This window comes from Corvus kubaryi, unplaced genomic scaffold (genome assembly GCF_017639235.1).
Source record: "Corvus kubaryi isolate FWS band 111438036 unplaced genomic scaffold, C.kubaryi_AGA036_p1.0 65309, whole genome shotgun sequence".
Lineage (NCBI taxonomy): Eukaryota > Metazoa > Chordata > Aves > Passeriformes > Corvidae > Corvus > Corvus kubaryi.
This window is the reverse complement of record NW_024581912.1, coordinates 2,269-74,357: the sequence shown is the minus strand read 5'-3', so window position 1 is coordinate 74,357 and position 72,089 is coordinate 2,269. Positions and strand designations below refer to the sequence as shown.

The 72,089-nt window shown below is 43.8% G+C and overlaps 1 protein-coding gene across 1 annotated transcript; it reads right to left on the bottom strand.

The window, feature by feature from the left end:
* Positions 1 to 14,278: 14,278 nt before the first annotated feature.
* On the bottom strand, positions 14,279 to 68,155 carry LOC121673277 (E3 ubiquitin-protein ligase SH3RF3-like). The gene is made up of 8 exons (XM_042046461.1): positions 68,007 to 68,155; positions 62,919 to 62,970; positions 62,655 to 62,755; positions 58,435 to 58,605; positions 54,953 to 55,203; positions 50,578 to 50,879; positions 27,318 to 27,655; positions 14,279 to 17,522 (listed from the first exon to the last, which is right to left on the bottom strand). The coding sequence occupies exons 1-8, from the start codon at positions 68,153 to 68,155 to the stop codon at positions 17,354 to 17,356; spliced, it is 1,533 nt and encodes a 510-aa protein (XP_041902395.1). The 3' UTR covers positions 14,279 to 17,353.
* Positions 68,156 to 72,089: the final 3,934 nt, after the last annotated feature.

Genomic DNA, 72,089 nt, shown 5'->3' with positions numbered 1-72,089 from the left:
CTGCGCCTCTGACCAGAGGCGTTTCCAACACACACCCAAAGCCTCTCTCCCCCCACCCTTTGGTGCGGGGGTCTGTGGGGGCCTGGCAGTTGATAGCTCTGGGGCTGTGGTCTCCACCTTGGAGGTGTTAAGCTTGCGCTCCGTGACTGTCCCCAGCCCTGAGTTGTTACTTCATCTTATCTTCATCAGTGAGTGGTGTAAGGCCTCAGTCAGGGCCCCATTCAGGGTTCGGTAGTCCTCTCTGCAGCTTTTGTAATACAGTTTTAAAAGTCCTTCATGAAAATATTTAAGTCATAAACTATAATATTTCAGTCTCTGACAGCACACAAAGCATTCTGGGAGATGCTTCTTTTCTCACCCTAACCTAGACGGAAGTCTCTGCTACTAGGGGCTGTCTTACCTGAGAACTCTCTTTGTTTTTTGTACCACAGGCTAACCAGCTACAGCAAGGGGCTGGGTTTAAAACTCTTCACACTCTGAAGTCATTTGTGAATATATTTCATGTAGTTTCCTACAGGGCAGGGCTTTCTCTGGTTGCTGAGTGACAGTGATCTTTGGGAAGGCAGTTGTTTTATGTGTGACTTCTTGGAGGCTCTGGAGTCATCAGAAGGTAAAAAAAAAAATAGAAAAACCACTCTTAACAAACTCCATCCCAAACTTCTCTTACTGGGAAGGCAGCACTCTGGCCCTGGGAGCTGGTGCTTGTCAGGAAGCCCTTTGTAGCCCCCTGTCTTGATCAGACCTCAGGTTCATCCCTGGCCTCACTGGTCCGGCTTTGGTGGGGCTAGAAATAGTTCAGGTTATGAATCCAGCCATTGAAAATATGATCACAGAAACTAAAGATCACAATAACCTGAGGGCACTGCTAATAATATTCTTGGTAAGTGAAATGTAATTATGGTGGGTGGCACAGCAGATTGCCTCAGTAAGGGCTCGCATGGCAGTTGTGTGCTTTGAGTGTGCTGTTCTGTGCCTGCGAGGTCAGGGGTGTTACTCGAGAGTTTTATGGGATGATATAATGGAGTTTGTATATTGGCAGAACTAACTGGATCAGTAAGTAAAGATATTGCATTGCAAGTTGTGAATTAACAATTGCTGCAAAGAGTTGGCTGAGGTTGCTGTCACTTCAAGTAGGCAAATAAAGGAATTACAGCCTAACATGCCTGTTGCTAAAAGCCGTGTTTGGAAATTTGCCTGGATAGGATGTTTAAAAAAAACCCATACAATCCTTATGTACTTCTAAAAGATTATTTACATTAAAATTTTTATAAGGTGCACTAATACAAATGTCATATCTCAGAACATAATACCTGAAGCAGTGAATTCTCTGCCCTCTAAAAGAAAGACAAAATGCCCATGCTGAAGCTTCTGGGCCCTGCCTTGTGCAGCCTAGAGGCTGCAGGTGCACTGGTGAGTTTAACTGGATAGGAAAAAGAAAGTATTTCCTGTTTGATATGAAATGAACTTGAAATGTACTAAAAATGGCAAGCAGCCCATCCAAAACTGCAGAGGAATTTACAGATGTGTGTGATTTCAAATAAATTAATTTTACTCTGGCCAGCATTCAGTCAAGACTACACAAATACTACAAAATTATCCCTAATCTTGTAACTATGGCAAATGTAAGAGAGACACCAACTGAAGTGTCCTCTGGATGTGTATTTTTGCATCATCCTTAATCTGCTCACCTTCAATAGTTGTAACCCAATTAATAACTTGCTAAAAGGATTCTTCAAATAAAATGTTTTCATGTAGCTGCACAGGAAAAAAAAAATAGATACAAGACTCAGGACTTCTGTTTTTTGAAAAACCAGATCTGTTTGCAGGAAAGACTGGTTTTAAAAAATATTACAATTGTATTGGAAATGTAATTTCTTTGAAATTAGGAGGGAAAGGTATATTGTGGTTGCTGTCAGTCTGGGTTTCTCTGGATCTTCTATTTGGTACATTTTTGGGTTAATTTCTTCTTTTTGTATTTTAAAGACCATTTTGTGGAAGCTGCCTGTGAGGGGTGCTATGTGATCACCCCAGAGGATGGAGCTCCTCAATCTGTGTCCTGCTGCCAGCCAAAAACTGTGTTTAAGCATAAAAACAAACCCCCAAGCAAAGGAAAGCTGTGAAAGCCTCACTTTATAAAGCGAAAATTAAAGGATTGTCAGGATTTTACTCCCCAGGAGCAGCCAGAATGGAAATTCTCAGGCAGTTTGTACTCTGTGAGAGTGGAGTGGCAGGAGGGATTCAGCAGCGTGGGATGTAAAAAGCTGGCTGGCAGGGATGAAGTTTTCGGCATGAGCAACCCGGGGGCAGAGAGCAGAGCGGCGGGGGTGGGCGTGGCGTGATAGTCGGGGGAATCCTGACCTTCCCAGGGTGGGGAGTTTGATACAGTATATCCTAATGCTTGGATGTGGAAGGCTCTTGAGATTTTTCTGCCTCATTTTAGCCGTCAAATGCACCATAGATTATTTTGATTTAAACCAGTTTAACAGTATATTTTATCACTGCACGTTTTATTTTCTTTTAATTCTAGACATAACAGCATATCCTTCCTCTTTCATCTCAGCCTTAAAGCTGAAAATATGCATTACCTAGGTTCAAAAGAATGCTCTTTGGTAATATACTCAGCAGTTTACATCCAAAAAATACCCTTCAAAGTAAAAACTGCACAGCTGATGTCCCTGTCCTGCTGTGTTGACACTGGAGCTGGAAGGCACCTTGGCTCTGTCAGGCACCATGCAGATGCTCACTGCTTCCTGTGGTGTCTGAGGATGGGTTTGGAAGTAGATCAAAGTAGAGATTAAAAGTGCAGCTATAACCAGGTAAGACAACAGAAAACTCCCTATTTAGAAGAAAGAACTTCCATCTTGGATTTCTGACATGACTTCTTTTGGAAGCTGGAGTGAGTGATGTCTGATCCTCTTACAGAGGGGCAGTAGGACAGGAGTAGTTCTGTTGCAGCGAATGTTAGAGACAATGGAAGAAAAAAGTTCACCAGCTGAGATTCAGCAATGGCAGGAGCAGTATTTTCTCTTTCTGTCAAAGTCAATGCTTGAGTCCTGGCTCCTATAGAACCCTGAAGAGAAAGCTTTTTCTTCTCCTTTCTGAACAATGAAATAAAACATGTAATTTCATTTCATTCTGGACAAACTGCTCCTCTGGACACAATGAAACATTTTGTTCTCTGGCTCGAGAGGTTCAGTGTGGTCTCAACACTCATCTGCCATGTGAAGTTTATCCTTCAAACTGGCAGAGAGGATTTGTTCTGGGCTTGTGTGTTAATGCCTTTGGCATCCTGACGATGCTCTGGGGTGAACAGGATCTGGGCTAGGCAGCAAGGGACACTGCTCATGCCAGGTGCTCTGCAGGATGGCTGAGCCTCAGCCTTGCTTGGTGGCTGGAGGAACATCCTCAGAGCTTGACGGAACAGGTCCATCCTCACTTGGGAAGAAATGAAGGCTGTCACTACCTTTCTGCCCTTCAGATAAATGCCCCAATTGCTCAGCTGGTAGCAGGGAAGAGTCTGATGTTCAAAGGATATGTTTACCTTGGGGCTAATTTTCAAAAAATTTGGGGATTAAACCCGAGCCTTTTAGCAAAGAGAAAAATAATCTGTGTTTTTTTCTCTGTTGGTTCCCATTCCAGCACCAGCTTGCTTTTTCTTTCCACGCCTTTGTGTGATTTCATTTGTAGGTCATAAGGGTCTTATCCCCTTGCCTTAGTGTCTGCAGCCTGCCAGGGAGCCGCTGGCAGCAGGGCTGATGCAGCTGTACAATCTGCCCTGGAGGGATGGGACTCTTCCCTGGGAATGCAGTGCAGGCACATGATGATTATTTGCAAGCTTTTGGTTCATGTAATGCAAATGCAGCATGGACAAGAAGTAACATTTACCATCCTTTTGCAAAAGTTTTGAACCTAAGAGCTTGCTGAGTCCTGCTTGGGAGGGTTTGCTCATTGTTTATCAAATACTGTTTTTTTAGGCACTGCTGCACAGTCTGTCACCTCTGAAGCACAGGACTGTGTGCCATGGCACCCAAAGGAAAGCAGCAGGAGGGAGGAAGCTCTGCAGTGCTGGTGGCACCTTTCTGGGGGCACCTGGATGCAATGGAGTTGCCTGTGGCCCCCTGCACCATGGTTCTCAGCAAGGCAGAGGCTCTTGCCTGGGGGCAGGGAGGGATTTCTGCATCCTTCCCCGCAGACAGTGCTATGGCAGGATCCACTGTGCAGAAATTAAATATGGATCTCAATGTCCTTAAAACTACAATATGACCCCCCGCTTTTAGTGCTGTGTAATTCCCACTGAGAAAAGCTCTTCCAGGCTGCTGTTTGCTCTCTTTCACACATGCACATGCTCATTCTTCATCTCTTGCTTTGCAGGCATATATTAACCCTTGCTTTCTGAGTGTCTCCTCCATGAAATGTCTCTGGGTTTGATTATTTTCTCCAGGAATATTGGCTTGCACCTTCTCCAGGTTATCCCTCAGTTACTCTTTTTCTGTGCAGGGTTTGTAAACCTTTCAGGCCCCGTTGTATCCTTTCTCTGTGCTCACTTGTGGCTGTAACACCTCCTGGCTCCATACTGGCTCCAAATGCAGCCTGCTATTTCCGATAAAGACTAATGAGAAGACATCAGCTTGACACCAGCTCGGATGTGTGCCAGGACACGTGCTCCCCACTAGGCTGCTCCTTTGCTGTGTGCCCTGAAGGAATGAAGCAGTGACAAGCTGGCGGGTGCTCGCCTGCCAGCCAAGGGTGTGAGGCTGTGCCTTGTGCTCCTGCTGATGAGCGTGGCACAGCTGGCTCAGCTCCGAGCAGCTGGGTGGGCACTCAGGCTGGGCCATCTGCATACCACTGGTGTGAAAAGCTGGATTAGCCCTGATGGACCCCTGAGGAGTGGGGGTTCTCCAACCCCTCCTGACCCAGCCTGAAACCCTGATGCAATGGGTAGACTGCTCTACTGGAACTGTTGGTATCAGAGAGAGCTTTTAGCCTTTGCTGGTGCTTGGAGATTCCAGACTAGCTGTATGAGAGTGTATTTATTTAGTGGCATGGCATCAGCCTGGCCAGGGACACTAATCATTATCACTCAGTGTTTAAAACTTTAAAGTGGAAGAAGTTGTAGTATGGAGAGGGGATAAACTTGGGATTTAAACCTTCTTCCCTGCTCTTCCCTGGCTAAGGTCACTTTGGTTTGTTCAGCCTACAGAAGAGGAGACCGAGGGGAGACCTCATAGCTTCCTGTAGCTTCTTCACAAGGGGAAGCAGAGGGGCAGGCACTGATCTCTTCTCTCCGGTGACCAGTGACAGGGCCTGAGGGAATGGCCTGAAATTGTGTCAGGGAAGGTTTAGGTTGGATATCAGGAAAAGGTTCTTCACCCAGAGGGTGGTTGGGCACTGGAACAGGCTGCCCAGGGAAGTGGTCACAGCACCAAGCCTGACAGAGTTCAAGAAGCATTTGGACAGCACTTGCAGGCACATGGTGTCATTCTTGAGCTGTCCTATGTGGGGCCAGGAGGTGGATTTGATGATCCCTATGGGTCTCTTCCAACTCAGTATTTTATGATTCTGTGATCCACATGGGCCCTGGGATCTCTGTTCATGTTTAGCTCTGAAACAAGGACATTTCCTTGTGGCCAAGAGTGCTGGAAAATAATCTTTCTGGGCCTAATGTGAGCACCTATCAAAGACTTAATTTCTGTCATTTTGTAAGACAAGGGGTAAGTATAGTAATTGCTGTCTCAGGGCTGGAGCTCCCTTTAGGCTTGCACAAAAATTGAGTAGGTGATAAGAACCAGGGCTGTGGGCAATTTTACATGGGTGAGTCTGTGCATACATATCCATTGCTTCAGAGATGAAGCACTTTTTACTGGATGCGTAAAATATGATAATTCCCCAAATGGCAGATTAGAGCAGGAAGAACACTTATTTAATGTTTTTCTACCCTTATATTTTCACAAGAGCTGGATAAAAACATTGCAGCCAGGAGCTGTTTTGTGCTTGTTGCTGGTGGACGTGCTAGCCTGCTTTGTGTCTGTACAGGCTTCACAGGTCCCACAGTCTTGGATAAGGGTTGGAGTTGCAGTAGCTTTGGGGCCACAAGGGATGGAGGACAGAAATGGGCTGAACAGGAGGAAGGAAAAAGCCACGGGTGCAGAAGCAGAACACAGCAGGACCCACCAGCAGGTGAAGAACAACCATGGGCTTACTTGCAGACCTTGCTGGGGCTGTGGGTCTGGTGGCAGAGGGGTGCCCTCCGCGCTGCCCCACTGCCGGCACTCACGGCTCTGTGTGTCGGCCACTGGCAGCCACGTCGCCCTTGGGCCAGAGCTGCACTCTCACTGGGCACCCTCCAGGTGCTGAAACAGCCCTGCCAGCCACTCCACTTCCCCCCGTGTGCCTCAGCTCCTGCTGAGCCCAGAGCAAACCCAAGAAAAGCTTGCAAAAGCATGGGGTGGGCTCAGCCAGGGTCAGGCGTGGCAGTGGCAGAGGCTGATCTGAGCTTACATCTCTCTCCCTGTGTTGAAAAGACTTTATAAACATCTGGAAAAAGAAAAACAGAAGGAGAAGAAATAAATTTGACACACTTAAAAAAATGAACTATTTAGAAATAGGTTGCAAAATGTATTCATTTAAAAACATAAGAAATACTTTAATAAATGCAAGGCAGTGTTGTAACTGATTAACTTCTGAAAACCTGAGGTAAAAACTGAGCTATACTTATGAGAGTACGATGGAGATTTAAGTGAGACATGAAAGAGATGTGTTCTGACTAATATATTGGATTTGCTGTAATTTTATTAAGTCTGGGGCATACCTGGCACCGTGCCTTCCTTCACTTTACTGCTGCATCATATGAGCACTTGATGCTGTCAGCAGAAGGAAAGGAGCAGGCACCAAGAGTGGATTTTTAAATTCATATTATCACAATTTGGCCCAAGGTAAAGTGATGGCTTAAAGGAGCTAAAATCAAGGCCAAAGCCCATTTTGTTGTAAAGGTCTGTTCTGCAGTCCTCTTAAAAACATCCTTTTAGAGTCTCCTCAACTCATTTCTGGTTGTGCTCAAGCCATTAGAAAAGCCTGTACTGCCACGCTACCTCCCTATGATGACAGAGGGACTCGGTGAGAAAACAAAGAAAAAACTCTAATCGGCATCAAGCTGTAATGAAACTAAATTTTGCCTTAACTGCGTTCAGTTCTTGTGCCGCTGCTGTCACATGCCAGAGGCTTTTGTTCCTAATTGAAAAGGATAGCTCCCCGGGTGCTGGGGAGGCATGTGGCAGCCTTTTATTGCCGTGTGGATTATGTGCCCGCTATATTTCACACACTGCCTGGAGAAATGCGGCAGATTTTATTGATAGGAGGGACCGTCCCTCATCACGTTTTTTTCTGCCTCTCTTGCATTCTTGGTGCAGCTCATTTCCAATTTTATTAACATCTGGGATATGGTAGGAAGGCTTCAGTACAAAAATTAGCAGAGGCCTCAGGAAAAAAAATCCCCAATGCTTGGATTACAGAGATGCACACAAGTATAATTCAGATATTTCAGAGAAGTATAATTGAGGGAAAAAATTCCCCTGAATTTGTTTGACCACAAAAAAGTTAAAGAAATTTCATTTGTCCTCAAAAAGGTTAATTTAGTCTATCAAACCAAGGAGATTAATGGAAGTGCAAAAATGAATATAGTTTAGAAACTAAGTCAGCTTTAGAAAGCAAGATAAGGCTAATGACAAAATAAATCACTTTATAACCATCTACCAAGAGTGGTTCATGACTAATGAGGTACTGGGTGGGTGTCCCTTCCTGAGTTCTGGCCGTGCCCCAGCAAGGGTGGACCAGCAGCTCTCTTGTCCTACCATCACCCACCGAGACTGCATCCTTGCATCCCGCCAGGGCTGCACTGAGCAGGGGGGATGCAGTGCTGGGCATCATCATGGGCTGCAGGGCTGTGAGACCAGCCTGCACTGCTGCCAGCCTCACCAGCACTGATATCAGCAGGACGCTTCAGTAGAGGGGTTCCAGAGTGCAGTTTCCTCTGCTCATTGCTGAGAAGAGCAGCCTTTTCTGAATGATAAAAGTTTCTCTGCATCTGTGTGAACCTGAAGTAGTTGGTGAAGAAGTTGGAGAAAGTTGGCTGACCTGGGGAGCTCCTCCTCAAGCTGCAGCCATGCTGGCAGCGGCCCTTGCCCACACCCCACCCTACAGCCCAGAGAGGGCTTGGATGCCCACATTTTTCAGTCCTAATTTTGGACTGAGCCCCCCCAGGGGACACGTGGTTCAGCAGCAGTGATGGCTGTGTCTGGGCTGGTGGGTGCCAGCAGGCTGGTGTCTGAGCCAGCACTGCCCAGGGGCCTCAAACACTGGCCTGACCTGACCTGACCTGCACCCTGCCGCTGCCTGAGTTGGCACAGGGAGGGGACAACAGGGAAGGAGCCATGTTATTGATAGATGAGCCCCATCCCAGCACTCCTGGGGCTGGGCCAAAGTGCTGTGGGCTGCTTCATTTCTTCATGGTCATGCTGAACCTCGGGAGTTGCCTGGCAGTGCTGAAGGGGCGGTGGGAGATGCTGGCCCACCAGCTGCTGGAGTATCCAGCCATGTCTAGGGTGGTTTTGCTTCAGGCACCAGCCAGTATTGAGGCAGTGATGTGATGCTCCATATCCTTAGGACAACATCCTGAGCTGCTGGCTCCCCCTCCCAGCAGAGTGTCTGACCCCTGGGATGGGGAATGCGGAGGCTGGGAGGTGCCTCGGGGCGTTCACTGGCTCTCTGCTTCATATAAATAACCAGACAACACTAGACCTGATCCTCCCCACCCCAGAGACTCTCCCTGGCTTCTTATGCTCCCCTCTCTCAGCTAATGAGTATTTAGACAAAGCAAAACAGTGCTTTTAACAAACTGTCTTGGGCAAAATCTAGCATTAATTCGGTATGCGTTTACAGAGCAATTTACTGTCCTATGGTCAGGGTAAATGGATGGAGGTACAATATGGCAACTGCTCTTCATATTAAGCCATGGGAAATGCTCAATAATACATTTTACTGCCTTTAAATCTGAATGAGTGCTGCTCTGTTTAATTAAGAGCTCTTCTGTGAGGACTGGAGAATTGAAGGAAGGAGGACTTCATTTCTTGCTTCACTTTCCTTGTCAAGTACCTGTTTCAGAGTCCTCTGACATTATTAGAAAGTTTGGGCATTGGATGATATCTTAAATGGATCCTAATATGGGAGGTCACCAGAGGAAATTCAGAAGCTGCCAGAATGGCCATGCCCTTCAGACAAGGGAGTCACTCACAGCTCAGACCTTGGGATGGTTTTCCTCAAGTTCCTGGTGTTGCTTTATAGCTGACGTCTGAAACTCTTTCAGTGCACCCTGTGCTCTAGTTGCAAACACAGGGAGCCCTGGACCAGCTTAAATTACACCAATCAAGATGGTCTGCAGCTCAGCAAGAACTCCTGGCCTTTTTCTGGCACTAAAGGAGCAATGGTGGTGTGCATACGTAGATGTGTATGTAAATGCACATACACATGTGTGTGGTTTATGTGTTATATATATGTATTTACCACAGTAGTGGAGGCAGAGCCTGTCATATGCTCACAGAATGTTCACAAAATAAGCTGAGTTGGAAGGGACTCATAAGGATCATCGAGTCCAACTCCAGGCCCTGCACAGGACACCCCAAGAGCCACACCCTGGGTTCAACTTGTGGAGCAATGACCACTGTCTGTCCCTCATCTTGGCTGCTCCCAAGAGCTGCAGGTTGTCAGCCACGTCTCCAAAGCCTTTGGAAAATGACCTGCTGTGTTTTCTAACAGCAGTAAGTTAAACAAGTGTTCTAAAATCGGTTGAATTTGCGAAACTCCCCACAGTCCTTCTTCTCCCGTGGTTCAGTGAGTCCCTTTCAAGGGATGCCCTGGCTGGTCCCTAAAGGTCTCTGTCACAGTGACAGTGGGTGAAACTAAAATCCTGGCTATCCCCTCCTGAATGGGGCTACAGTCACTACTCATTGATTTCCCTTTCTACAAATCCAGCTTATTGTGGCCTTTCCTGTTGTATCCACTTACACTCAAATGTCCTTTTATTCACAGATTTGTGTGTGTTATTTGGCTGGTCTACACCAAGTGGTCTACAGGCCCAGCAATTTATACACACACAGCTTGTGTCACTTTCACAGATCTATTGCTTTTTTCCTGTCTTGCAGAATTTCATGCTCATTTTTCTGTATGAGACATATTTAAATTGGAAAATAAAAGTGACACATTAATCCTTTCCTTCCTTTGCCTCCCCGATGAGCAAAACTCTTGGAGTAAACTCAAGCCTGTTTCTTAATTTATGGAGAAATGCAGAAGTCTAAATCAAGCTCCGAGAAGATTAGATTACAAACTTGGAGTGGAAAAACTTGAGGGAGACCAATTCTGCAAGCTGCTGAGGGCTTCGAGTTATTGAACCCCCCGAGCTGCTATGGACAGCTCTTCCCTCCCAGGACAAGACAAAAGAAAACTCTTTCCCTGTGGAAAATGCCACATGGTGCAGACTCCAGCACGGGCCCTGCTGTGGATGCCAGCCCGGCACGCTGCCCGTGTGGTGCAGTGCCCGGGTAGTGCGGAGCGTTGTGCAGGAGCGCTGTGCTGGGCAGGTCTGAAAGTTTTGACTTTTGCAGTGACTTTTTTTCACAACCAACTGGCACAAAAGCTGCTGCACATCCAGCGTGGGGCATCCAGCATGAGAGGTAACCCCAGCACACGGTGGTGTCTCAGGAAGCAGCTGGTTGTGGCTTCATTTTACTTTTTCAGCTGGGTCCTGTAACCGTTCCTGAGAGATTGGAGATACCTGAGCAGTGCTGGCGTGTATAAACCTGGTAATCTAACAAGAGAAATAGGCCACGAGTTCAGCAAATGCTTTTCTGCCTCTTCGAGGCACAGCAGTGTGTTTCATCAGAGGAGAACAAGCTGGGAGCAATAGACATAACAGGATTAAAACGATGGCTGCTCTGTCATTTTCCATGCTAACCTGGGTGCCTGAGAATTGCTGAAATATGGTTGAAATGCCGCCGCACTGCATCTTATTTAAAAAAGTGATTTGTTAAAAGAAAATCCACACCAAATAACTGAATCTGCTCCATTAAAATAGTATGTAAACATTGGCCCCACGGTTTAACCATCACACATTTTGATAGCCTTTAGCAACTGAAAGGCAATTCTCTCCCCCCTCTGCATTATTATATAACCTCATCAGAAGATAAACAGCCTCCCTACCCCCAAACATTTTGTAATTTGCATTTAGATTGTTTGGTGCCAATGTTCAGGATAAGATACTTCCTAGCTCTGTCAAACAAAACCTGATTGTCATTTAGCAGAGTGGCAGTCAATTTATGTTTCCATTAACGCAGATCCCAGACAATTATCTGGGGAGGGGAGAGGTAGAAACCTTAACAAATTGCCCTCCTGCCTTCAAGGCTGATTTTCCAGTGGGCAGCTGTAGGGCAAATTCGACATACCCATGAGGGAGAGAAAGGGAATGCCTTTCTGCTATTTCTGGGGAGAGAAGTGTGGGGGCAGCTCCCAGACTTCTGGGCTGTGCAGCATCACACGAGAGCCAAGTGCCTCGTGGAGGCAGCAGTGATGTGGGGCAGGGTCACCGCCCCCTGGCCAGGGATGTGTCAGATTTTGACTCCCAGCCTGATTCAGTGGCAGAGACAGGGATCTCAGTGGGTTTCCTTGGGCGTGTGTCCACTCAGCAGCTGGAGATGCACTGTCAGGCACTGCCCTGTCTCCAGTCCCCTGGGCTGTGCCCGTGCCATCTGTGGGGACCCTGGCCCTTAAGCACTCATTGTGGTCCTCCTTGGCCAGGTGGGATGGCAGAGGACATGCCCTGCTGGCAATGGGATTTCCCTCCACACCTGCCACGCACACCCCACAGCTGCGCTCCTGGGGCTGGCCAGGGGGTTGCACACACTGACAGGACTGACAGGAGCTCTACCAAGCCCTTGTGCAGAGGCAGAACACAAATGTAATATGCTTTCCTTCTCTGACAGTAAGTTGAAGACACTTCTCCCTTCCCTCCTGTCTTAATGACTGCATTTTTCCTGTGCCCCCTTACTTAGCTGTGCTCCCCATCACTCCTGTGCTCCCCATGAGGACTCCATGCATGACAGCAACCTCTCCACCAAGGGCACCCCCCTGTCACTCACCCCTGTCGTTTTCTGGAGAACAGCACTGATGGCATTGACCAACCCAAGGTTTCCCTAGGCAAGGCATTTCCCCCAAGGACTCTTGCCCTTAACTAAAAAGCCAGTGCTCTCCTCTCCAGTGCCCTCTCTGAGAGGGGTGGGCAGTAGCACCAGTGCAGCCCTGCTCCCCAGCAGTGCTCCTTGCTCATGGGCTTTTCTGCACGCACGTGTGTGTGTCACACAGGAGGTCACAAAGCTCATAATCCTGTGTGCAAGACCGTTCCTGTTGCCTTTGCAAAAACACTGTGTTGCATCTTGGCTGGTGCAGAAGAGCCATTTGTGTTGGAAACAGCTTTGAGTGACTCCCTGGCCAAGTCAGCAGGATGCTGGCTGCTTTTTCCTGGGGCTGCTGGGGTCTCCTTAGGGAGCAAAGAAGAGACCCAAGTAGAGGTGGGCTGACCTGCAGCTGAGCTGTACTGTAAACGTGGGGGACTCACACAGGCTGTCTGGCACGTGCTGCAAAGGAACCACCCTGGTACAAGCTCTTTGGTGTCCTGGCTTGTGGCCCCTTTGCGGCACCTTGGGGCAGGTGGTACTGCTTGGTGACTGAGAAAAATCGAGTGGTTTTCTGAAGGGAGGGGAGACATCCATGCCCCAGTGATTGGAAATACATCTGTGGCCACGTGGAAAGTTATTTTTGCTACACGAAAGGCTGGGGCGCGAAGACACGGCCTTCTCCAGACTGTATCACCTCTTGGCTTCCCTTCCAGTACAGCTCATTTATTTGGTTTGGCATCAACTAACCAAGCCATGTAGCTGCCAGGTTCACCATGTATAAGGAGCTGCTGATGTCAGGAAGAGCTTTTGGCTGCAGGAAAGCCCTGCAGATGTTGTCCAGGTGGTTCTGCTCTCCACGAGCATTTAGGAACAATTTTACGATGATTATTTTTCTTTCAAAACATGGCCTAAATTCCTATCAGGCACTGGAGCAGAAGCATGGGGCAACATGCGGTACGAAGGCTGGGTGAGGTGTGTGGTATGTGCTGGCAGCAGGGGACTGAGAAATGCCAGAGGAACAGGACCTGGCAAAGTGTGGAGGCGACTGGCACTCCAGACCAGCTTGGAAGTAGCTGGCAGGCTCCTCTGTGCAGCGTTTGGCACCACACTTCTTGCCAGGCAGGGCAGCCAGCAAGGCCTAGCCAAGGGAGAGTTGTTGCCTGCCCACATTTAAATTCTAGTTGTTCCCATGTTTCAGAATTTTGAGTCAGGATCCAGCTGTGGCAAAGAGAGACTCATGTCACCTGCCATGCAGATGACCTGGTGCGTTAGCTGTGCCTCGCTCCTCCCTGCCCTATGTGCTCCCAACTGTGCAAAGAATCACCACCCATGGGAGCCTCTCCCAGAGGTGCCTCCCAGCCAAATCAAGGCAAACACAACCAGACTCACTCATGGACTCACGTTCCTTCTCCAGATGCTCTGCACTGTGCTGCTGAATGGGAATCTCAGGCCTTGTCCAAAAATGAGCTCACACCCCTCACCTGAGTTAAGGGGCATTCAGTTGCCCAGGGTACAACCTGCTCCTTCCTGTCTCCCAGTTCCTTGGCTGTGCATTGCCTGGAGGACACATGGACCCTGCTGGCACCACACCCAAGCCTACCCAGGGCAGGAGGAAAGGGTTCTTCCTCTGCCTACAAACCTGCTCAACCCTGTGACCTCAGAGCACCCCTGAAGCCCATTAACACTATTAGAGGCTGCTCTTTTCCTTGCAAATTTTCTGCTTCCACATCCCCTCCTAGCCTCTCTGCCACAGCCTTACCCTTGCCACCTTGCTCCCTCTTCCTGGCCTGTCCCCACTCCCTTTCTCTGGACCTATGCACCTCTTCTCCACAGGTAAGTTGTTAACTTCTCAAGATTTTGAAGAAATCCCAGATGTGCCAAAAGAAGAATCAAAGATTCTGACTCCTGTTCAGACATCTCTTACCCCTAACAGGTTTTTATTTATGTGGGAATAACTAACTACAGGGTTTGCAGAGGAGTCTTCCCTATTTTCTTTGCAAACCTCAGAGCCACTTATGCTGCTTGTTCACCTCGTTGTCTAATAGAGAGAGAAACCTCAGTCATGTTGCCTTAATACTTATTTTATTTAAAGAATCAGAAACACAGTCATTGTAGTTCATTTGTACTCATATCTGCCAACATTTCCTAAACCACGTTAACATTAATGTATAACAAAAACATTTTCTGAGCTGTGCAAAGTTCAAAGGAATTGTTCAATTACTTGAACCCATTTCTAGAAGAACAAACCTGGCATTTTACAAACTGAGGCCACCAGAAGGAATCTTTTCCCCGCCCTGTTGCAGGAGATGGAGATGCCCTCTCCTCCCCCTTTTCCTGGCATGACAGGTAAAAACTAGACCACAGTATGAGTCGAACCTCTCTCAGTCCAGGACTTTCTGACTGGCACTGGGTCATGTTTTTGTATCACTGGGCTGTATCAAGTTCACCTTAATACTTGTGCTCCTGGCATGGAAGTGATTTGTCCAAGAAGATTACTCAGTAACCCAAACTGTGATGATAAGCAATAAAGAGGGCCCAGAAACAGCTGCTATCAAAATAGAACACCTCCCCACCCCCTCCCCCCCATATTTTTCCTAGCAGAAGGTATGACTGGAAGGGTTGTTGACCATTTAAAAAACCATCATCCTCCTTGCAAAATATATTTTAAAGCACTGATTTAATGATATGACATCTGGACATTTTCCTTGATACTCTCACACACCAACTTTTGTCCTCTTAGAGTTAAGCATAAAAAGGTGGAAATCTGGAACCATTTTAGATCTGGCTAAATAGAATAGGCAGCATGCAAGCTGTCATCCTGTTTCGTTTTTCTGACTGTAGTAAATACACCATGGAACAGAATTTTAAGAGCGTTTTAACCACTGTAAGTTGTCAGAAAAAATCTCATCTCTGACAGATCTAACCCAGAAGTTTAATTGGAATCAATAACACACATTTTGGCATTGCTGACTGCCTAACTGTGCAGTTTACTGTTTGAGGTGCAGTGACACCAGTTCTGACCTGGACCAAATAAGTGGAACAGATATGGCTCTAATCTCAAGCAAGTCTTTCCAGAAGACGTTTTTTCGGTCTCTTATTGGTTATAAAAAGGCAATTTCCTCTCAACAGTAACTAAATTTTTAGTGACTGACTCATTACAATCTGGAATATCAACAAATGCGGCAACATCAAGTATAAAAAGAAACACCCTGAAAGTGATGCCTCCTGGTTTGAAAGTGCTATACTTGGCCATGAACTGTGTTTCTGGAATTGGTTTGTTAACATGTGACAGCAAGAAGAACTTATTTTACAAAGTCACAGAGCTGAACTTAAATAGGAATGCTCACTTACATGGGTTTTGATATGTACTAGTACACACGGCTTGAATGAAAACAAAACTTACACCTTCGCATATGAAATACTGGTAACGCAGTGCTGATGTTCACCCACCGGGCCTCTTCGTTTTAATAAGATCATCTCCAGGTTACAGTGCCTCCGACACGCTTTCAAACACCCACCACATGTGGGCTTTGGCAAACAGCCAGCTGCTGTCAGAGGCAAGGTATGGATACAGCTATGAAAAGCCTTTCAACACGATTCACTCCTCAAGAGCCGACATCTTTTTAAATACTCTCAACAATTGCATTAGGACTTTTTTTTCTCATTCTTTTTCATACAAATAACTGGCTAAACTCACATTTATTGCACCTTTAAGTCCCTGGTAGATGGAAGCTTATATTGCCTGATACAGTTTGTATTGTAGCTTGACGATGTTAAGAAATCCAACAGTCTCCAGAACTGTACATTTCTACAGTAAGAAATCACATTTCCATAACACTAATTACTGCTGTCGCAGACCAGCTCTCATCTCCGTCATGCAATGACAGAGGAAAACTCCATGGTCCCTGTGTGTGATAGAACCTGCAGTGTTCTTCTTATTGCCATGAAAAAGTCAATTAAAATGACTCCTCTGGGAATTACTTCCAATTCTGGAGTCATTATCACTCTCCAGACAGAACGCTGTGCTTCAGCATGGATCTTCAGCCACTCTAAATGTGCAGGAGAGAGCAAGCATGTGTGTGTTGCACAGGCAGCTCCCTCAGGTGTATTTATCGGTGACCATGCAGCTTTTTCTCTTTTCCTCTATGAAGCAAGAACAAGCAGTCTGATCTCAATCTTCAGGTACGTTTCTAATTTTGTATGTTGAATGCAAATCTTGTTGCAGCCTCTCTGTTTAACCAAATCTTTAACGATTAAAAATAGCACCAGATGTATGAAAAAGAGGAAATGTCTGATCTAGTAGGAATATATATAAAGTAGAGCAATTCTTACAGTAAAAAGGTACGTTGTACAAAAAAGCAATGGAAAGTGATACCGAAGGACAAAAAATCCATGCTGCATATAATACGGGCAGAAGACAGGCAAAAGGGATTCTGCTCAAATAACCACAGTTTAATGGTGGAGCCGTACTTCCTCCAGGACCTCCCTGGCAGCAGTGCCAGGACACGGGGTGGTGTGGGACTCTGAGTACTAACACACTCACTGACAAACCTGCGCAGCATATCTTTGAGGTATATAGAAAGCATGACATTAACATTTTGGACTCCTCATTCTTACTTGCACAATGATGCACTGGTCTTTAGCTGAGGTTTTCTCCACCCTCCCCTCTTCTTCCCTTGGTAAAAACAAAATCCCAGTTTAAGAGCTTCCTAGCACACCTCCTTGAACTCTCAAATCCATCTTGCATAGGCCAGTAATAAGAACACTGCAGCTCTGACAAATAAGTTACAGCAATATAACAGCTTTCCTCTTAATTTTTTTTAAAGATATCTTCTCTATAATTTACACAAAAGGTTAACAGCCAGAGTTTCGGTTACTACAGTCCAGATGGGCATCCTTTCAGTCTGTGATTCCAGGTGGAAGGCACTACTTCAACATACCACTGTATGCACTGCACACGGTCTCGGGAGCACAGCGGGGCACTATGTCTCCAGAGCTGCAGACTGAAGGGCCTGGGGGAAGTCTTTGGAAATAAAAATGGCAGTGGTTATCAGTCCAGTTTCTCTTTGCTGTCTCTTCTTGTGCTATGTGGTTTCCCCTGAAAGCTCCTCAGTTGAGAGAGCGGCGATTCGTCCTCAGAAGCTCTCGACAAAGCTCCCTGGGAAGAGGCCCGTCCTGCCGTTCCTCTGCAATGTCCCTTTGTACCAGCCGTCCTCCCGCTTCTTGTGCACAAACACAATGTCACCTTCCTTCAGTTCGATCTCCGCCTCGCTCTGCGGGGGGTATGGGACCACAACGCGGTACCTTTGGAGAAAGAAGTGCAAAGACTTGGTTAGTCTGCACTCGATGGGAGCTGCGGGGCACCAGTACCAGAGATCTTGGGGAAAAAAACTTTTGGAAATATCAGTAAGTTACATTTTCACACACAGTTGTATGCAATGCAGCTACATTTTCTACTACAACTGAGTAAGGTGGAAATTTCTGGACAGCTTGGCTGGAGAATTGACCAGGACGTACTCTGGAGCCAGTCCATGAAAGCAGGAGTGTGTTGTCAAATGGATGGACCACTCATGGTGTCCCTGCTCCCAGCTGTGTGCTGAGCCTGTGCCAGGACTTGGCTGCTTTATCCTATCCTACATCTCTGCTGCAACATGTCTTATTCAGCTCTGCATCTGCTCCATCTGAACATCATAGCATCATACAATGATAGAGCAGTTTGGGCTGGAAGGGACTTTAATGGTAATCTAGTTCAACCCCTCTGCCAGGGACAGGGACATTTTCAACTCAAGCATGTTGCTCAGAGCCTGTGTGTCAACGGCATAAGTCAGCTGGGTGTCATATGCAAACTTCTTGAGGGTGCCACCTACCCATCTATCTCATTGATGAAGATATTGAACAGTACTGGTCCCAGTGTGGACACCTGAGGGACACCACTTGTCACTGATGTCCACTGAGACATTGAGCCATTGACCACTACCCTCTGGATGCAACCATTCAACCAATTCCTTATTGTCCAAATAGTCCACCCACGAAATCCATCCTTCTCCAATTTAGAGAGAGATGTTGTGAGGGACCATGTCAAAGACCTTACAGAAGTCCAGATATATGATACGCTCTCTTCCCTTGTCCACTCATGATGAAAAATGGGGTTTGCAGTGCTCCCACTGCCTGTGACACCAGCAGATGTTAGCTAAAGCAGTTCACATTTTTCTTCGTATAATGTTTCCTGAGAATGTACTTTGGGTCCCTCAAACCTGGAAGGGAAGCTAAAATGGAAAGATATCAAGTGACTTTCAAAGCACTCTCCAAACCAGTGGGGAGCCCCAGTCCTGAACCATTCACAGGGCTCTCTGGGAACTTAGTTTTCAAGTGTCACTTCATTTCAATGAAGTAATGATGTGTATGAGCCTGATACAGCTATTCTGCACTCAGAGCTTATCAGCAGGCATCCTTCTGAGAGAGCACAGACTGGGCCATTTTATATCAACGCACTTGTGTGCAGAGCAGGGAATATATTTCTACTGCACGATTGTTTTTTACCTTCAGCACTTTTGCACTCATCTGGCATTTGGTTAACAGTCAATAACTGTCTTGCTAATTGCAAAGTAATGAATATAGTAAGATAGTTAAAAGTTGCCAATTGATTACCTAAAGCCCATCTCCTGAGAATTAATATATCCACAACTGCTGCCTGGCCACCAATGCCTGAGTCCTGTCTGTAACAAGGTGAGTATTTATTTAACATAATATCCTGCCCCTGGGGACTTTGGCATACCCTGGAGGCTGTGGACCACTCCCTGAGGCCATCCCCAGTGAGACAGTACCAAAGCAAGGGGCTCTCCAGTAGCAGTCACCCATTTTCCTTGCAGACTTTGCTCAGGTGCCTAGTGACTGCAGTTCTGAAACTCGGCACTCCACTTTGACCTGACACTGGAAATATCAGCTTTGATGCTATGTCTGGACATCTCTACAGCCAAACAACCCATTACTTGGAAAAGCATTAAACTCCCTTTGGAGCAGGGGCTCTGTTCTAACACCTGACTATGGCCTTTTTATCTTGACACAGCAACACGGTCGTGGAAAATATATATGTTCAAGTGCCATCAAAAATTTGCAGATCCTCTCTGTACCTTGGTTAATAAATCTAGTTGTCACTTCCCTCCTCTGTGGAAAAGCAAATAACAGGGGTTGAAACGTGTGCTGCTGGCTGGCTGCAGGAAAATGGTCTATCAAGCTATCATCTGTGGAACTGCTACACTTATATTATGAAGCTTTGCCAATTACACTCATTATGCAAATGAATGCACACATTATTTCAAACACTCTGCTGCAGTGTTGATTAATTAAATTATCAGAGTGGAACAATTTCAGCTAGGATGATGCCAAGTTTCAGATCTCACTACTCTTATGCACAATCACAGCACATCGGAGCTCTGCATCAGGAACTCGAGAGGCCTTGAGAAAGAAAAAAGGTTGGACCTCAGTATGAGTTGAGTGCTGTGGAGGTACTCACAGACCATTTTGGCAGGTCAGGAAACAGAAACTCAGAAAAAGGTGGTGTCTTGAGCAGGGTCACTCTAAAGACCCAGCTGGGACTGGCAGCACCTCGTGTCATACCAAAAGCACAGAGCCTTCCTTTTAAAGCCAAACTGCGTCCTCAGAGTGATGAGCTGCTAGTCCCTAAATGGTTCACATGAGGAGGCAGGTGACCACACTCAACAGGAATGCATCCACCATCATAAAAGGGGTTCTACACAGCATCTTCTTAGCAATTTAGAAAAATAAATCTCAGTCACTGCATTACAAAATGAGGCACTTTTTCCCATTCAGGAAACCCTAAATGCTACGGTTTAAATTTAATTAACTACAGTACCTCACAAGATAGCACCGATGAGGTTTTTGATAGAACAACAAAATAACAGCTCCGAAAGACCTTGCAAATCAGTTAAGAGCTCCTCTGTGAGAGATGGAAAAAGATGCGATGCCTTTCCCCACGAGAGGTTTGAAGCAGGGCCTGGGAGAGGCAGCCCGGTGGGGGCTGCAGGGGCAGCAAGCGGGCAGTGTGCTGGCACAGGGAGCTGTGCCGCCCCTCCGCACCTCCAGGTGGCACCTCAGCCTCGCTTATCCTCCGGAACGGAATTGCAAGGACAGCTATTAGCCATATTTTTTTGGCAGAAAAGGTCTCTTCTCCCAGACATCCTCCCTCACTCTGAAAAAGGCAGTCCGGGATACTTCTATTTATAGCTCCCATTTTTATTTCCCTTTCTGTCCCCTTTTCAAGAATATGCTATAAAATTGTAGGTTTTCTTATACCAAACTGTCGCTTGGCATTTTAGATGGATCTCAGTCTTCTCAATTTTGTCTGTGCCACATTACACCTCTAAATTACCAAAATGCTAATTAGCTGGGCAACAATTATGATGACAAATGTGGCAACCACCTCTGACTACTATTAATAATATTTGGTATTTTCTGTTGTAAGTGGTGTAAATCTGCCTTATATAGTTACAATTCTGCCAAATGTTAATCATTTTGGCCCAAATTCTCCACAGTAGTTGGCTGTATCAGGCCAAGGGTCCAACATACAGCCCAGTAGCCTCATCACTTCCAAGAATAACATGAGGGGTTTTGCAGCATGAGCAGGACCCATATGAGCACTTCCACAAACTGCTCTCAGGTCCCATACTTGGGAGCAAAGACTTATCCTGTGGTCTCACTGGTCTGTCAGGGATAGTGTTCCTTCAGAAAATCACCCACTCTCAGCCAGGTTAAATGCATTCAAACCACCCCAAAATGGCACATGTTTAGGCTTGTATGAGCACTGAAAGTAAAATCTCTGCTGATTCATGCTCCAAGCTGTCCTAGCTGTGTGGGACCTCAGAGGTTGCATTTCTCTTCCTTTCTTAGCACTGGGCCCCTCTTTTGTTTTTCTCTTACGGGACAGACTTGATGTTGGACATGCTCAGGGCTGGCTGCCATGGCATCCTTGGATTGAGCACTTCATCCCTGGAGGCCACTGTCCAGGATGCGCAGTGGCCTGGGAAGGGTCTCTGGTGCCCAAGAGATAATACATGAAGAGAGGCTGCAAGTAGTATCAGCAAGGACAGGGGATGGGTTTTGCCCAGACAGGGAAACCCCAAGGAGCTGGAGAGTGGGGTAGAGAAAGGGACGAGGTGGAGGAAGAGGGAGGTGGATGGGAGAAAAACTAGGAGCAGAAGAAGAAATGCGACTGTGTGACTGTGATGAAAACTGGAAGCCCTGATAGAAAGTGTGGGTATGGCTGCTGAGGGGGGAAGCTCTGCTGAGCTGAGTCTGGGAGAGCAAAAAGCCTTGGTGGGAGGGAGCCTGGGGCAGGGACATGGCATCCCAAGAAATAGGAGACTGCATCAGTAGGGGCTGGCACTGGGGCTGAGGGTGGGATGGGCACCCTGGCAGCAATTACCTCACTGAGCTGGGAATAGGTCCATCCTCTGCTGCCAGCGAAGACCTTGCAATCCCACTGTCCCCTGTCTTCATAGCACTTGTTTTCACAGTCAAAAGAAACACCTCTCCCACCCAGCCCTTCATTTGCTACTCCTACTGAAATCTGGAAGGTGCAAATAAGACTCCTAACCTCAAACAAATGTCACATGATTTGAGTTCTGGTTTTGTTTCTTTTAAAGAAGCAAAATGATTAAAAATATCATGTGTGTAGATACATAAAGACATCTACAACCTTGAAATAACCCGAGTGTTTCACACTCATGCATCTGAGATGAAGAAACAGGCAAATAAAACTGCCCATGACTTTACTTCTGCTGCCTTGCAATATAATCTTCCATTATATGACTGCATACTATTTTTCCCATAGGATGCCTGCTTCATTTAGTGCACAAGATGCTACTCTGGATGTGAGTCAAGGTTCTGACATGGGACCCACCCCACCTTTTGCAGAGGTTGGAATATCTCTAGCAAGTGACCATGATGAAATTCACTGAGTAGTGCAGATGTGGAGAAAGTGGCTTCTCTTACTCCTCCAGCTGCAAAGCCTCGTGCCACACTTTCCACAGAGAAAGAGACTCATCTCATGCACACTGGCTGCGTAGGAGTCTTGTCTGGTCTAAATGACTCATACAGGCCCTCTGTCAGTGTGCAGGCAGGCACTGAACAGTATTGATCAGAACTGATCAGTAATTAAGGGCTGAACTCAGGCCTGGACACTGTAAAAAAAACCCCAAACCACTCATTGAGTAAATATGTGTATCCAGGACACTGATGGAACTAGAGCAACTTAAGAAAATGTGCAGTAAGGCAAATTAGGTCTTCAGGGCTAACCTCCAATGTGATCCCATTTACAGTGCTTGAATTTGGATGCTTACTGCAAGTTCTGTTTCTCAAAGTATTGTGCACTATAGATGCGTGAATCCAGTCCTGTGACTCCAACAGGTCTCTTACGCGTTAGGGGTACACAAATAGTTTTGGAGGGAATGGATAATCAGTGCCAATGGAGCATCTAGCCCAGCTGGCCATTGCTCTTGTTTACCAGTGGAGCTGTGTTTTTTCATCCTTTCACTGGTAAATTGCAGAACCTGCAAAGTACCTCTGCACACTACAAGCCAAAATCTGCTTCTCCATAGTAGGGTGTCTGAATCAGCAGCCTTTGAAGAACAAGTCTCAGTTGGGTCTTTTACCTTTCTGCTGGAAATATCTCAGGATTCAATTTCTGAGATGGTTGATTCTAGTTTCCCAGTCCTAAGGCAGGCATCCCTACTCAGAGAAGCATTTAACCATGTGCATGCATGTCACTGTTCAGTCAGAAATTACTCCTTGGGTCATTTCTCTAGTATCACTTTCCAGGAATGAAAAGAACCCTTCTTCTGCTTTCTTTTTTGGCAAAGAAGACATACGAGCACAGCAAATTGAAGTCAATGGGTGTTAAGCACATGCTTGAATGCTTCCTTGAATTGGGATCTCAATCTCTAATGTGGCAGTGATTTGTAGAAAGATACATGGAAACATGGAAGGATCTATTTTAAGGGTCAAACTTACTGTTCCTATCTTATTCTGCAGCACTGTTGTGGCTATGACTTGGTTGAAGGCTGCACAAAAACCATAGAAACACAGTACAGATATGCCAGTCGTGACAGTAAGTCTGGCCACAGCTGCTTTATCACAATGTAACATGGCAGAGTTAGTGCCAGTTACTATAAAAGAGTCAACAACGCGTGACATGTTTTACTCAGGTTTGCCTCTGGGAACAGTGCCAGGCAGCGAGGGGAACATGACTCATGCACACACACATGCACACTCAACTCTCCTGTTTTGCTTAACGTACAGTCACATTTTCTTGAAGGGGGTGGCAAGGAAAGTATTTTGTTTTGGTGCTGCCAGGCACACAGCACACCCCTCCTGTGAGCTGACACCGTCAGTGGGATGTGGGCAAGGCTCTGGCACAGTGCCTGCCTCACCACAGTGTGTCCCTGTACTGGTCCCGTTTCTCGCACCAGCAGAAACTGGATGGAGCAGTAGGTGGAAAAGAGTGTGTGGGGCACACACAGCCTGACAGGGTATTCACTTGGCAGTCAATCACTGCCACATGAAGTGACAAGGACACCACCTGGGAAATTTCTCTGCCCTGCTGCTTGGACTGCTGGATGCTTTATGGCAGAGAGCAGCTGAAGGAATGTGGTTTTATAAACTGATAGTGGGAACTACACCCAGAAGGCAGAGATGGGCTCTGACTATCCCAGCAAACCAGACAAATATGAAGGCTAAATGACAGGAGAGCTAGGAGTAATTTCCTTCCTAATCCAGTCATCTATAGCCAGGCTTTGGAATATCAAGAAGAATAAAATTGTTTTCCTCTCTATGTACAAAAAAAAAAAAAAAAGAAGACAGACTATAATCATTAATAGCACCTCCAAGAGGGTGAAGCTTGCTTGCTTCACCTTTCTGCCTACTGGCTGCAACACCCAGAAAGGTCTGCACTCTCAGGCAGCAGAATAGGCAATTCATCCCTTAAACAGTGAGTGAGCTGCAAGCAATCAGAGCCCTTTAATGCACCTCTTGGTGCACTGGGTTTGATCAGTAACCTGGATGTGGCGAGTGCTGGAGCTGCAAGCCAACCTCTATAGGAAAAGTAGCGGTGCTCTGCTGCCTGCATGAGCCTCATTTTGAATGCCGTAAATATTAAGGAATGTGCTACTTCTTCCAACCTTTCAGTGCTCTGTTTCTATGTGCACAGATGGGCGTTGGGAGACAGAAAGCCAAGTACAGCTAAGTGTACTGAAATGCTTTGCAGCTTTTTAAAATTTCATCCAGCATCTGAATCTGTTTATCTAACCTTTTTTTCCCTCTCCTCCCTTTTCTTTCTCAGAGAATTGCTCCTACTGTGCGGATGAAATGCATCAAAATGCAAACAAGCAAAATATGGAGCTGAGTGACGTTGAATGCAAGTTGCTCCATTGCCAGATGTGAAAAGAACAAGTGGTTTGAAAACCATAATTTGTTTTAAAAAAAATATAATTTGGTACTTCTGAGAAATTTGATGATTTAATGAGCACAGATGGATGTGGGATGAATTTCTAGCAGACAAGTGTTTAATGTATCTGCTCAGATTATTCCAGGACTAAGCATTATCCTTCCTAGTGCATGAAGGTAATTAATATTTCCCATTATGGACATGAAAAAACCCATATGATCAGTTAAGGAATGCAGATACACCAATGATATGGAAGTTAATTCATAAATCAATTAAAGAATCTTGCCTGCTGTGTATAATTATGGTTACTTCAATTATAGCTTATTTTCAGATATAAGACTCAGGAATCAAAATACGTAAAATCAGAGTAAGTTCCTTATCACCATATACTGCAGCTGGAAGTATTTACTCAGTTTTAGCACTCTAAATCTATTTGCTCCTGAATCCAGCACAGCTAAGAGAATGCAGGTAACCTTTGTCTCTCTGGTTCTATTCTGCCACTTAAAATAGTTGTCAGTTAAATGTTTCCCTACCTGGACCACCCTCAGGTGGACTGAGAAATTTGTAGGGTATGGGACTAGCCCTGGCATATTAAATAATGTGTCTAGAGTTCTCTATAGTAAAGCTTTGAGAGCAGTGTATTAACACCCAGCTCTGGAGACATCAGAGGCTGTACTCCCCGGCTTCTTTTCACGGTTACATTTAACTAAAGGTGCAGCAGCCCACTGATGTAGTTACACTGGTGCTAAATCTGGTTTATATTGATTTAACTTTTCTTATAGCATTAATCTGAACTGATGTAGACCAAATTAAGTGTGCCTAAATAGGGATTGGTTTTTCACTCCTTTTACTAAATTGCTTTTTCATGGATTTTAAGGGCAAGAGACTACTGCGGTAGTCTGCTCTCACTGCCTTCATTACGATGCTGAAGGACTTGCCTGTATTTATTTCTGCTTCAAGTCTAACAGCTGCACCTGAACAAAAGCATCTCTTTTGGAAAAAAGGCCAAATCTAGTGTAAAAATATTCCCATGTCTGTCCTGACTGCAGTCTCCTACAGACTGTTACCATGCCATTCCTACACTCTTTACCAGGTCTGCCAGAGCTCACTGTGTCTCTCATTGCAAGTATATAGTTTAAAATCTTCCATTTTTCTTATGATGGTTCTCTGAGTCCACTTTGCATCAGATTATCCTCTTCTGAAATATACTGTTACTCTGCATTCACATCACCAGAATTAGTGATTGAATTAGTTCTGCAGCAACAGACCTGCCCTACCCATCACCCACATCCCACTTCACTCCTCATTCTGCAACAGGAAAGGTTTTATGTTGACAGTGCAGGTTCAGGACCCCACTCTTGTTGGGCTACACTACATACATTAATAACCATTTTCTAGTGATTTCTGATGTAGAATTAGATTTGATGCCAGTGAATTAATTTTCAATCCACTTAGTATCTGCTGGGTTGGTTGTGTAGTTTGCTCAGCAAGAGGTTTTATGGTAACAAACCAGAAGCCTTAGGAAAGTTTAAATGTATTATGGTGTCGCTGTCAGCTTCTCAACCAAATTCCAGCCTTCATTCAGGAAAACACTGTATAAGTTATGGATTGTCCTGTAATCTCCCTTATTATGCATCATCTACTTCATGATCCCAACTGGATTCAGGGTCAGGTGGCTTGCCCAGTCCATTTCCTTCAGTCTCTTTCATACACTCAGACAAAACTAGTTTCTTTCCAAACTCTGTGATTTTAATGTTATTTCAAAATTGCTTTAAATACCAACTCAAGAGTGTTCCCTGAACGGCTCTTTGAAAATTCTTCAATGCTTTTGTGAAAAACATGTTTTCCTCAATCACCTTTTGAATGTAAAGTATTTCAACAGCACTGTAGCTGTGTATTATCTATTCCCTTCCCAGTTCTCAAACGGCAGTCTTGTAGAAAACATTTATCTGAGCCCAGTGTGACTCTGCACGTGGATTTGAATTGTCTCTTTTCTGCACCCCCCTACCTCTTTTCTGGTCAGTTACCTCTCTCTCCACCTGCTTTTGTGTTTTGGTGTTCCTATTCTTTTCTTTTCAGGTTTGCAAAGTCAGTTACTCCAAGGTACCAAGGTGCAGAGCAGGCTGCTGAAATGAACTCCAGAATCACCAGCACATCCCTCTCTAGAAATGAGCTAAATTTTTGGTAACAGGTCACTGAAGATGGCCATATCTGTAAGTATTCTAAACAAGAAGAATTTTAAACAGTCTTTGGTATTGCAGAACAGGACATGTCCAGATGAGACATACTATATCAAGTCCTTAAGCGAAAATACAGGAATCCCATTTAGAATGTGGCATTTGCCAACAGCATTTACACCATTTGGGCTGAGAAAGCACTGCTGTCCTCCACATTTAGACCAGGGCTCTACAGTGTCATGGACAGGTGCTCTTAAACACTTCTTTAAACCTGCATGGTGTATCAACTGATTTTCAATGGGACAGGGCATGTAAGCCCTGTCTTCCTAAAAGACAGCTGAGCCACCTACAGTCAATCCATAGAACCTCAAAACTGCAACAACCCTTGAGCAAGTTAAACTTTCATCCCTCCTCCAAATGCTCCCTGTGCATGCAGACAACCTCAGGAGAAAAACAGCTTACCTTTCCCGGGGCAAAGGCTTGGGCTCTGGCCGAATAGCTGCCATGGAAGAGAGGGGTGGCCTGGCAGGTGAAGGGATGGAAAAATTCAAATCCAAGGAGCCTGTTTTCCTGTGCAGAGGCTCCAGCCCCATGGCTCCTTGCATTTCACTCTCGATAGGGCATGAGCCAGCTCTGCCGTGACTGGAGAGGGAGGACAGCTCAGGCCCCACTGCCCCTTGCAGAACTCCTTCAATGGCTGTCTGGGGGTCATGTGTGGGGGACACAGATGGTGGGGAGCGTGACTTCTTTTTTGTTGATGCTCCTGCTAGAAGTTTCAACAGCCCGCTCTTCTTCTCCTTCTGCAAAGGAACCAAACAAAACATGGGCAGTGAGGAGACATACCAACTCCCTTTGCTTTTGTTTTGGAAAACCTCAGTGTCGAGAGGCAGGAAACCTCTCAATACGGCCATAGAAATGGATCCAGGTAGAACTTGAGCTTTCTGTAATAAAGATCCTATGAAAATCCCTCCCCATCAAAAAAGGCTTCAACTCAGTAGAGGAAGGACCAAACATACTGCAAAGATTACCCCCATTTTCAAATCTATCCAGGCAGTGATCATGTGCCTTTTGAAAGAAGGAGTGCAGCTACAGCGGTACAGCAAAGCTACAAACTTCCCATGCAGAGAAAATAGCAAGGAGAGCACTGCCTCTCTCTTCAAGGAGAATCCTGTTCCTCAATAGAGATATATCCCACAAGTGAAAAATCAGGACCCATGGCTAAAAACCTCTGCTGGGAAGCACAATGGGCTGAGGAGAGATTTCAGATCCCAGCCCACTGCAAGAGAAGCATTCATTACTGCCTTTTACTACCTGATGCAGATTTACAGTAGGGAGAATGGAGGCACAAGAGTCGGGTTTAACGCCTCTTTCCAGAATGTGCTCCCCTTTACATCCTGCATCACACAGCAATAACTATTCGTGTCTCCCTCCTAGAAGTGGGTCACTTCCCCTCATGTGTTAAGGTAAAGGTATCACCTTGATGTTTGAAGACAGACCACAAAATTCACAATTGGCAATTGCAGTGGCAGTGCATGGGAGGTTTCAAAGTTCTACAACGGTTTCTGACACAGAGAAATGAAAAGATGATAACAGCACCCTTTCAATTAATGGGGGAAAAAAAAGTTTAGCCTGCATTACTGAGGAAACACATCTGACCTTTTGGATTTTATAACAGTGTACGAAATCCTGCTGCACATTTACCTCAAGCACACACAAATACCCAATACTGTCTTTGATCTTGAAAGTTTTTTGGCTAGAGGTTTGTATGTAGAAGCTGGCTATCCTCTGGTACATGCTCTACAATGCTAGGTTAGAGTTGCAACCAGCAATGCTGTGCAGTAAATTTTCCATTTTTAAAAATGATACAAGAAGTTCTGAAAAGGCCTATTAGATTTCTTACTCTTTTGTCAGAAGCACAAGCCATTACTCAAACTATCTTCAGAGACTCAAAGCTGTGAGGTTTAGCTGGATTTGATAATTTGCTCAATAATAGGATCCCAGGGGATAAAATCAAACCCAGAAATGGCAAGACTTATGGAAAAGAAACTATCTCTCTATATTTAAGCAGGAACACTCATTGGAAATATAAGCCAGTAATTTATTTATTCTCTGTAGACAAAATGTCCCATGCAAGGTTTAAAATCATGCTCTTTTATGTTCTGACTGCTGAAGTAATTTCTCAAAGCAGCTTTAAAGAATAGAAAGGATACAATAAAATAAATATAAGCTTTTAAAAGATGCTTGGATTTACTACAGTAAATGTACTAGGAGTATCTGGTATCTCTGCTTCCAAAGTTCTTGTCTGCACTCTTTAACTGCCATGGACCGGTAAGAAAACAGAAATACCTTAGATGTCAAGACACAGAAGAGATAAAAGGAAGCACAGTTGTCACAGATCCAAAGTCCACTGATTTTTGAAGAGCAGAGTCTGAAATGTGCATCCAGATCCTGGTCTCCTGCATACCACTGGTTATGTCTTAAAAGAGTGTTTTGCACTTACAGGATGAAAGGATCCATCCTGTGAAGATGTTCACCCAGGCAGAATCCATGGTAGCTAAGGGAGCCTGGCCATATGGCACCAGCAGGTTAAAAAAAATTAAATAAATTCCCCTGGAAACAACAGGAAAGCAGACCAAATGCCCCTGATAAGTATCTTCTTTCCCTGATGGGAAGGGACTGTATGGAAATTGTGCATTCTGCAATTCACCTGAAACACCAGAAAAAATGCTTCAGTTTTTCTCTTGTTGTCTAATTAAGAAATATTGTTGTTGTCATCATTATATAAAATTTTTGCAAAACTCTTCTTTCCCTGTGGCACACTGAAACAACAGCTCTAATGATCCCAGCATCCTGTGTCAATATGTATTTGAAGGTGTCCAAAGGTCAGTGACAGAATACAATAGCCATTGTGGGGCTCTGGAGAAACGGCTATTGTGCAGCAGTGAGCACTTTGAGCCTCTTTAATTGGCAGCCTTGCAAATGCAAAGTAACCATGTGAACTAAAGCCCTGTATAACGAACAATTAATATTCCTATGTGGTAGCAGCTTTTCTAATTTTTGCTTCTAATTTAAATACCTTGGCAAGCTTTCATTAGAAAAGCCTTGTGGAACTTACACCATTTAAGGCACAGAAGCAAAAATATTTGGAATAAAGGAGGTGCATACACTCACACCCGCCTACACATTAAAAAGCAGATGAGTCTGACAGCCATTCAATTTTGTTTACAAGAACGGCTTCCACTCTTCAGGGTTAGCCCTGGCATAAATTTCTACTCTTAAGCTACTATCACTTAGATAACAGGAAGCTATAATGAACTTGCTGATCTACCCTTTGTTCTACTTTAATAAAAGGAAAAATAAAGAATTGATTTTTAGCCCCCACTGAGCAATTTACTAGACTTCTGAAACTAAGATCTGTGGTCTTGGAAGAGAGAAGATGACTTAATTCAATTGCTAAGCCTAGTCAAAACCTGAGCAGTACCATCCTTCCAGTCACGGCCTTGGGCAAGATTTAAGAGGTGACCTGATACCAACCACTTTGTGTGCGTGCAGATTAGACAATATGTCCAGCTCTTTCTCCCTTTGAGTCTGGCTCTCAGCCTTCTGCTATCGCATGGCCAGATCCTCTGCTGATGCGATCGGAGCATTTCAAGCAAAAGAAGGACTGTCAGGAAGTGATAATTTACTGTGATGTCTCTCATGAGAAACAGATCGGGTTTGAACCTTCTGTGATCAGCAGTTCAACCTAAACCACTTCATGTCTCCTCCCTCTATCTGTAAAATGGGACTAAGTTGAAACTCCTCCTTGTGCTGTGGGAATTTGTTAATGATTCCAGTGTTACAAAACTCTATATTTCCTTGGGAGCAACCAGCTCTTTTTCGGGGCTTTAATATTAAAAAAAAAAGGGAATGGGGTGTTAGTATGCAGTCCCAGTAGTGATTTATTGCAAATGTCCAAGTATTATGAGTTCATTTAATATTTAGTGTAATAGCAGCCATCCTTCACAAGAAATTAATATTTATATGTCTATTCAAGACAGTCCTTCAGCAGTTTCACTGTAAATCAATCAAGCATTAATGGGCATAAATGCTGTAGAGAAATCTACACTGATTGGTTACAGACTCCATTGCTTTTGAAAAGAGATAATAAGTTTACAGGGGACATATCTGATGACTTTCAGAAATTAAGTTTTTGAATTAAAAGAAAGATAGTTCACATTTTTTCCATTCACAGATGGTTGTTTTATTGTTTTCTAGGAAATCTGTAATCTACTGAAACAGCTGTGTAATTATTGAGTTTTCTTTGTCTAGTAGCTACATTTCCAACTGACTGCAAACTGTGTTTGACATCCCTACCTCCTGAATCTGCCAAGGTCAGACCTTCACATCTGTGTTGATGGATGGATTCACAGTGTGGACAGCACTTCTCCCATCTCCTGGTTACTGCCCACATGTTTAACTGAATTTAAATCATCACCTTTGTGTTGCCCAGGTTTTATTCTAGGACATTCAGTGTCAAAACTTCCAAACCATTAATTTCAAAAGGATTCAAAGAAAAGCAAAAGAACAAGATTAGCCCTTACAAATAAATTCCAGGCTGCTTCTAGTTAAGAAAAAAAAATGGACTGGGAATGCAGACAGTATAGACAACTCAGAATTTTTTCTCTGGCAAAGCTTACAGTGGAGGCTCTGTTCCTATGGTGTAGCATGAAGGAATCTCAAAGGAAATCAGTCTCTAGCAGCACAAGGATGGGATGGGCAGCACTTCTGTGACCCTGAAGCATACCCTTAGGGAAGCCAGCACTTGGACAGGTGTAAGTTCCTCTTGTTATGCCACTGCGAGAATGTTTGGAAAAGTGAATACCGTCTGAGCTTAAGAACTCACGAAGGATTAGATCAAAATTAAAGTCTGAGATATGTAAATGTTGAAATATTTTGCTTCACAGTAATTGGGGATGATTTTTCCCCTCATTAATAACTCACTTGAAGATAATAACTAGCTCTTCTTTCAGCTTCAGAGATGAGATGAGCACAGAATGCAGCTACTTCATTGATGACTGAGTGATAATGGAGTCCCCAGTCTGCAAAGCAATAATCATGCCATAATCTAAATACCAATTTCATGTACTGGCTATATTAATATAGATATATTTTTTTTAAACCACCCAAATGCACAGAACATTCTGGTTTAGTTTTCTTCCTCTGCAGCTCCTAATACTTAATTTTCTACCTCTCCAGGTTCATTAAACAAATGAGGAAACCTTACTGCAGCTGATAGAAAAGCTGTCTCCAGTCACTGAAATGAGGTAATTTCTCATGCAACACCAGTTACATCAATAGATAAGAGAGCCAGAGAGAGAAGAAGAGGTTTCATTTAAAAATGAAGAAAAAAGAAACAAAACTGCTTAAATGCCGCCCTGAGCCCTACGAGGGCTCAAATGCCCTCACAAATCAGGAACTCGTCTATCAGTCAGTACCCCCAAACCACCACTTTTTATTGCTTGTTTTACTTGGTCAGTGCTTGTTTGAGTAAATTTAAGTTAATGGCTGGAAAACAGTGCATTTTTATTCTGATTCCATTGTGGCTACTGGTGATTGATGCTTGCATTGTAACAGTAGGTCGTATTTTGGGTTATGTCTCAGGAAAAAAGCTATCTGGGTTTTTTAAATCTGTAAAATTATTTGACTTCAGATTTTGATAATCTTTCAAAAAGCCCTGCCAACCCCCCCCAACCCAATATTGTCTCAAAGGAAAGCTTAAGGTCTGAAATGTCTTTGGATATGTATTTATCATTTGCAACTTGCCACTATTTCTCATGAGGAATCGATGACATGCTGAACAAGACAACAGCAATTACTTACTACACAATTTCTTCTGATTTTAGGGAAAGACTAGTTTAGTATCATATACTGTATGGAAATACTTGCCAAAGATTTAGTTTTCAATGGAGACAACTGTTCCTGGCCACAAGTCTATTATTATAATCTCAGTATACATGTTACATGCCAAGAAATAAAAAGGATTTTAGGATGACAGTATCTTTAGCTTTTAAATTCCAGTGACAGTAACATGCATACAGATGTGCACAAAAATATTAGACTTATTTATTATTAATTTGAAGATAGATACTATTAAAAACAGGGGAAAATAAGTAAAATGTCTTGCTAGACCTGACTGGGAATTTTAAAAGTTTTGAGAACAAAACTGAGAATAAGAAATTAGCGTTCAGGTCCCAATACAGCAAAGCACATAGGCACTTCATCATGTGCTCTTGTTGAACTAAGGCAGATGCAAGGCTCTAGAGACTACAAAAAGAGATAAAGAGGGAATCCAAAAATATATTTCAATATTCAATTTAGATGGAATATTAGATCTTTCAAACACTGGAGCAAAGTTAAAGGCTAGCTCAAAGGGAAAAAAAAAAGCAACTGGAGAGGAAGCAGAGAGTCTCAGCTATCATCAAGCTTCCCAGAGGCTGCCAAATTCAGAAAAGGTAGAAGGTAAAAGGGACTCTAACACGGTTAATGGTGAATGAGGGACAGATGACTTGCTACACTGACACTGTAGCAGTTTTAGTGCTACTTTTTCATGGGAACAGCTGAAACACAGCACAGTGGAAATGAGAACTACTGCTGTGATGAAGTAACTCAAAATTGTGTACAGATAAACTGAAATGCAAGAACACCACCAGAGAAGTGATGAAATCATGGTTCTCATGAAGACTGTGTGACATTTCCACTTATTTCTAAGCACCCACCCTCTCTAGAACTAAGATCAGATGGATGTGTTTTAGTCCTAATTTTAGTTCACCTCTTCCTTCTAAGTGTGAGCAACCTCTTTGGTACTCAAAAGGAAGCAGCAGGCCTGGTATCCTTGTACATTTCACATTCAGCTTCTTTCTTTGCTCAGCACTTCACTGCATTTTGATTATCCTACAACAGGTAAGGGAAGTTCGGCTCAAAGCACTGAGATCTCCCCTCTGCTCCCCTCTCCTGCCCACCACACTCCCTACATAGAGAGGCATCAAGTATACTTTGGGGATGCTCGGAAAGCAGAAAACTGACAGGAAATACTGACCTACAGAATCCCTTCCTGCAGAGAAGGTACTTGGGAAATGGATCAGTTATCTCCCACAGTACAAGAATTAGGGGGAACCTAAATGAGATTATCAGGCAAATGGTTGAAACTAAAAAATAGGAAGCACTTTTTCACACAACACATAATTAAATGGGGACTTCATGCACATAGTATTGTGGAAGCCAAAAGTATGAAGAGGTTCAAAGGGGATTAGACAAATTAATGGAGAACAGACCTAGCAAGGGCTATTAAAATAGTGGTATGAATCCAAACCTTCAGTGCTTCAGTAAATCCCAACAGGTAAATGAAACAGTACTTAGAGCATAGACAGGGTAACTCCACCTCACTATAAAGAGATCGTAAAAACAGTAACATTCTCAGAATTATTGCTACGGTAAAAAATTTAGGTATTTTGGCAAAAGCTTAGGAAACAGGACTAAACCGGGAATGAGCCCTCCCCTGTGCCCTCTCAGCTTTGGGAAATCAGCTGTTCAGAGACTTCCTCAGCTGCAAGGGTCTGAGAGAGGGCAAAAGGCAGCCATCAGGATGCAGTGTCAGCCAAGGAAGAGACACAAAGGGTTGGGAACTGCAATCCCAGAGCACTTTCACAGCCCTGCAACTGCTGTTTGGATTCCTCAACTCCATCTCTGCTGTGCAAACCACAGACTGAGGGCTGCTGCACTCACATTGAACCAAGGAGCCTCACAAGTACCGGTGGCAGGGCTGACAAGGCCCTGTTCTTTCTTGGATACCAGTTTGCTTCCTAACCTGATGTTGCACTGCCTTTGTACATGCCAAGGGCTTCCTTGCAGCAACCACGGGGGTCTCCTACATTATGATACACCTTGTCTTGAAGACCTAACCTAATCTGAAGCCTAGAAATGTTACACCTTTGTTTTAATACAAATCAAGGTGCCTAAATGATTTAGGCAACTATGGAAGACTAACTGTACTTTCTAGAGAATTTATACAAAACATCTGGACAGACCATGAGCGTTCTTGTGAAATTCTAGGTTCATTTATTCAAACTAGAGGATAATCTATCACAGCTTGACCGACAGCACAGGATTCTGAAATGAGAAAAAGATGTACAAATAAATTAACTGCTAGACAAACTGCTTAAGATTAATGTTTCTAAACAAGATGATTTAGACTGACTGGTTAGCTTGCTGTTCCTTGTCTCTCATAAGGAAGTGAAAACGATTTATTGTCCTGGGAAGCACTGGGAGCAACACTCTCATTTTGCAGAAAGCCAGAGCAAGCTCACTCACTGAACACCTGAGTGAAACAGAATCAATGGCAGAAGTCACAATGTGCTTCGACATACTTCAGTCTTATACGTAGTTGGCTCTGGCTCTACCCATTCACAAGGGATAGATTTTGTTTCAGAAGCAAACAGTTAAAGTTGCTTGGCCTTGCTTTGTAATCTTGTTAAATGACAGGCAAATGACACTTGTACTTTTATGGAAAGCAGAAACATGAGGGTAAATGGTTTGGATTAGTGGCCATCTTGTGCCTTATCCCTGATGTATCTATCTATTCCTGCTTGGCTGATCTTGTTCCAGCAGCTGTGCCACCTCAGGCTGTAATTTCAGCACTTCCAACAAACTACATCGTATTGTGCGGGTCTGCACTCAGAGGGAAGATTGCTTGTGGAAAAATTAGGTATCACATGAGGCATATTCTTCTCTCAAAATCAATTCCCCATTGGAAGAGAAAAAAGGTCTGTCTGTGGACAGTGCAAAATTGCCAGAATTTGTGTGTACTAGACACTGGAAGACATTACAGTGAAATAATTCCTTCCAAGGATTAAACAGTTCCTAAAAGATGCATTTAGCTGGAGACTGAGGAGTCAGTTGAGACTGGCAGAATACATCATACCTGCATGGACTGCAGCCTAGAGGCGATCAAAGCAGAAGCTCCTCTTGCTTGTATTTCTGAAAATTATATGGGTTTTGCACTGCTGCTGGGTCAGCCTGGACTGAGTGAGGGACAGGAATGAGAGAGGCCCTGATGGTCCTCAGATGGTCTGACATTTTAGAAGCAGGTCCCTCACACAATCAAAGCCACAAGCATGAAGATATTGCTCTCTCTGAAGGCTGACCTCCAGTTTTGGCAGCTATCACAGCATCAAATCTGAGTGAGCATCCCCCAAATATTTCTGATTTATTTCATGCATTAAAAACATCAGGCCTTGTCCCTACTCCCTCTTACCATCATGACAGTGTATCTCAAACAAAGCAAGTGATACTACTAACATGCTCAAGCTGATGGCTTCTTTTCTAGGCTTAAGAGAAGCTCAGCCTCTCAGCACACAGGGGTGTGCGGGGAGTCACAGCTGCTATTTTTCCACGGGCATCACAGGCCCCGCTAGGATGTCTCTTGCATAGGGACAGAACTGTTGTCCTGCACATTGATGTGTAATCACTGAATATAATCACAAATAATTACTGAAGTGCGTAAGCTTTGCAGGCAAAGCAGCTGAGGTTTCTGCAACCTTCCCTGTCAGCTGTGTGACAGGCATTTTCACTCCTACTATGTTTCCAAGCAGCCCCGTGAATTACTCCTAGGACACACTAAGATGACTGAAATAGTTTTCTCTCATGAAGATCAATTGATCAAGTATACTCTCTAAAAAAATGAAGAAAGAATCCCAGAATAATTTTAAATTATTGCCAAGAAAGTGGCTTTCAGTGTCACAGGAATGACCAGGCATGTAAATGACAATTTCTTTGATAAAGTCACCAAGGAACTGTCACTTTCCAAATGCCACAACACTTGGGTTGTAATTACTAGTGAGCTTTGCAAGCAAAAAGCTTGCTTTCTCAAGTCTTGGCAGCACACGTCATAAGAGCATCCTCTCTTCAGCAAAAACTAATATTTCATCTTTTTTCCTAGTTTTATCTTTTTGCTGCTTAAAAAAATACCCCCTCCCACATTTGCTAAAAATACCTATCTTGGTTTGAATGACAGGTGTCTGCTAAGGAAGGCAGAAGCCTGCCTTGGAATGGCAGATGCAACCCCCTTCCCTCCGAATTATTATAATTTTGAAATCAAGGGGCTTTTAGGCAAAGATGTGGGAAATAGGAATAACAGTTCTTTACTATTATATATCTATATGTGTATAACCAGTCAAACAAACAACAGTAACTATTGGCAGTAACAGCAATCACAAACCCAGTCCCAGCCTTCTCGACTGTCGGGCCCTTTCCCCTCGGGTGCAGTTCCGCTCGCAGCCGGCAGGGGCGCTGGCGGCTCCCGGTGAGCAGGGCAGGTGCGATGGTTCCCCCGCGGCTGCAGGGGGCGCTCCGGAGCGAGCTCGGGGAGCGCGCGGCACCGGTGCCCTGGGATCCCAGGAAGGGATGGAACAAAGGCTTCACAAACCCCTGGGCAGCCGATCCCGGTGTCCGGCCGGACCCTCGGGAACAGCAGGCTGGAACGGCAGAGACGAGCACAAATCCCGGGTGGCAGACGCGATGTATCCAAGCGGGGAACCCCCCGGAGGTCTGGGCAGGCTGGGAGAGCACGGCTACAACGCAGCAAAGGCTTGAAGCAACAGCGGGGGCAGGGTGGCCACAGCCCGGCTCCTAGCGGGGCAGGGAAGGCGGGCTTTGCGATCCCGGGGCTTCTCTAGCAGAAGGAAAAGCAGCTGAAGAAAGCAGCATCCCTCTCTGTCCAAAGGCTGAGACCTACTGCCCACACACCCAGGTGAAACAAAAAAAGTAGCCAGCTCTTTTGTTTTTCTGAAGTATCTGGCCGTTTGTTCCCATAGCAACACGTATGGGGGAAATTCCTTTAACATGGGGAAAAAAAAAAAAAAAAGAGAGCTCCTAAAACCCCAACATTATCCTATACTAAAGACGGGTCTTTAGGAATATAAAATTCCTCTTTGTTAAATTAAAGTGCAGAGCAAGAAGGATCAGCAATGAAAAACAGAGCTAACCAAAAAGAACGACTAGGGCATAAGCAGGGAAGGGGAGTCAATAGGACTGTGGGGTTTCGTTCGTTTTGTACTAACCCTGGTTTTACTTTGCTATCCTGTCCCTCCATTCTACCTTCCCTTCATTTGTCTGTTTAGTCCTCTTCTTTTTCCCTGACACATGACCTGCAGGTATGACCATATAATGAAATGCAACTGAGTTACACCGATTTAACTAATTACCGCTTGTCATGTGTGCCACCTAAGCCAATGTTCTCCATTGCCTCATCCTATCCCAACTGTGAGACAAAACACGTTAGCTCAACTGTCAGGCTTAAAGTGATTTGGGTAACCCAAGACGTCTGAGGATATTCTTTATGCCAGAGCTGACAGTAGGGTAATATCAGTGATGCAGCCACTGAGAAGCATCTCATATAGGCTACACACAGAGTCACATCTGTAACCTCAAGTGCTCTCCGAACACAAATTTGTTGCATGTCTGGATTGTGCTATGCAATAAGGCAGTGACATCTGGTTGGTGTTTTCATTTGCAACTACTGCAGAAATAATTACCAATGACAGCACATATACAGCATATTCCTCTTCACTCTGCTAGCTAGTTGACTGATGAAGAAGAGGCCAGTGTGACCTGAAATAAATGGTGAATCCTGACAATCATTGGAAAGAAATGGTCAATTTTAACACGTAAGTTAAAAATGCTTCTGTGGAGATGTTGGGCAAATACATCTCACATCTGAAAATGATGGAAACTATATAAAGATAAAATCACTACTGCACTGGAGCAGAAATGACAGCTTTGTCATTCCATCTCTGAGCCTGCCTACCACAGTTGAAGATGAAAAACCCTTTACACAAGTCAGATAACGGTGCAAGACTGCAGGGGTTGATTGACAGACTGGCAGACTTTCTTATTTTTCATTTTAGCAAAACAGAATAGGCAAACATTAACTTAGAATTGTCCCATCCTGAATTTGATCCTGGTTGATTGGAATGTCTCTGACTATAAAGATAACAGAATTAATAGCCCATTAGTTAAGCAATCACAACTTCTCTTCAAGGTCCTCTACTATGATTACTTTGCTGTATCTGACAATCTTCCCAGAGCAGAGTAGGCAACACGATGATTATCTTGCACAGGTTTGTTTCTTTCAACTTCTTCCTGCTAGAACAGCAACATGTGTGTTTGAGGAGCCCCTTCCAGTCGCCTTCTTTTTAACTCAGCAGTATTCATGCAAGAATTCCAGCTATAGATAACCAGATGCTACCAGTTGCTTTGCAATGTCTTCCAGTTAATGATTTTCTGTCAAACCAAGAGGACATTTCAAGTATGTGCCATCAGGGCTTGTCTCAGTCCCAGTGCTAGTCAATCTTTCCATTAATTACTTGCTGAGTGAGCTACTGAGTGTACTTCTAAAACCAGCAGTGGGTACTGAGCTGATTGAGTCCACAAGCAGTGTTCTGGTTTTACCTGGGATAGAGTTAATTTTCTTCATAGTAGCTTGTATGGTGCTGTATTTTGGATCTGTGACCACACAAGGGTAATAACACACCCTGTTTTAGTTAGCAAGCAGCCCTTGCACACTGTTAAGGCCTTTTCTGCCTCTTGCCCACCCTACCAATAAAGGGGCTGGGGGTGCACAAGGAGCTGGAAAGGGACACAGTGGGGACAGCTGACCCTTAGTGACCAAAGGGATATACCAGACCATATGGTGTCATGCTCAGCAACTGAAAGCCTGGGGAAGAATTAGGAAGTGGGGCACATTCACAGTGATAGTGTGACGGAGCCTGGCTGTCTGAAAGACGGCTGAAGATCTGCCTGTTGATGGGAAATGGTGAGTGAATTCCTTGTTTTGCTTTGCTTGTGTACACAGTTTTTGCTGTAACCATTGAAGTGTCTTTATCTCATTCCATGAATTTTCTCACTTTCATGGATTCTTTCTCCCTTCCCACTGTGGCAGGGAGCGAGTGAGTGGCTGTGTGAGTCTAAGCTGCCTGCCAGGGTTAATCCACAACAGTAGGATTAACCGGGTAAGAATTCAGAAGAATTTTCCTAAAATGGAGAAATTATCCCAAATCACCATAATGAAATCTGCAAAGATAAGCATGATATGCAACTTTTAGGAATGAGAAATCAAATGCACAGATGCAAAATGAGGAGTGACTGGCCAGCCAGCAGCTCTCCAAAGGGACATAGAAGTTACACTGGATCACAAACTGGGAGTGAGTCAAGGTGCTGCGGTGAAAAAGAAAAACTTCATCCGTGAACTTACATATAAGTCATAGAAAGTGCTTATTCCATCCTAATTGGCACTAACAAGATCTCAGCACTACTCCACTCTGGGACACTGCTTTTAAGACTCCGTCAAGCTGAAGACTGCCCAGAGGAGAGCTGCAAGTGTAATCAGAGGCCTCGAAAACATTACTGTGAAGAAAGGCTGGGAACTGGGCTCAGTGAGGTTGAAAGAAGAGAATTCTCAAGGACTAAACACATTATTAGTTCTCTAACATGTGAAAGGCTGTCAAGAGAAAGCTGATCAGCAGTTCCATCTGGAGCAAGATATGAAGAAGCAAGACTGAGTTATAACCATAAAAGATTCGTGAGGGATAACGGAATTTTCTGGCCCGAGGAATATGAAAGGACAGGAATGGATCATTCAGGGAAGTTGCAGAATGGTCTTAGTGGAACAATTTCAAGAAAAGTCAGACATCTGTGGTGGGTAGTTGGCATCCACCTGACTTTCTCATGGCTAATGAATGGAAATCCACCCCAGGCTTCAGGGCCACCATCCTTACTACCTCCCCTGTGCCACTGTCTCTGCTGGCCAGTTGTATCTCTCAGCCAGGTTCACTCTAAGTCTGCCAGCCAGGAGTATCTGGCTTAGATATAAAACCTGTCCAGAAAAAATTTTAAAAGTTGGAAAATCAGTTTCCTCTTTTATGTCCTGATCAAAGCCTAGCTTATGCATTTCCCTTGCCACAGCAGGCACCATTGCGTGGATAGGATCTGCCTGCCTGACCTCCTCCCTCTTCTGTCTCAAAACTAAAGATATGAAAAATAACATGATGTTGTACAGGAGGGAATAGAGATCTCTGAGGTCATAAAAAAAGCCAGCTAGTTCCATTTTAAAATATACTAGTTCTGGACTGATCATGAATTGGGACAAAAAACTATAGCACAGGAAATCTACTTTACTGCAAAATAAGTTGGCCATGGACTCATATTAAATTACTTCTTCTCTCCCTGAGGCATCTGGTGATGAAGCCCAACGACAGTCTGCTTCTAGTGTGCTGAATACAGTGAGCGAGGACTAAAGTATAGTATTACAGATTCTGCTGTCTTAACTTACAGTAGCATGTCAGTGAATATGAACCAAACAAAATATATGCAAAAAAAGGGAAAGCAACAGGTTGAGTTCTGCCTTTATAATAAATTGCTTTTTAGAAGGTTGACTGCTTGACAGACTGCATTAATTGATTACAGGCAGCCTGCAGTTGTAGTGTCAGAGAAGTGACTTTTGCATGGTGTACTTTTTGAATTCCTGAGACTGATCTTTTCTCCAGAGGCCAAAATAACAACATTTTTTTTCAGTCCTTCAGAGACGAGTACTGACTCCATGTCTTCACTAGGTCCAAAGGGAATTACTAGATGCTTGAGACATTCAGTCGAAAAAAATAACAACCCAGACTGACTCTAAAGTGGCTTTACCATTTGGCAAAGGAAAGGCCGAGGGCTTGTGAATCTTTATGCTGCTTCTGCAATAAGAATAATAAACAAAAGTGTACAAAATATGATAAATATCCCTTTGCTGTAACTTGGTTATGCCCTCAAGTTACATAACAAAAATAGAAACATGCCACAGGTATTTGTTGATTGTTGTAACATGCTATTCCTACAGTATTGATGTTTGTCAGAAACTGCAATTTCATTTAGTTTACGTAATTCTTCTAGCAGAGCTTGCTGAAAGATTTCTGCACTGATTGTAGATATTTTAAACCACCTAGGAAAAATACCAGTACCCATGTGATGAGAAAAAGAAACACGTGCACTGAAAAGTTGATTAGAGACAATTTTCACAGGAAAGTTCAGGCTTTGTCTCCATAAAAAAACTGCATTGGCACTTGAAATTCTTGTATCTCAGTGAGTAATCTCTGTTGCATCTTCGTGGTTTAAGACTTACTGCCTTGTGAATTCACAGTTGGAAAACCACTGAAGAAAACAAACGAGTCCTGAATGTGTGGGATGCCAAGATGCCACCAACTCTGACACACTGCAAGTTGTTTCACTATTTTCAAGGCATCCAGCTTCCTACTCTCTTTTTCTGCTGGAATGGTTTCATCCTGCATGCCTTCCTTCCTGGGAGTGGTGGGGTAGCATCAGCTCATGCCAGCTCTGTGTGTTACTGCTTCAGGCAGAAAGGAAAACTACAGGGACAGGAACGAACAGAATTCACACTCTGGGTTTTTTAACCCATGCATGGGAATTGGGAACTTAATGTCATGAGGGAATGAGAGATCAAAACATGTTCTTCAGGAACAGGGCAGGGAGAGGGCAGAAGCCATGAGGGGATGCTCAGCTGCAGAGATGTGTGGTCTGGGGTGGGATTGGCCCCTATGATCCTGCAACAGGCGGAATGTGTCAATGTCTCTCACTGATAGCACAAGAGCGCTTACATTTCACCCGACTAATCCAAGGACGTACTTGCCATCCCCACCCACAGCCTGGCCCCATCCAGCCATCTGGTCCTGCATGATTTCTTCTGCAGGCAGGGGAATGCCATGGGAACGCCAGTGCTGGGATGCTCACACGCAGACACACACTCGCACACACATACGCCTCCAGCCTTCTGCTTCCAGTGCTCCCTTGCATGCTCTTTCTTTTGTCAGTTCTACTTTCCTCCTCAAGCCTACTAAGGATTTAGCAAAAGCTCATGGGACCTCTGTGCTATAAAATTAGGTCTCTACAGGTGCCAGGAGAATGCCGTGCCTTGGCATCCAAACAGCTTCATCTCCAGTTAGTAGATAAACTGAGTTTCCTCTTGAAGTTAAAGCACTCTCCATCTTCTCTTCCCCTGGATCCGCTTCCCCTTAAGGCCGCAGAGTGCAGCACAGAACCACTCAAAAGAGTGTTAGAGAAATCCACTGTGGACACTTGAGAAATCCTGTGACAGCACTGTGAGGCAGATAAGCAGAAGCGGGGGGAGAGGAGAGAAAAAAGGAATAGCTTTCGGAGACTGCTTGGCAGCAAAGTCAGCGCTTGAAATATCTGTGGGGAGTTTGAAAGCATTTCCTAACATCAAAAATGTGAAGAAGAAAAAGAAATTTTGATCAATGACTTATTGCCCTTGATCTAAGCAAAAAAATCCTAGCCAGTCAGAAATAACAGAAATCTGTTTTATTGTAAAGCTTAAGTTTTCTATGTTTTGACAGCTGGGGCTCATGCTTTTGGCTGGGTTATTTGCCAGCCTTAAAATATTCATCACTGAGTTGCCAGGTTTTTGTCCTTTCAAAATTAGCTCTAATGATGAAGGAGAAGGTGCTGGAGAGATTTTAAGCAGGAGTTTTCTGCCCTAAAACCGAACTTTGTGGCCTGAATTCACATGACCAGAAAAAGAGCTTTCCACTCCCTGGCCAAGTTTCTGGTGAATCACTTGCTGGTCACTGAGCCAAGATTCACTTTCTGGAGCATGGGAAGTAGTGGCTCATTTGTGATGAAGACAGCCCCCTTGCCTTTGTTGAGAGGAAATGGATTAACAGTATGTATTCTGTGCACAAATCTTGAGAGAACTGAGCTAAAATATTCCAGACTAAAGCATCCTTACCAAGAAACAAACTGGAACACATTACATGGAAAAGTCAAAGCTGATTCTGAAAATGATCAGTGAAATGCTGGTGTTGGTGGCTCCAGGATCAACTCAGATGTCTTACAGAGTACTCAGGAAAATAAGTGTCACAGAACTTATTATTTTTGATGCAAACCTTCAGATTACTGTTCCAGTGTTGCTTCCTCTTAATGCATCCTACACTTATTCTAAGAATTCAAGTCAGGCTCTTCTGGTCTTGTGCAATTTTTTTATTGTTATGTCTTGCACTGTTTTCATTTAATCACTTGGTTGTTATCATTCCATTTCATACCTGTGCAACTTAGTGGGCTTTCTTAGGTGAACATAAGGGAAATATTTTTCCCCAAATTGAAAAATGTTAAATAATTTCATATCTGCTAGGAAGACTAAATTCCTCTTCCAGAAACTCAGGGTCTGTCCTATTGACTTTTTATCTGAAAAGCCTGCTTGCATCAACTCTGTCCTTAGCTTCCTCTACTCATCCCAGGTGACCACCATTTTTGTCACATCATTTTATATCTACAAAGTCCTTGCAAGTGCTCAACACTTCACTTTTGAGACTGATCTTTCATTTTCTGGATAAGGAATTAAAATGTCTTTGGGGATATGAAGTGATAACAAATCCTTTTCACTCAGGGACAAGTTAATATGAGAAGTTGCAATGCAGAGACTAACAGTAAGTAAAAACTGAAATTGCATAACTGTGTAGGATCTGGTTCTTCAGGCAGTTTCAGGTCTACCAAGTGATAGCTTAATCGGACAGCTGTAATACAAACTAAGGTCAAAGAGCATCTCGGAGTTCATGAAGCCAAATTTCTAAAGGGCCTTAGATCTAGTCTTCAACTCTACATAAAGCCAGGGTGGGCGACTAAGTGTGCAGGCAGGAGGCCTGCACTGAGGGATGCTGCCAGGTAGGACTGAGCTGCAATTTAGGAGAAAGTAGAGGAAGGCACTGACAGGAAGAGGGAGTGGTGGAGAGGGAAGTCTCTCTGGTTATGTCTATTCTGGCACAAAGGACAAGGTCAGGATTTAGCAACCAACCTATGTCTGCATCCAGTAACCTTTGTGGTTTGGCTTATATCAATTTCCTGCTCTGCTCTGCACTGGTGCAGCCTCACCTCAAGTCCTGTGGGCAGTTTTGAGCCCACAATATAAGAAACATAGAAAGCTATTAGAGAGCATCCAAAGAAGGGCTATGAAGATGGTGAAGAGCCTTGAGGGGAAGTCATGTGAGGAGCTTCTGAGGTAACTTATCTCATCCTGGAGAAGAGAGGAGACCTCACGCGAGTCTACAACTTCCTCATGAGGGGCAGTGCTCTCATGATCTCTTCTTTCTGATGACCAGGGACAGGACCCGAGGGAACGGCCTGAAGCTGTGCCAGGGAAGGTTTAGGTTGGATATCAGGAGAAGGTTCTTCACCTAGATTGTGGCTGGGCATTTTAACAGGCTGCCCAGGGAAGTGGTCACAGCACCAAGCCTGACAGAGTTCAAGAAGCATTTGGACAATGCTCCCAAGCAAATGGTGTACTTCTTGGAGCTGTCCTGTGCAGGACCAGGAGCCGAACCTGATGATCCTTGTGGGCCCCTTCCAACTCAGGATATTCTATGATTCTATGAACTAGCACTCTCCCAGGACAGCGCAGGAGCATGGTTTGGGCCACACCACTTATCAGGACTGTTCTTGATGAGCAGTCTGGATGTAGCCACCCTATTTTGGGCAGAGAAAAAAGCTTAGAAGCACGGATGCAAGTCATGAAGGGACATTTGCAGGGCCAGAAAACAGGCCTTGGCTTGTTCCGTTTTGCCATATAGTTCTCACACCGGCCTCATGCCAAACATACTGTATCATTTGAGGAATGCATTTATTTTGAGCAGTACTGATACTTGAGAAAGTGAGTGACACTGGTGAAAACAGACAGATGTTTACTCATTCAGTCTTCACATGCAAAACTGTTGGTGTGTGTTCAAAGTAATTTTCTGAAGATGTATCTCATCTTAACATCAGGAAACAGCAGCCTAGTGTATGTTCCATTTGTTGTGACTTGTTAATCTAGATCCTCTATATATTCCAGGTTCCTAAATTTAAAGCTGCAAACAGACTTGTTCTCTCAGCACACTTATAAGAAATGTTTAATTTTACATTGCCAATTTTCAAATATTTCAATATACTCTAGCTAGGTAAAACAGTAAGGAATTACTGTAACTCAGTGATGAATTAATGACTTACTTGATAGTGCAAGCTCTTATTTGCCTCTCTGTCAGCTCTTGGGCCAGACATTTTGGAAGGGTTTAATCAAAAGCCTCATCAAAAGCCAAATGAGTGGATTTTAAAGAAAGTTTAATTACAGTGGTCAAGCCACCCAGCATGATTTGCTTGATTTGATTAACATAATGAGGAGCTCATTTAATGAGAAATGCATTAATTCATTCAAACAAGTGGTTTTATCAGTGGTATTAAGCACCAACCCAGATTATGTACAGCAGAAACTATTATAGCAAAAATTGAGCAAGGTCAAAGCAGTAGTCATACTATAATTATAAGCTCTCAGCTGTAATCTACCAGTTGAACTTGAGTAGTATTCACCCTGCCCAAAAAAGCTGCATCCCTATTTTAAACAGCCCCCAAACCATGCAGTTTTGCTCCAATTCCACAGCTGAGATCTCCATCTCCTTCTTTCAGATATTCAGAAGGTTTGGGGACTGGGACTGAATTTTCTGAGTTTCAGATGGCTACACATGCAGATATTAGTAACAAATGACAAAGAGCTCAAAGGAACCCTGCTATGACTACATGCCCTTAAAGGAAACGGATGTTGTCCATTTGCTCTTTGTTTTATCTCTCTCCTGACCGTGTGATGTCTTAGGGATGCTCCCATTCCTAACCTGGCATAGAGTGACTCTGGGGAAAAATTAGTATTTTACTGCTGGGGAAAGAAACTTCTTTCTTGCAAAAAGAAGAAAAATTTGCCTCAAGTGGGAAGTTTTTGAGAAAAAGAAGGAAGAGTCTCCTTCACACTTTCTTCAACTGCCTTCTTCAGATACATTTCACATCCTGTATTTCAACTTCCTCATTTCAGGACCCCTTCCTGTGGGCTTTGCACAGCACCCTTCACCTGCATGCCCCACTGGCACCCCTTCTCTGGTGCTCCCTGCTCTATCTCCCAGCAGCTGCCAATGCTCTTCTCTCTCCTCCGCTGCCCTGACCACCGTTACCTCTTCAACTTCTGCCATGCTCCCTTACCTGTACTCAGGCCACTTGTTATTCCTGCAGCGTCGGCGCTACCCCTGCGGGAGCCTCCTTTCCTGCTGCTTCCTACTGTGCCCGTACAGCACTGAAATTTCTTTGATTTTCAAGTGCTCTACTTCTCAGCCTGCTTGGCTGCCAGAGTACTTTCCAAGTACTGTTGCACAGTGGACTTAGGCACTATCTATGGCACAGTTTTTCATTAGCTACCATCAGCAGCTGGTAAAGGAGACGGTACTCAACACTGTTCCCTAAACAGGCAGGAGGCTGGTCACGGAGCTGAGATGTGGAGCACAAGCCCAGTTGCAGACGGGATCCTCCGGGCATAGATGCATACCACCAAGCGAAGACTGGCATGGAGGTGGAATTTTACCTCCTGATTAAGTCAGCAGGAATATGATAGGAAGACACTATTATTAGGGTACCTAAATGAATGTAAGTACCAAGGTTCACATGCAGCTTTCGAAGTTTGGATCAAGATCTTCAAGAAATAAGCTGAAGCAGAGAACTAAAGATGTCAAAAAAAAGACCTAAGGATTTATTTGCTATATTAATAGAAAATGAGCAAGAAAATCATTCATGCTGATCTGAAACCATACTCCTTGGGATTATTTCTGCCAGGAAATGTGGATTATTTCCACAAGGAAATGAGTAAAAGTCGGAATTGGAGTCCTTTGATTTTAGAGAAATCTTGGGATCTGCCTATATGTGACTGCTGCACACCAACAGGAACCCGTGATATTGGCATACAAACATTCGCACAGAGGAAAGCATTAACAGTGATGGCTGCACCAAGCACTCAGCAAGGCTATTTCCACAGTGAAATTGATTCCATCTTGGAACAAGCAACACAAACAACCTACATGGACTCACTGCAGAAGCTGCCCCTTGGTGTCATATTTAGTATCCCTAAGTGGAATCTATGTGGGTAATCATAAAACATAAATTCTTAGAAGATCATATCTTAAAACACTTTTCCTCACTATCTCCCAGCCCAGCCTTCAAGCAGACAATCAACATTGCTAAAGTTATAATCTGAAGAAAATTCCCCAAGGACCAATATATCTCACTATACTAGAGTGATAAATGCAAAAATTGCAATTTATCTCCACAGCCCTCAAAAGAATCATGAAAACCAATGGATCCTCATCATGTCCATCCCTGAATGCAAACTACTTCTTCTTATGTACTGTGTGCCCTCTGTACCAAAGTGAACTCACACTGACAATTCCTGCATGAAAGAAAACCATGGTTAATAACATGAAAATGTCTCCTAAACCAGTTATTCTCTGATCATTCAGCCTTTATCCTCAAGCATATCCTACAAAAGACACTGGAAAGACTAAGCCAGGATTAAAGTTAACAATTTCATGGGACACCAAAAATTGTTGATTCTAACAACAGTGCGAATTTTATGGCACATTACAATTTACATCACATATGACTTGCTAATCTCAGTTTCTCAGGAGATAATTACCTTCCATCCTGTGTTCAGTAGAGCTGAAGATCTTATTACCTCTCCTCTTACTAACTTCCCCTCTGTTCCTTTCATCTCAAAATACCTGACTGATTAATATAATGAAACTGAACTCAGAAAAATTGTTTCTGATCTTTGCTTACCTGGCAGCTTGCTAGCTATGTCCCTCCTTCTGTTTTTTGCTCCTTGATCTTGTCTGATTTTTTCCTAATATGTGTACTGATAACAGATACTGCCTTTCTCCATAGATACTCCCTCTGATTGTTATGACACTTTCCAATTTACCAAAAAACTGCCCAACCAGCCTTCACTTTGAAAATATCAAGCACTGTTACAGGTATGGTCCCAGTTCCAACTCACAGATGCCTTTCTGAATAGTTATATGGTTTTCAGTCTGACATTATCCAAGCTCTCAGTTGCTGCAAAGAAATATTTGGGCTTAGCAAAGAGTAAGAACACAACTTATCTGGCCAAACATCAGTCACTATTTCTAAAAGGAAAGGAAACACTGCTACTTCAGATCTTTCTAAAAGAAAGTGAACTATAACATGGACAAGATTCAGGAATATGTTTTTCAGCTGGGGCAGTTATGTATTACCCAGTCAAGTCATAAATGAAAATTTTTATTGTCACTTCTCTCTGGTACTTCCCAGATAGTGAACTGGTCTTTGGTAATGCCCATTGCAATGATGTTGTATATCATTTGCTTCTCCCCTTCATCCATGGAGTTCAAAAAACTTAATTTTATTTCTTTGCATCCAAATTCAGTAACTTTAAGCTGTAACAGCTTGGCAAAGGTTAACCAGTATCTTAGGACTGTACTTGATATAATTTTGCCTATGGACTTTCAGTATGCAGTATCACATGAATTAAAACACATGGACCTGTCACTTAATGTGTTTTAGGAAGTATTAAATAAGCTAGTACACAAAGCTCTGAAGTAATGTGCAGATCTACCACCTCCTGCCAAATGCTATTCTCTTCCTTGGACTTGCAGAAGTAGCAGGTGTTGCTCTGCTTCCACCACATGCAGTCCTTGATGCACACCTAGGAGTTGTTCTTTGTAGGCAGGCACCTAAATGTCACATCCAGGGCAGAATTTCTACACCCTTCTTCTTTCACCAAAATGCACTAAGAGAAAATCCAAGCCAGGATTAAGGAAAGGATTTTAAAACTTGTATTCCTCATTTTATGGAACTAGGGGTTATCTGTGACCCTGATGACACATGAGACCTGCCACCTCAGTATTACCATGTACAAAGAAGCTGCTTACTCTGTATGTGTCTGTCATCATGGAAAAACTCAGGGAACATATGGAAAGGATTTTTTTCAGGTTCAAAGGAAAAGCAGGCCCCCACATGTCTTCCTCCTACTCAGATACAAACCAGGATCTTGCTCTGCTAGCCAGTACAGAGATAATCTTCAGCATTGATATATGGGAACTGCTGACACAATGTAAACATTTGGTAAAAGCAAAATATTTGGCAAGAACCTAAAAGGCTGGGAGCTTAAAGCAGCTCTCCACACCGGCTTTTCTTAGCAAGGTGTGCCAGGGAACATGTACCCAGCTATCAGTCCCACTGCTGGCTCTTAAGAGATTTGCCCTGCAGTGCCACATCCCAATGAGCACTATCCAACTCCCTTCTCTTTTGGCTGTGCCACTGCAATGAAAGTTTCTTGAAGAAGTGGAGATGTTTCTGGAAGTGCAAAACAGCTCCTACCACTCACAAGCCGATGTTTTACTGTGCCTGAGGCACCTGCTGTGCGGCTGGTGCCACCATCAGCCTCTTCGATGTAGGGAGGCGGATGGATTCTGACTTGGCTATCCTGTTCTGACGGCCAAGAGCCCGCTACAACATCTCACTGCACCACTGCAAATTTGCAGGTCTCAGCGCTGATCATTGGAAGAAACATACAAATTCAGCCCATTCAACCTTATTTCCCATCCGCGAGCAGGTAACGTTGAGAGCAATGTTGAGGATGGTGGGGGGGGAAAGGATGAAGTGTGGAAATAGCGTGAGATGAGGATGCCCAAGCTGTCTGGCGATGGAAACCAGTTTCCGCAGGGCGCCTCCTCAACAGCCCCGTGGGAGGGAGATGTGTCAGGAGCACGGCGCACAGCAGAGGCACGGCGGCCCTTACCTTCTCATTCTTCCTCTCCTCGGGTTTGCCGGCAGGCCCGGGCGTGGCGGGGCCCAGGGGCCCGCCGCTCACGTCCCCGTTGAGGTGCGCGGCGCTGACGTTGGGCGGGGTGATGGCGGCGGCGGCGGAGGTGAGCGGGATGAGGGGCCGGGCCCCCGGGGCGGGCGGCTGGTGGCCGTGCTGCGGGGACACGGCGGGGTGAGGCCGAATGGCTGCGGCGGGCAGGCGGGAGGGCGAGCTGGGCGTCCGCAGAGGCGAGACCGTGGCCGTGGGTCGCTCCGGGGCCGGCACTGCCGGGTGCGCTGCGGGAGGGGGACAGAGCACGGTTAAATTCCCCTCGCACTGCCCTGATAGGCCCTTCAATGGCCACAGCTCAGCTGGTCAGTAACACCAAGCTTGTGGGTTCGATCCCCTTAGGGACCATTCCTTTGAAGACTTGGCGTCGATGATCCTTGTGGGTCCCTTCCAACTCAGAAAATTCTGTGATTCTGTCTGTGAAGGTGCCAAGGGCCCGATGGAGACAAAAGCTCTGAGCCTTAGCCCAGGATATCTCACGCTGCAAGTGTTTTTGGCTAATGCCCCTCCTGGCTGCAAAAGGCCTGTCCGAAGTCACCAAAATTGGTTTGTTCCCCCCAGTGATGCCACTGGGAAATGGCATTCACTATCCCTGCCCATGCCTGGAAATAAATACCTATCCTGATGTCTTTTTAAAATACATTATCTCATTCCAACTGAGCTGTTTTCCACACCCTCCCCAGGCTCCCCTCCTAACGTGATAGGTTTTGGACCAATGCAACATGGGACCTAAGGGGTTAGCCCAGATGATCCATGCTGACCCTGCAGACAGCAATTACAAAGGGAGGTCTCTTGTTTCAGCTCTAACAAAATGATCAACATCACATCACTGTGCTGCAGAGGATAAATTAAGCAGAAATCCACCGGAGGATTTCTGAGCTCAGCCTCCTCTCTGCCAGCAAAGTCCCTAAGGGACTATGCAGTGCCTTTTAGTCTAGCTGCTCCTGCTAAGCAAACCCTGCCTGCAAGCAGTGGGAACCAGGAATTAGAGCTTGTCCATTTAACTGTGACTGTGACACACTGATGAGGTCAGCCCTCCAGGGATTCCGGAGCCTGTTGCATGCTTCAGGTTGCAAAAAAATGTGATAAAGTTCTGGGTCCATTTCCACAATGATGTTGTCTGTGACTTTGTTACCTAAATACAGCTCCACTTCAAGTATGTACAGCCCAGAAGCCGAGTCCATACTCAGACATTCCCTCACATAAATGATTCAATAATAGAACTGGCTGGAAAGTGCCCATTTCATAAATGATTTCAAGGTTTCATAATCTTGTTTAGTTCTGTCTCAGTGCAAAATTTGAACCTCTGAACATTTTTCTGAGCACATCATGCTCACTCACCCCACAATAGCCTCTATTTTGGTCAGGTTACTCATCCGGGATGTGAAAACATAGAATGTGATCATTGCACTGTTCTCTTATGCGAAGAACAGCTCTGGAAAGCCATCAATTCCCTGAGCCAGTACAGCTTCATGGTTGGTCTGGTTGAACTATATCCATTCCTGACAAAAAATTTGAATCCAGCAAATCAGCTTTTCTTTGACCAAGATGCATTTTACTGGAAAATTTCTGATCCACTTTGATCTGTGATTTTCTTACAAATTTGTCTGAAGGACAAACTTTTATGTAGCTGGAGTTCACTCAATCTATAACTACACAAAAGTTCTAGAACAACTTAAAGCACTAGTTTTTATTCCTATGGTTATCAGTGGCAGCCATTAAGCGGGATTAGATTGATAAAGTGCCATTAATCATACTCACGACACCACCTGAGCACTCATGCCAGGAGGGAATTTAATCTTCCAGTCTTATGCCCTATGATCTGACATGATACTGAACGTGATGGGCCAGTCATCATCAGATTAGCATCTCCAAAGTTGATATGATTCTCCCTCACAGTAGCTCCTTGACTCTAGAACATCTTTTTTTACTTGCTTGTATATAGCAAATTAGCTAAACTATCCTTAGCCAGTCTGTAACTTGATACAACTTAACGATGTTGTATGAGGAAGGCCCTAAAAGTTATTATTACTGACACCTTCAAGACTATTTTTACTATTAGTTATCATCTTCCCCTCCTAGGACTACCGAAAACATGCAGTGAAAGTGCAGTTCATTTCCAGAAAGCCAGGCAGGGTACCACTGGTTATCTTGAAGTGATTCCCTCCTCATTTTCCCATTTGGAACCTGAGTGATGAGCAACTGTTGCTATCAGAAATCTAATTTTTTTGGGACGGTTAAGCTTGCAGGATCTAGGTTTTGAACTACTGTTTGTAGGGAGCAATGGCTTTCCTAAATTTAGAGGAAAAGCATACTAATAGAATTGCACTGCATGTACCTGGATGCAGAACCCTGGTTTGATAATCATATTAGGTACATCAACTCTTTCTTGTAGGACTTGGTGTTTCCATACACAAGGGAACATGAGAAACAGTAAAAGAAATGGCCTGAGAAAAATCCGCTCTGAGTGGAGCTCTCACATTCTGTTCTGTAGTTTCATCTGCTTGCTGTTACAATGTATGCCTTTGCTCTGGGATCGCTGGATCTGGACTGTGCTGCATCAAACATGCTATTAATTAGCAATGCTCACTGAAGGCTATTTTTGTTCTACACCACTCATATTTCATTTTGGATGTATTCCTACATTAGTGGCCTTGTAGAAAATTGATTTGTTACTCATGTATATTGCAAGCCAACAGAAATGTGATTTGAATACTGTGCCAGCTTGCCTCTCTTGGAAAGCTTTTCCAAAAGTCAGTGCATTGACCTGTCCTGCAGGGGCTCTGGTCCACAGGACACTGGTGAGGACAGCCATTACGGAGACAATTACTGATAATCATGAAAACTTCCTTTATTTATCCTGGCAAAGGTTTATTTAATTAAAACAACAATCTCATTGATCTTCTGGAAAGGTTGGAAAACTCTCTGCTTAGGAGGCTTTGGAACAGCTCTGTGGTCCCTGGATCACCCTGCCTGCCAACACTTTGGCACTTTAGAGATGTCAGAGTGACCTAGAGGAGCAATCTTAAATCAGGGAAGCTGCTGGAGGTGTAGCACAGTAGCGCTGTGGAAAGAAGGCATGGGGCATGCCAGGCCTGTGGGGCAAAGCAATCTGTCACCTTGGTTTCAGGGGAGTCACCTGCCTGTTGACATGGGCACAGGAGGCACCAGGAGCCCCTGAACACTTCCTGAGCACTTCACCCAAAAGGGGCCATTTTTGCCTTTGCACTGTGGGAGCAGGTGACCTTTTGGAAGGGTGTGACTTGAGGGTAAAGCAGCACTTTCTGAAGCAGACAAAAAGAGGATAAATCGATTATTCCCCAGTATGACATGTAAAGCCCTGCACTGTTTGTTGAGCAGAGGAGTCACCACTGTTTGACACTGAGATTCACAGGTATGTGATTATGTTTTCTTCCCTCTGGTCTGCACTGTGTAGGAGGTGAGATTAGATGGTCATAATGGAGCCTTCTGGCTTCAAAAGGTATGAATTCATGACTTACTCTGCAGGGTATTTCTCATTTGTGTTTGCTCTGTTTTGTATCTAAGACCACAGTTTTCAGCAGTCACAGTTCTTACTGATCTGCCTTTGTAAATACAATGGCTCACATCCCTATAAAATATCAGAAACAAAATGTTTTAAATTTTGCTATAAAGTTCCACCACAGGATTTACTTCTACTTTATGCAACATCAGAAGCTGTTTAACATCAGGGAAAGGGGAATAAATTGTACTCTAGAAAATTGTGCGGTACATCAGAAAGGGAACCTAGAAAGAACAGAGGCCCCCTGGTGCAAGAAGCTCTTATTCTCACTTCAAAAAGGTGGCAGCATTTTTCAGATCTTTTGCTTTATCACTAACACGGGGTCCCGTTCTGCCTTATAAATACCTTTCATCCCTGTAGCCCAATGAAATGCTTCTTAATTTCAAGGCATGTATTACTTGCTCTGCAATAAGGGCAGTATTTTTTTATCAGCAAGCCAACTGGACTCAGAACTGTTCATCTCCTCAGTATACAGAGTGCTTGCTTTCACTCAGATAAATTGTATAAATATTTGTAAACACTACAATCTATTTCAGCTGTAGCAACAGAACGATCTGATAAACACAACGTGGTTCCCAGAGATCAATAGAAACCCATAAATATTACAAGCAAAGAAAACACACTCTATCAGCAGTGGACAAACTCCACATTGACTGGGCTGTGACTAAAGCGAGTCAAAGCTGTGGGGACAAGCACATTGTAGAGGATGCCACATCAATCCTGCCAGTGCAGGGCAGGAGGCACGGGGTGAGCACTTACCCATCTGCATGGCGCTGCGGGGCTGGCTGGCTGGCTGCTGAGCCGAGTACCTCAGGCAGTTGTTCAGCTGCGGAGAGGCCGCCTGCAGCTGCGGATGCGTCTGGGGAGCAGTGATGGGAACAACTGGTCTGACAGCCGTGGTGGCATTGCTGTGACCAGCCACAATGGGGTGGATGGCTCCTGGGGCTACTTTTGTTGTTGGAGCTCCTCCAGCTCCACTGTTCCTGGGCTGCCCAGCTCCCACTGGCACCCTGCATGGAGACAAGTGCACAGTGTAAGCATGCTGCAGAGACCCCAATACCCAACCACCGTGCTGATAAGTACCCCCAGTTACCAAGGGGGTTTAACATGATACCCTATCAGCTGTTAAAGTAAACTGAAGTATTGATAGAGATTTATCTTTATAGGATCCATTTATAAGCATGCTGGGGGATATTTTCACCTCTTTATCCTACAGGAAGAAGTGCAGAGTAAAAACAGAAAAGATAACTTTTCTCATCATGTCTTGTATTATGCTACATTTCTGTCTGAATAGTTTCTAGTAAAATCACAAATCTTAATTCAGAGGAAATGAGTATGTCCCAAATGTCATTTTGTGTGCCAAAGGCTATTTCACATGGGGTGATAATTAAAAGAGACTCAGAGATCTTTTCTTTGGACCAAACTTGCATACAGCCCAACAGGGAGAAACAAAGATGAGTAACACCAAATCTGTGTGTGGCTGTTGAAGGGGACGGGGAAGCAGCAGACTTGACTGGGCTTGGCTTGGCTGAACATTCACCCTGTTCATGTAACCAGCCCTAGCTTAGATTTGCTAAGGGAATGCAACAGGGACAGGAATGCAGCTGACCCGAATGCAAAGGAAATCCAAACAGTCATTGACGCCTCTCCCACTTCTCACTTCAACTGCCTGCATAATTTGTATTTCACCTGAGTGGCCAAGTAGACCTCAGAGGGAACGGACAAGGCTTCTTCTCCTATGAATTGAGTTCAGACTACAGCATGTCTTGATCCTCTTACCACTGAGCTAAAAACTCTGACCAGGACAAAAGGACACTGAGGAGGACAGAAGGACATCAATGCACAAACTCTGCTGCTGCTCAGCAGCTCTTTCTCTGAGTTTCTTACTCAAGTTCCTGAATAATTTCCTTCCCCAGCTGTAGATGCCATGAAACAGATGGATCATTTTGTGCTGTTCTCTTCTCCTGGGCTGCTTCTGGGGCCAAGGTCCTCTTCCAGGGAAAGGACAGCACAGGGAATAGGAGGCAGAACAAAGTAAGGTGAAGGAAATTGAAATGAGACAGTGCAAGGGTTTAGAAAGAGAGGAGAGAATAACACAAAAAGTGTAAGAGTCAACTATGGGGTATGGAACTGGGAGAACCTCTGGGTCCCCAAGATTGTGTAGGAACACAGAGAGGAGAAGAGCAGAAAGGAGCATGTTGAACAATCTGGTCTGATTCAGAGGACATGGGTGACAGAAGAAATAACCCTAAGAAAAGAGTGAAAAACCAAAAGAGTGAAATTCGGATGGAAAAAGACCAAAGCACAGGCTGGAGGATATGGTCCAGAAGTGCAAAAGATAGCTATCCCTTCTGCCCAATCCACTCCTTGCTGAAGTCACAGGAGGAAAGACAACACTGTGGTGTCATTCACTTATCTCATGGTGGAAGGTTTGCCTGGATTACATTTTGCTAAATAAATCTGATTTTTTCTTCTATTTTTTTTTTTGATAAGCCTCCAGGTTGGAAAAAGCTGGGAATCCCACCAGATGGAAATCTTGACTGTCTGTCATCTGCTGTGAAGAGCTGGCAGGGTGGCAGGAAGGTTCAGCTGGAGCTGGCTTGGCCATCTGCACTAGATTGAGTTTGCCAGAAAAGCACATCTAATGGTTCACTGAGAGCTGTGTTCAGACAAACATGCACACCAACATGTACAGAAACTATCTGTGACTCCAACAGAGGTAGATAGATGTTGGATGTGGGAAATTTTCTCTGCTGTCCTGTGTCTGTCTGTCCATCTAAAGAGTTCTGTTCTGTTCTTTTTCCGTAATACTCCACTCACACACATGTTTTGGCAGCTTATAAATCTAGTTCAGTGTTACTAAATTCACAACTTCTTTTCCTTGGGTTTTGTAGGGAGTGGCAGAAAAACATGTATGAATCCAATCCTCTGCTTTGCTGTCAAAGGGGAACAAAGTATGTTGAAAGTAGTGCAAATAGGAGATTTTGTTGCTATCAGATTTTTCTTGCTGTTCTCACTGAGGGTGATTTATACAGAAACTTAATTAGCCCACAGGATCATAAATATAATCATAAAGCTGCTTTCAGGTTTTGTGGAAAGCACTTTTGCCCTTTAGCACTTCTCTGTCTTGTTCTAGCTGTGACATGCTGCATTTAATAAAGTCTTGCTGATTCAGATAACCAACCCTTCAGCACAAACTTCCTTACTAATTAAGAGCTGAAGAGGCAAGGAGTGAAGGCAGCCAAGGGGCTCTATAAAATAAAGTAAATACATTTAGGTTGATGAACAGTTAAGAACCAGTGAATTAATGTTTGGGGTTTTCTTACTGAAATGCAATATTAGGACTTTCAGCAGTCTTAGTTACTGCCTTCTGATCTGTTCTTAACTTTTGGTGTTACTCAGAACACATGCTACACACTTGACATAAACTGTAGATGCAACAAAGCTGGATCAATTTTTCAAGATCAACAGTGTCTGAGCTGTGAGGTGCTCTTCTCTGTAGAGGAGTCAAAGATGGTGGAGACAGTGTTCATGTGGGAGGAGAGACTGAGAGCACAGGAGAAGGAATGAGTTCAGTTTGCAAATCCACAATTGCTCTAAAGGAGATAGGGGCATACAAATCCCAGCATTCACCTGCAAGGAACATGTGGGGCAAACAGTCTGTGACACAGAGATGGACTTTCTTCTCAGCTTCTCAGCTTTGATTTGGTGTTGTCCAATACTGAACTCTGACAAATGGCATTCCTCCCCCAAAAATGCCATTCTTTCCTTTTCTCATCTTCTGCAACCGAGGCAGGGGTAGGTAAAATCAGACAATTTACTTAACTCTCCTACCACGTTGGAATTTTAACTGTTCAACCATTAGTCCAGAACCAAACCATTCCAGATCTTTGCTTTAAGAAGAACAAAATCAACATGAGGAGCTACTGAAAAGCAAGACACAAGCATTCCTTATTTTGTTACACGTCCAGTGGTTTTATAACAACAAAATCATTAGCAAACAGATTCTTTACAATAGTAAAACCTGGGCCTATCAGAGGTTATAAATGCCATCATCTAATACAGCTAGTGCAATCTCCTGAGGACATGGATAACTCCAATGCTACAACCTGCAAGTCTCATTACTGAAGTCTGCAGTGCCACCAGAGAATTTCTGGAAGGGGAATGTGATAGCAGAGCTGCATTGCTTTCAGCATCATCCAGAATCCCTCTCAGCCCCAGTACAGGCTGGTGGTCCTCACCTTGAAACAGGTGTCACGTAGTTGCCTGGGAAGACACCAGACATGCCACTCCTCAGAGACGTGCCCTTGAACCAGCCGTCCTGGCACTTCTCAATGACCCGGTACATCTCCCCTTTGCGGAGCTCCAGCTCGTCGTTCTTCTGAGGCTTGTAGGCATACAGGGCTAGGTAGCTGTGGGGAGAGGTCACACAGGGAAAAAGCACAGAGATGGTATCAACCACCACCTGTCCTGCTCCAGCTACAGCCCCACAGAGCAGAAAGTGAGCAGAAGCACTGTTCAGAAGTCGTAGTTAAAAAGGGACATCATTATAGGCTGCTTCACAAACAAGGAAGGGCAGAGACTGAATTCTAAGACAATAAAGATAACTAATCAGAGTAAAAGGTAATTTAGAAGTTGATGAGACATACTTCTCACTCAGGGCACAACCAAAGCCAAACAGTGCCACAAAGCAACACCAAAGTTAAGGACTTAGCAACAGTTTCAGAAAAACATGACAATTACAGAGACAGCCAGAGTAACAAGGGCTCGAGTAAGAGGACTTTGCAAATCCTGACATCTGGAAGAAGTATATATTCATATACTTCAGGGTGGGATCCACCTCTGTTGTGGAGTTTAAGGGGAAATTTTTCTTACAGGTAGGCTGCTTTTCTTGCAGCTTTCTCAATGCTATTTATGCTGGCCAAGTTTAGAAACAACACACAACACACAACAAACTATTTTGATCTGGTACAGTAATTCTTACACTATATTGGTAAAACAAAAGTGAGAAAGGGCCACATTCTGCAAGGGGTTTTTTACTTAAGTAAGTCAAGTGGTAGAATTTGGTTTTGGATGTTTTGCATTCAAGTATGGTAATAAATCTTTAATATAGGGTCCAATATGTAGAACTTTTTATTTATTTAATTACAGCTTTTATTTATTCCCTTTGTTTAGAATCTATTTATCTCTCTTTTGTTCTTCTGTTACTATTTCAGGGATGTGTCTAGTGTTGTGAAATGACTACAGCTTAAAATCCCTACAGATACTCTCTCTGTTTAGAGAGATTCTTGTTGAAAATTAAGAATGATTGCTTGCACTTTGGGAAATAATGGAAAGTCAGGATAGAATAGCAAGAATGCACACACAGAACGACACTTTCTTTGTAAAATACCAGATTTTTTTGGTACTGTCACTTTTCTACAGATGCAAAAAGGGATTTCTGGTAATTTTTGATCAAGGTTGTGCCTTGAGTTTTTATTTATTTGTGATTTACAGGCAGTGAAGATAGATTAAGAGAAATGGGAAAACAGAGAAAGTGCATTTACACTACAAAGTGCAGCAGAATGCTCTTAGGCTTAGGGGTGGGTGAGAGGAGGCTTGCTGCCCACCTTATAGCAATGAACCAGAGGAAAAAATGAAAACTATAACAGCTCTGATTGTATATTTTTAGCCAATAAAAATGATACATGACTTTTTACTTCTGCTCTCCAGGAAATATAATTGAGGAATAAATCCTGTTATTTTTCTTGATTCAGCTGCGTTATTGCACCGTAGATTTCCTAATTTTTGTTCTGAAGGTAGTAAATAAACAGCAGTAATGAGCAGAATATGAAATATTTGGTAACAGCTCCTTGGGGAATCTTAGGCTGATGTGCCTGGCTCTATTTACCATATGCATGGGGTACAAAGACCTAATCAGAAAGTGTATTTCATTAGTCAACAGATGGGAGAAACCACCCTGCACATCCTTTTTTTAGCCTATATAATCAGGTAGTCTTGAGCAGGTCTGTAGCTGTTCACCTGATGGAAAACATGAGGCTACATATGATCTGAAGAACATTAAAATGCATCACCCTGACAAGAAATAAGGTTGCATGCTTCAATGCTAATCCTTCAGCACTGTGCTCTGCAAGGACGTAACAGAAAGTGCCAGACTGCACTCACTCGAGGGAGCAGAAAGTGTGGCTTTGACTGTCCCTTTTGAAATTGCTGCTTACACAGGGCTCAGATTCAGAAGCTATGGGTAAAGCAGAGGATCAGGAACAGAGCATTTTAGATAGACTTAGGCTTTTCCTCCGAGGGGCTACATGTAATAATGTAATTTACAGGTGGAGATGCTGGAAGAAGGTGCAAGGAAAATTACCCTAAGTGGATCACAGGCTCTTGTGCCTTGCAGCTATCTCCAGCTCTCCTATTAGTTTCTTTCTGTTCTCTCCTACTAGCTTCACCCAGCAAATTCCCCCACATCAGCCACCTCTAAGTCTGAATATCCAATATCCCAATGAGCCTAAACATCCTCTAGATAGAGTATCAAAATCCTTGCAGAGACTAAAAGAAGGTGTACAACAGCCCAGCATGGACACCATACCAAAACAGACCAATCTCTGTATGGCTAAAGTGATGAAAGCTTGTGTGCAACAACCATATGGGGTGACCCTGGGACAACACAAGTGATCAGCACTTTCTTTGTGGACTGGTGGTCCCACCACCCGTGTGGGGTAGTGAGGATATCCATCCCTGGGGGTCTCCTCTTTAGCTGCAGAGGCACAGGGTTCTCCAAACCCAGCTACAGGCTCAGCCTGGGTCTGCGGCCCACCCTGTGGCCAGGCATAAGCTCCATTCCTGGCGGAGAGGGGGCTGTGGGAGAGCTGGGGGGATGCCTTCTCTCATCCATGGCTGGAAACAATTTGATTGCAGGCAGCTTCCCTCCCCAGAAACTGTTTCTGGGTTTTTCCTCTGCCAGGAAGTCAGGTCTAGTGGTCCCATTTGCTGAGGATGATTTTGCCTTGAGCCAAAATCTTTGGATTTGGACACATTTCACTGTTCTCTAGATTTTAAGTGTGAAACTTCACCAGATAACTCTGTACAGCCTAGAAGAAAGTGTTAAAACAACAATCTGAAATCTTGCAAAACGTAGTATGTGGGCTATGTGAAACAGTGAGGCTAAGGGTTAGGGTGTGGGACCTAGAAGAACCCAAAATGTTTATTAGAAGTTCCCTAAAAAACAGTCTTAAGTGTGGAGGTGGCTTATGTTCTTGGCCTTGGGTAGCTGCCTGTGACTCTGCTCTTAACATAGAAGCCCCAGGGCTCTGTCTAGAGTTACACCTCCCCACTACTGCTACAGCTTTCAAATAATGCATCCTCTTTGACTGGAACTTGGCTCGCAAATGCAAAATGACAGACCAGATTACAAGGCTGCTTCACAAGGGAGATAACAGGACAAGCACGGGAGAGAGAAGGGAAGGCTTGCTGAGGCATGGAGTCAGGGACATTGCCAGAGAGCTGGAAAATGTCCTGATTCAACAACTAGGTACATCAAATATTTCCAGTTACTACTTCCTAGTCAGGGCAAAGCTTGAAATAAATATGTGCCCCACTATGTGCCACACAGGCTGCACAGGGTGACCACAGGGTAATGATGAGACCTCTCCATGGGGCATTCAGGGATGTGTGGCATCCCTCAGGTATAAAGATCTCAAATAAGTAGCCAAAAAGAAATTTGTTTGGTTCTATTCCGACACCCGTATTGTTCTTAAAGAGGAACTTCTCTATTATTTTTAGGATTTTGTGAATTCAGACCTTATTTTAGCCACATCATAAAACCCAAAAATATGGATGTGCATATGTGTGTGTGTGTATAGTTGTCCTGCTTTTAAAAGGTCTATGTGTTGAGAGGAAAGGGTTCAGTAGTTTAACTAGACAAGTATCAGATAAACCAACCAGGCTAGAAGAGGCTTGCTATAATGAAGTCCACTCTTTTTGTTCTGTAAACCTTCTGTTATTCTATGGACTATTCAATAAGACCATATGCCAAAGATGTGAAGTTCATTCATTGCCTTTGTTCATTTGTTGTTGATGGCACAAAAATGCAACTGGGTCATTTTTTCTGGTTAATGATGAATATATCAGGTGTTTGATTCTGTGGGACTACACCTTTGTAAGAGCTTTAAATGAAGGAAGATTTTCTCTAGCTCAGAGGTATTCAGTTCGCTTCACAGTGATCCATACAGCTGTAATAAATAAAGTCTAAAAGGGCTCACACAGAAAGGGGGAAGTCTTGCCCTCCTCTATTAATTTTTGAATTTCAGCAGGGGCTGCCTCATGTTTGAAATTTCAGTCTCTCTCTTCTCAGAATGCACGTGAGCTGAGATTTGGGCATTCAGGTTTCAAGTACACACACGCACGCACGCACACACAATTGGAAACAAAGAGTACACAGTGACTGAGAGGAGCTGCTTACATATTGAGGGGGAGCTGGACCTTCGGTGGTGTTCCCTGATCTCCAATTATTGCACTTGTCCTGGGACCAGCCACTGTGGCTGTTCCAATCAAAGAGGAATCCTGAAAATACACAAAGAAGAACACACAAGGATTTAAGATGAAGCCCTTCATTTCCTAAATTTCTATGGGGTGAAGGCACAGAGGAAAAAACCACATGTTTTATAAATTCCTAGATTTTCTAACTTCATGATACTGCATTAAAAAAAACGTATTCTAACCTTACACATTCCAAAAATACATTTCTGACACAAAGGATTAGCAGAATTTCCATGTACCTGTCAAAAGAAATTTTAGTTGTATGTTGTATGGAGATCTTAAAAGTTTTACAATGTAAAACTACTTAACTGCTTTGTAAAGTCAGCTCAGCATGTGCATCTCTGCAATAGTACCTTCTCTGATAAAAGTAACCTTTTTCCCTCAAAAACTTGTTTTTAAATTGGTACTCTTTTGGTTAATGGCTGTGGATCTCTGGAGGAGAAGATACTATTCAATTTCCAAAATGCAGTCTCATTTCTATATATTCTTTTTATCATCGGGAATATTCTTCTCCTTCAAAAAAAGGTGACTACCCAACCCAAAACTTTCTCTGGATGGAGAAAGTAGTTCACTCCACTTTTACCTCAGAAAATAAATCTCCACTCTCATATAGACAGCTGGACAGGTCTTCTCCAGCTATTAATGTGAAAGGCAATTCTAAATGTAATCATTCATTTCTCAAAGCCTAATGCTCAGCCAATTTATGTAGGGCAATCTCTTTTTGAGTTGTTTCACCAAAGTCCTCATTCATCTATGTCAAAAATGAATCCTGACTAGAAGTGTCTCCTGAACTAATGCCAAGGCCTGTAGCAACAGATCTTCACTGCAGACAGGGCAGAGCTGGGCTGATGGGACTTGCAGTGGCTTACTTGAGCAAAAAGCTTCTTTAGTAAGTCTAACCATATGCTGTATGCACGTCCATATGCAGAATGGCTCCACAAAGTAGGAACCAATACGCAGAAATTGCAGGTTCAGGCAGAGTGTGTTACACACAGCAAAGATTCTGAGCAGTTCACAGGCCTCCACTACAGCTTTCCTGTTTCAAAATTCTATCTAACAAACAGTAAATACTGATTTTTGGAACACAAACATAGGGACAATTTTTGAACTTAAAAATGACACTGAATTAAACCACGACATGGAGTTAAACCAAGACACACATTGCTACTTAATTACTGGATTTCAAGGTTGCCTCATTCCAAAGAAGCCACATAATTACTAGTGTTCTGTCTTGACAGCGCATTGCTGAGCTATATTGCTTTACTGTGTATGAACACAGTATGATTAGGAAATCGTGCAGCAAAACATGGAGACACTGCACTGTGATTCCATAGCTTTTGGCAAAAAGCAGCAAGATGTCTCATCTCTCACCAACATCTACACTCAATCATGAAGTTGTATTGACAAGTACATCTCCTTTTTCTCATTATTTCCTCTAACTTTCTGGCTGCTTGCTCAAACAAAGAAGGATCCAGGCAGCTCTTGGTCCTATGTGTAAAAAGCATTCTTTCCAGCTCTGTGACTAAGGCTTTATTAATACTGCCTGTCACGTCAGTGAGCTAGTATCAACTTACAGAAAAACACACCAACCCACTAAAAAATTTAGTGATAGCTGGAGAATGATCCCTCATTTGTTGTGTTGAGCTGGTTAATGGGGTTAGGGATTGCAGAAGATGTTGGGCTGAGACACCTGGCAGCTGCCTCATCCAAGAGGTAAGTGAGAAATCAACCGGTTCAAACTTCTTCATGTTGTGCTACCACTGTATGCCTGCTCTGGACTAGAGAAGCTGTCTCTAAGAAAACAGAAAATGCATCAGTCCCCACCCTTCCTTGCTAGGAAAGAAAATTTTGATTTTACCTCATGAAAAAACCAGACCTGAATGAACAGCCTCAGGATGCAACTATAAAGGCAGAGAAGATCACAGCAGGAAAGGATAGGATAGGACAGAATGGAATACAGTAGAATAGAATATTTATGTTGGAAGTGACCTGCAACAAGTATCTAGTCTAACTGCCTGACCACTTCAAGGCTGACCAATTAAGGGCATTGTCCAAATGCCTCTTAAACACTGACAGGCATCAACCACTTTTCTAAGAACCCTGTTCCAGAGTTTGACCACCCTCTCAGTAAAGAAATGCTTCCTAATGTCCAGTCTGAATGTCCTGTGGGGCAGCTTGGAACCATTCCCATGCATCCTCTCAGTGGACACCAGTGAGAAGAGCTCTGCACCTCCCTCTCTGCTTCCTCTCCTCAGGAAGCTGCGGAGAGCAGTAAGGGAACCCCTCAACCTCCTTCTCTCCAAACTAGCCAAACACAGTCAGATGACCACCTTCACCAAGTGTCAGTCCAATATTTTCTTTACACCTCATCTGAAAAAAAGCCCTTTTTGTTATTTGAAACAGCACTGCCCAGTTTCAACTCTAACTGAGCTTTGGTCTTTCATGTCTTCTCCCCGTGCAAATGAACCACAGCTCTGTACTCAGGTTTCCGAGAAACCTGACCTGGCTTCCAGGGGTCATACAGTTTCTGTTTCCTCCCGACCTACACAAGGAGTTCCCTGTTCAGCCAAGCTGGTCTTCTGCTCTGCTTGCTTGACTTACAACAGGGTGAAGTTGGCTGCTCCTGTGCTTCTGAAAGGTGAATCTTAAAGACTGACCAGCACATGTGGACTCTGAAGTCCTTAAAAGCAGATTCCCAGGGCACTCTGCTAAATAACTCCCCAAACAGCATAAAGTTTGCTCTCAGAAGTCCAGGGTAGCAACTCTGCCATCCTTTTTTGTCTTTACAGTGCAGATCTTAAACTCAGCCATTTCATGAATGCTGTAGCCAAGACAGCCACCTACTGTCACATCCCTCATGAGTCCTTCTCTATTCACAAATAGCAAGTCCAGGAGGGCATCTTTCCTAGTTGGCTCACTACGTATGAATGACAAGCAGTTTTTTCCTGTAAACCTCAAGAATTTCCAAGACTTTTCACAGAAGTATGATATTTCCAGTTGACATCTGGGAAGTTGAAGTCTCCCATAAGGACAAGGGCTACTGATCCAGAGAGTTCTCCTAATTGCTTATAGAATGATTCACTGGTGCTTACATCCCAGCTGGGCAGTCAGTAGTAAAACACCCTCTACAATATCTGCTTTGTTTTCCTTTCCTCTAATCTTCACCCAGAAGCTCTTCACCACATTGTCACTAACTCTAAGGGCTGTGCAATCAAACATCTCCCTTACTTATAGTGCCACACCTCCCCCTCACCTGCCCTGCCTGCTTCTGAAGCCTGTAGCCCCTGGTGCCAGCACTCCAAGTCACGGGACTCATTCCACTGCTAGCAATGATACCGAGCTCTGGGAGCTGACCAATGCTTCATCTTTTTGTAAGACACATGCTAACCTTTCCTTAGCTCCTATGATCCTCCCTCTGCACACTGCAGCAAAGTCAGTCTGCAGAGATGCAGCTACCCCAGCCTGGAGTGACCACTGCAGGCACCCTGGGCTAAGCCTGGCTGACTCTGCAGAGAGATGAGTTCAAGCCCAGACAGCAGAGCAGCTGTCAAAGCATCATCTATTTACCTGTTTGCACTGACAATGGGGCCTTCTGTGTCTTCTATATTACTGAAGCATGATCTCAAGTGCTTTCTATCATGCTTGTACTAACATACAGTCCAAGGGATTAAGAAATCATGTAACTGCCATTCACTGTTGCTGGATGACAACTTTGCTTTCTTCCCTTGAATAATCCCAAAGATACCTCCATAGTTCTGGATATATCTATCTACCTGACATTCAGTTGCTTGCTTACATCTGGTGCCAGCCTGGCACCTACAAACCATTCATTTTTGCCACTTTGCACAGCCTAGTATCCTATACATCCAAACTCTAAATCAGTGCCTGCTTCTTGATTGTGCTCTGGTTTTTCTTTAGCTGTTCTCCCCGCAGGCTTTGACATGACTGTGTACTTTCCAGTCTGTCTATGACCCTGCTTTTCATAATCAAGTTTTACTCCACAGGACCTGCTGGCCTTCCACACATTGAATTCAGCTTCTCCGTTCACATCTTGACGTTTACTGTCACACAGGTATTCTGCTCTGCAGCTTCATGTGTCTCTGTGCTCCTTGCTAGATTCTCTTGGTGGCTGCTTGATTGCTACTATGCATCTGAATGTTCACCAGTTTTGCATTTAAGCTACAGTCCATGACACAGTTGGTGAAGGCTTTCTAAGCTGACTCTTTCAAGGTCCTGTTGTTTCTTGTATGTATCACTAATTAGCTCATATTATAAAATACAATATTGCTAGATTATTTTGCAAGATAGTATTTGCAATAAGATTTTGAAGAGACTGTTTTTTGCAAAAGAATAATCTATTTCTTTATTCTTTTGATTATCTGTGTTGGAAGTTTACCTTTCCTACTCTTCATTCACACAATTTTATGTGCATCTCTCCAGTTACCAGTAATACCAATAATCCTCCTGGAGAACACAGCAGGCCTTTCTCTATCACAGCTGGTAGCAGGACTTAGTTTGTTTTGCTTCTTTATTTAGCCCTAGAGCCAGGTTGTACTTTTGCTACTGTGATCTAAGAAACAAGGTACTAAACATGTCCTCCTTTCCTCTTCATCTGCTCAGGGGAATGGGAATCCAAGACAATGCTCTGATTTTCTTGTTCTCTGCTTTGATACCTTTTAGGAAGTCTGTGTGCCACATCCTTGCTTTCTGATGGCATGTCCCCACATAATCCATCTTCCTGTGGCACCAGACACACAAATAGAGCCATGCACAGACATTACACAGGGAGGGCTCAAACACTGCAGCATTTGTGTCTTAATCCTTCCATCTCTGCTACTCAGCATTGCTAAAGCCCTATGGGTAGGAGATGTCTCTGACAGCCAGGATTTTAAGAGGCACATAGGCACGTACTGATAAAAACAAGCACCTTGCAGAGTTTTCTCAGGGAGGCATTAAGTACTTCACTGCCTGATTCCCATAGATTTTATTGCAATTTAAGTAACAGGAGTCACTTCTGAAAATACCATTTGGTGCTCCTCTCTATCCTTATGAGCCTCTAATACCTTTAAACATTTGGCCTTTGAATTTCCAGACGTGATCTGCTGGGTGATCACATGTAGCACACCTCCTGATTAGGAGGCCGTTTACTCTAATGGTGGCATGCAGTTTTCTGAACTAGACACTGCCAACTCTGATCCCATTTAGGCCACTGAACAGCCAAATCCAACTTCTTCATGCTCCTACTTCAATCTGTCATCCTCCAAGCACCACTTACCACTGTTTCAGCTCAACAGCAGCAGCTCTTCTCTTCCTCTGGGCACTACAGACCCAGATGCCAGCCAGCAGGGAAAAGCGGTTGCACAAAGGCATGCTGAAAGCCACCTCCGGATCCTTCTGCACTAATTTCTGCTTCTTTGTGACCATTGGTAACACAGCAGCACCACCTGTACTGTGCAAGGCTAAATCTTGAGTAAAACTTCCAGACTACACACACAGGCACGATGGTGCTGCATGACAGGTATTTCACTCCCAGCTCACGTGTGCCCTCTGTTTTTACCACCAGCTACTCTGGTGTAGTAGGTGATTATGTACCTGTGAACTGGAGAGTAATATGAAGGGACTTTTTGCTTTTTTCCCCCTGTAAATTCAACAGGTTCCTTGTGACCAGTGAAACACAACTCCCCCCCACAGCTCATCTGGGCTGAAACATCTTAAATTCATTCCCTTTCTCTTTTCCCATCCACACCTTTATGAAAGCATAAGAATTACTAGTTCGGGTTTCCAGCATAAATTATGGTTTTTTTCCCTTGCAGATTTACTTCAGATTTTCACCAGTACTTTAAGGCCACATTTGTGGTTTAATTTGAAAAGACATGGTGCCTGTAGGGGTTAGTGAAGTGCCTTGCAAAAGCAAGGGACTCAGTCTTTGAGTGGAATAGAAGTCAAGAAGACAGTGATAAAACTAGGAACAGAGTACAATGAAATTGCAGGTTGCAGTAGCCTTCACTGAGAAATAATTGTTGCTATCAGACGAATGTTCTTATCATCTAGAAAATCACCAACCAGAATTCTCAGTTTTGACTTCAAAGAAAATCCAACCCTCTCTCACCACAGGGCACTTATCACATTCATTAATTCTCAGGAAAAATTCTTTTAATGTCTCAAATGCATATTTACAGCTTACTTTAAATTTCTCTTTAATATTACTTTAAAATAAGAGAAAAACACCCATTCAACTTGCATAAGTTGACATACCGTCCTCTGGAAATATCATGAAAACAGGGTAATGGTCTTTAAGACTCCTGTGACTTGTTTCTCTAATTTGCTGACTCCATAAAACAATGACTGTGGCAATCACTCTGGACCTTAATGTTCCTAGAGATAATGTATTAGCACTTAATGCATGGCAGTGCCACCAAGTATTGATGAAAAGTGTTACATGCAAGATCAAGCAGCCTCATCAAATGCTAATTATCGCAGTGGGGGCTGAAATGGACTTCTCAATTCTAGAGGAAGAATTTTTTTTTTCCTTAACAGTGTGTGTGAAAAACAAACAAATGTGCAGGATAACAGCTGCAGCTGCATAAATAGCTGCATAAATACCCAGTTCCTTCCTGCAAAAACTGGAGCTAAATTTATATGATTTACTGAGGGGTTCTTACAACCTGTAAGTATCTGCTGCTGTGGATGAAGGTGAGGCAGAATATTATGCAGGCTTGTTCTGGCACCAGGTTGGCCCTGATTATTTTTGGTTTGTAATAGACCAAAAACTCTAGACCATGTCTTCTCTCAGTAGCTCATAGAGCTATGCAGAGAGCTGGAGAAGTCAACTAAATTAATTTCCCAAGCTTCCATTTCCACTATCCTGCAGGCTAACGATGTCTGAAAGTTAGAAGAAAAAAACCCCGTAACTTCTTGTCATTTTCTTCCGAAGATTCATCTGACATTACCATCCATAAAAGCACTGATTATTCTGGCTCGCAGCTTCTCAGTTCCCCCAAATGAGGACTAATTAGGCATCGTGTGGATGAGCATCATGAGAATTATATTTTATTCATCCTTGTTTCTCTCAGACTAACCCCTTCAGCACTGAGCACCAGGGTATAGCCCTCCACCACAAGATTTTAAATAGGTTTATAGTAAATAGTTTCTTGCAATTCTGGGATCAAAGAACATGAAAAATCAAATGCAGAGACACAGGAAAGCTTCAAGTGAAAGCCTGACCTCCAAATGATGTTCACTTAATCCCACACTCTTAATTGTCCTTTTGATAACTGTACAACAAACTCATCAGGATCCTGTGCAATGCCTCCTGTAGGAAGTCCCCCTCCAGGGAGAAAATAGCGATAAACAAATAAACAAAACCTCCAAGCAAAAAAAAAGAGGAAAATACACACTTTAGTAATTTCTGCTCAAATGTCATACATGTACACATAGCATGTACCGGATGAAGAGGATTTATGGTATGGGGTAAATACCAAGACAGTGTCTCACTTGCTCTTGAGACTTCCAAACCAGTAGTTGACTGGCAGGTACCATAAAGCCTCAAGATTAGCTGTGTGCAAAAATTATTTCAGTAGCAAAATATTACCCTGAGCAGCATGTGGAAAAAAACAGATTGTTTTTCTTTTACAGGCAATGGGATTTTATGCACACTTGACTAACCCTTCTAAAGCACAAATTTCTTTTCCTAGTTCCTGTAAAAAATTAGGTTTTTTGTGGTTCTTGAAAAATCTTTAAAAATGTATTTGTGATAAGGCATATTAAAGGAAAAAGAGAAGACACTGTCTCTAACCTGGTAGTTCCCTAATGACAATTTTGCTTTGACCTGGATTCCTGGTAGCTTATGTAATCAATCCATAGACTGAGTCAGCTCATGAGTCTCATTTGCAACAGTTTTGACAAATGTAATATATCCCAATATGCAACAGAGTATATTCCGAGATCTATTGGTAGCAAAAAAAAAAAAAGCTGCTTACATTCCTGCCTAAAACTTTCTGTTTAAAAGAAGTTAACTCCTTCCCACCTACAATGCCACCCAACAAGATAAAAGTTATTTAGAACAGGCAATGTCTGGAAGCAATTATAAATAACTATGAGTAGAATTGAAAATGTACAAAGACAATTAATTAGTTTATGTTAGACCTCAGCAAAGGCTCTTATGCATTTTTCATGACATATTTTGATCTAAATGACAGAAAGACAGGTTGGACCAATATTTCTTCTCTTTTGCCACTTTGACTGGTGCAGCCTCCTGAAGTAGCTGCCCTTGGTTTCACCTGTCTCACTCTCATGTCCAGTCAGTTGTCATTCACAGCCAGCAACACAGCAGGTTGGACAGAATTTGGACTCCTAGCCAAAGCTGAAAAATACCTGACTTTGACTTATTTTCTCAGAGCTTGTTTTGCACTTGAAAATTCAAGGTTCATTTTTAGTCTCTGGATTTTAGGTATAATCTGTATGCCTCTCATGGTCAGCACATTTAGGTTATCAGTCAAGGCTCAACCAGAGTTCTGCTATTACATTTTCTCAGCTAAAATTCAGCATTTCTAAATAACTGATAAGGCCACACTTCCAAATGATTTATATAGCAAGACACTTCAAGGAACATTTTTCATTTCAAATACTGTCACTCTTTGGGATTGGAAGCGTGCAAGACATTGTTCTCAGCTTTTCCTGAACATGTGTCCTCTGGTTAGGAGCTTGTACTAATACTTGCAGATACAAATTGACTTCTTGTGCATGGTGATGAGTTGTTCAAAACACACAGAAGTTCCTTCTGTGGGGAGGATCCTTTCCTCCTCACTCAGCTGTTACCCTGGTGTGCACAAAGCCATGCTTCATTATTCATGAGATGCTTTTTCTGTCAAAATCCAGGGGATTTGGAGCAGTACTGACCCATGACCTTTTCAACTAGCAGGGACGAATAATTCATAAGGGGTGAAAATGGAAGCAAGACAAGCCATCTGAGGCCTAGACATGATTACTTTCCAGGGGGACCTTCCCCACTCCCCAAGGAGTCTCAGTTACTGCTCCTCTGCACCCGTAACCTAATTCAGCTTCAGCTCCATTGCAGGCCTGCAGCACTACTTACATCTTCAATAAAAATCTATTTTGCCAGTATGATAGGACATTCTGCATGATGGACAGGCACTATTACCTTTCAGATGGAGATCTTACATTTAATGAGTGATGCTCAGCATGCAGCAAAAAGCATACAAGCAAATTTAGTTGCAGGCAAAATTAAGATTCCAGCATTGCCTCTTTTAAATGAAATGCTTTATATCCTGGCTGTTGTGGAATTCCAGTCACTATTTTATCCAGCTGAGGTGACTTGAAGTTGATTATTCTACCTTTC

What these genes read in the sequence shown, in the direction of transcription:
- LOC121673277 (XM_042046461.1), bottom strand. Translation starts at nt 68,155, where the DNA reads ATGGTCACAAAGAAGCAGAAATTAGTGCAGAAGGATCCGGAGGTGGCT. An exon ending in GCTGTTGAGCTGAAACAGTG is followed by an intron (nt 62,971 to 68,006) that starts GTAAGTGGTGCT and finishes TTCTTTTGACAG; the next exon opens with GTACATGGAAATTCTGCTAA. An exon ending in AGGAGAGGAAGAATGAGAAG is followed by an intron (nt 27,656 to 50,577) that starts GTAAGGGCCGCC and finishes GTTCCTTTGCAG; the next exon opens with AAGGAGAAGAAGAGCGGGCT.